The sequence below is a fragment of the Garra rufa genome, chromosome 9 (assembly GCF_049309525.1).
Source record: "Garra rufa chromosome 9, GarRuf1.0, whole genome shotgun sequence".
In the NCBI taxonomy this organism is placed as follows: Eukaryota; Metazoa; Chordata; class Actinopteri; order Cypriniformes; family Cyprinidae; genus Garra; species Garra rufa.
In genome coordinates, this window is record NC_133369.1 from 23,575,676 (window position 1) to 23,647,764 (window position 72,089).

Genomic DNA, 72,089 nt, shown 5'->3' on the forward strand with positions numbered 1-72,089 from the left:
CTTAGGCGTGGTGTGGGATTCGACCACGATGCAGGCACGTATGTCTCCTGCTCGGATCGAGTCGATCCTTACTGCAGCAAATGCGGTCAAGCTAGGCCAGTCACTCACTGTCAAACAGTTCCAAGTACTGTTAGGTCTTATGGCAGCCGCATCCAACGTGATACCTTTTGGACTGCTGCACATGAGGCCACTACAGTGGTGGCTCAAAACCAGGGGGTTCTCCCCGAGGGGAAATCCATTCCGCAAGATCAAGGTCACGCGGCGCTGCCTACGTGCCTTGGCTATGTGGAAGAAACCCTGGTTCCTCTCTCAGGGTCCAGTTCTGGGAACTCCGTGTCGCCGTGTTACACTAGCGACGGACGCATCCCTCACTGGATGGGGAGCGGTCATGAGTGGCCACTCAGCCCAAGGCCTGTGGAGCCCTCATCTTCTCTCATGGCACATAAATCGCCTAGAGATGTTAGCTGTGTTCCAGGCCCTGAAGTGTTTCCTTCCAGACCTAAGAAACCGCCACGTGTTGGTCCGTACAGACAGCACTGCGGTAGTGTACTATATAAACCATCAAGGAGGGACCCGCTCACGCCCCTTGTTCAAGCTGGCGTACCGGATCCTCCTGTGGTCTCAAGGAAAGCTTCTCTCCCTGAGAGCAGTCCACATTCCTGGACATCTGAATGTGGGAGCAGACGTCCTGTCGAGGCAGGGGCCGAGGCCCGGGGAATGGATGCTTCACCCAGCAGTGGTGAAGCAGATCTGGAGAAAATTTGGCCAGGCTCAGGTGGACCTCTTCGCGACTCGAGAGACATCGCAATGTCCCCTCTGGTACTCTCTAGTTCCTCCAGCTCCTCTCGGACTGGACGCTATGGTACAGACGTGGCCGAGGCTTCGTCTGTACGCCTTTCCCCCGATCGCTCTGCTCCCAGGAGTTCTGGAAAGAGTGCGCCGGTTCCAAGTACGGCTGCTGCTAATAGCCCCGTATTGGCCGGCCCAAGTATGGTTTCCGAACCTAGTCTCCCTCCTCGACGGCTCTCCATGGGAGATTCCCGTCAGGAAGGACCTCCTGTCTCAGGCTGGGGGCGCAATTTGCCACCCCCACCCAGAGAGGTGGAAGTTATGGGTGTGGCCCCTGAGGGGGCACAACTCATAGAAGCTGGTCTCTCAACCGAGGTTGTTGAGACCCTTCTCCAATCCAGAGCTCCCTCTACGAGGAAACTTTATGGCCTTAAGTGGAACCTGTTTGTTAAATGGTGTTACGAACACCGCTTCGACCCAGTCAACTGCCCAGTTGGTACAGTTCTGGAGTTCCTACAAACTCGCCTTTCCGCAGGGCTAGCTCACTCCACCCTGAAGGTATACGTGGCGGCTATATCGGCCTTCCACGCCCCTCTCGGTGGCCTCTCAGTGGGCAAAAACCCCCTGGTCATTCGTTTCCTCCGCGCTGCACTCAGGTTGAGGCCTCGAGTGCAGCCAAGGGTTCCCACGTGGGACCTGGCTGTCGTGCTAGAAGCTCTATGCAAGCCTCCTTTCGAGCCCATAGAGGAGATATCAGACCGCGTGCTTACCATTAAGACAGCGCTCCTGATAGCCCTTACCTCTCTGAAGAGAGTAGGGGACCTTCAGGCCCTCTCAGTGGCCCCTTCTCACTTAGACTTTGCCCCTGGTATGGCCAAAGCCTTTCTTTACCCAAGAGTTGGGTACGTACCGAAGGTCCCGTCCCTAGCACCTCAGCCTATAACGCTGCAAGCGTTCTATCCTCCTCCGTTCCTGGAGCCAGATCACAGGAAGTTTAATTGCATGTGCCCAGTCAGAGCATTAGATGCTTACGTCCACAGAGCTGCCCTGTGGCGTAAAACAGAACAGCTGTTTGTCTGTTATGGCCCTCCAAAGAAGGGCCACCCAGCTGCTAAAACCACTATCAGTAGATGGATCATTGATGCCATATCTACTGCCTACGAGTCTTCTGGTCTCCCATCACCGATCGGAGTCAAGGCTCACTCTACTCGAGGCCTCTCTGCCTCGAAAGCTCTGACGGCAGGTGTCCCCATCCAGGACATCTGCAATGCTGCGGGTTGGTCTTCGCCCCTGACATTTGTCAGGTTTTATCAAATCGACCTCAGAGCCACTCCAGGCTCCTCCGTACTGGACTCTAGCCAGTAAGCCATTAATATCAGCCATCTCCCTAGCCAGGAGGAGACTTCTCAAGGCGCATTCTTTTAGTTAAAAGAAGAGAAGTCGTTACTCGCCACACCCTCCTCGTGTGCCTGAGGGCCGAGGAGTGGTTTCAGGATCCTTAGTCCCCCCTGTGCTGGTCATTTCCAGACAAGGGACTACTATTCCCCGAGAGCCTGAGGGCCGGGGACCATGTCACCTTCTGTCAGTAGAATCTAGACAAAGGTTCTTTCTCTCAAGCCCTGGTAGTTCCACCAGGCAGAACTTACTCAGTCCCGCTTGCTCTGGCATATCCCCAGACAAAGGACTAAGACTCCTCGAGTGCCCGAGGGCCGAGGAGTATCTCTCTAGCGCTTACGGTCTTTCAAATTAGGATGTAAGCCGAGTAGAAGGTCTGCTCATATCCTCGTGTGCTCGAGAGCCGAGGATCATACAACCCTCTTGTCCGCGGAATGCTAGACAATGGTCCATTTCCCTCGCGTACTGGCAAATTTCCCAGACCGGGTGTAATTCGGTCCCTCTGGTTTCTGGCTTTCTCCAGACCACGGACTAAGACTCCTCGTCTGCCTTCAAATAAGGCCGAGGAGTGCCTCCTGCACTGGTTGGCTACCAGGCAGAGGCCCATACTGTCCTCCCCGTGAGCCCGAGGGCCGGGGATTGCAGTGTCCTGTTGTCCGCATAAAGCTAGACAAAGGCTTATCTTCTCGCGTCCTGGCGGAGTACCAGGCCGAGCCTTGAGTCCCTCTTGCTCTGGCAGAACCCCAGACAAAGGACTACCCTCTCCTCGTGAGCCCGAGGGCCAAGGAGTACCTCTCGTTCTGGCTGGCGATCAGACAGAGGCGGACCACCTGGCTGAGGTCCACTTCTCCCTTTGCAAGCAAAGGTCGAGAACCCTATCCTCGTGAGCCTGAGGGCCGAGGATCCTTTCACCATCTTGTCCGTAGAATACTAGACAATGGTTTATCTTCCTCGCGTTCTGGCATCTACCAGACCGGGTGTAATTCGGTCCCTCTGGTTTCTGGCATTTTCCCAGACCAAGGACTAAGACTCCTCGTCTGCCTTCAAACAAGGCCGAGGAGTGCCTCCTGCACTGGCTGGCTACCAGGCAGAGGCCCATACTGTCCTCCCCGTGTGCCCGAGGGCCGGGGACTGCAGTGTCCTGTTGTCCGCATAAGGCTAGACAAAGGCTTATCTTCTCGCGTCCTGGCAGAGCACCAGGCCGAGCCTTGGGTCCCTCTTGTTCTGGCAGAACCCCAGACAAAGGACTACCCTTTCCTCGTGAGCCCGAGGGCCGAGGAATACTCCTGAGGTCGATCTTACTATCCTCGTGGGTCCGAGGACCGAGGATCTCTCCCACTTGTCCGTACAGACAGTGGTCATTTCAGTCCCTCTTGTGCTGGCTGTTCCCAGACAACGGACTAAGACTCTGCGTGTGCCTGAGGGCCGCCGAGTACCTCTCGCTCTGGCTGGCGACCAGACAGAGGAAGACTACCTTTCCTCGTGTGCCCGAGGGCCGAGGACTATAGGGCCTCTTTGTCCGCGGAAGGCTAGACAAGGGCTCTTTTTCTTCCATCCTGCTCAAAGACACAGCGCAGGCTTTGGAAATTATGGGGGCGTTGGTAGTCTCGTTCCCCATAGCGTTTCTAGACGCGGCTCGAGTTCCCGGAAGGGAACGTCTCGGGTTACGTATGTAACCTAGTTCCCTGAGGGAACGAGACGCCGCGTCTCGAACCATAATTCCCGCACCCTGCGGCGCTCGCTTCATTCCTAAAGAGCTGCCGCGGGCGTCAAACGCACGTGCTTTATACTTCCTGGTCGATGACGTCATCGCGCCGGTGACGTCACTCCCGTCATTTCATTGGTTGTAAGACATGATTCAGAGTGCGGCCCGCCAATGGCGTTCCCCATAGCGTTTCTAGACGCGGCGTCTCGTTCCCTCAGGGAACTAGGTTACATACGTAACCCGAGACGATTTTCATGATATGTCACCTGACCAGCAATCAGTTTAATGTAAACTCATACCTTGTTTTAGGGGGTGAAAGTTTAAGCTGGATTCAATAGTACAGGTCAATGTTAAGATTAGATTTAGGGGTCAGAGCTTTTGTCAAGTGTTTGATTATCTTGTTCAATTAATGTATAATGTATAAATGTATAAAAAATAAAAGTTTATTAAATACAAGATTTGTCATGTTGTATTTAATATGCTTTTCATTATTCTATTTTATTTAGTTTTTGGAATAGCTCTAGATCATAGCTAATGCAAATGTGCACTTTGGCATTAGGCCTGATTTGCATGTGTGTGTGAGAGCAGCAGTCTCGCTCTTCCGCTAAAGCTTTGTTTCCAGTCCACACAGTGTGAGTCCAGCCCTGCTGATCCCCTCAACACACTCGCTAACAGCCAATCAATATATCATGAGCCACACAAACACACCACACCATACTTACAGGGAAATGAGGTGTGTGTTGTGTGTGTGAGAGAGAGAGAGTGTGTGTGTGCGTGTGTGTGCCCCTCCCCTGCAGCTCTAATACAGGGTTTTAATGAAGACTCCAGGGGGGTTGGCTACCTGTCACTCTGAATCGATCTGCCCTCCCCCAGACTGACAGCTTCACCAACCTACCATCCACCTGTCTAAGTGTGTGTGCCACCGTGAGTGTGTTTATAACATCCTCTGAAAGCTTAATATAATAAAAAGACACACAAAAAGATATAAAATGAATGGAACTGAACTGTAATTATTTACAAAATTATTATGATTATGTATAAATGAATCTACAACATATATACAGTTGAGGTCAAAAGTTTACATACACCTTGCAGAATCTGCAAAATGTTAATTATTTTAACAAAATAAAAGAGATCGTACAAAAAGCATGTTATTTTTTATTTAGTACCAACCTCAATAAGATATTTCACATTAAAGATGTTTACATATAGTCCACAAGAGAAAATAATAGTTGAATTTATGAAAATGACCCCGTTCAAAAGTTTACATACGCTTGATTCTTAATACTGTGTTGTTACCTGAATGATCCACAGCTGTGTTTTTTTTTTTGGTTGTTGTTTAGTGATAGTTGTTCATGAGTTCCTTGTTTGTCCTGAACAGTTTAACTGCCTGCTTTTCTTCAGAAAAATCCTTCAGGTCTCACAAATGATTTGGTTTTTCAGCATTTTTGTGTATTTGAACCCTTTCCAACAATGACTGTATGATTTTGAGATCCATTTTTTCACACTGAGGACAACTGAGGGACTCATATGCAACTATAGCATAAGGTTCAAACACTCACCGATGCTTTAGAACAAAACACAATGCATTAAGAGCTGGGGAGTGAAAATTTTAAATTTTAAAATTTAAAGTTAGGGTAAATCAAACTTATTTTGTCTTCTGGGAAACATGTATTTTCTGCAGCTTCTGAAAGGCAGTACTGAATGAAAAAAAATATATATTTAGGCAAAATAAGAAAAATGTACACATCTTTATTCTGTTCAAAAATTTACACCCTTGGCTCTAAATGCATTGTTTTTCCTTCTGGAGCATCAGTGAGAGTTTGAACCTTCTGTAATAGCTGTATTTGAGTCTCTCAGTTGTCCTCAGTGCGAAAAGATGGATCTGAAAATCATACTGGAAAGGGTTCCAATACACAAAAATGCTGACTTTTTTTTTTGAAAGAGGTCATTTTTATAAATTCAACTAACATTTTCTCATGTGGACTATATAGGTGTCTTTTACGTGAACTATTTTATTCAGGTCAGTACTAAATAAAAAATAAAATGCATTTTGTATGATCCTTCTTATTTTGGCAAAATTTTGCAGATTCTGCAAGGTGTATGTAAACTTTTGACTTTAACTGTATGTATAACAGTTTTTGTATTGTTGTGAAACTATTATTGTTTTTATGTCTGTAATTTCCATTTTAATTTAGTTTTTGTCATTTTTAGTAGTTTTTTGTCTTTCAGTTTTAGTTTATTTTATTTTAGTATATGAAGTACAAAATTAAAAGATGAAATAAAAAGTTTTTATATAATTTATTTTATTTCAGTTAATGCAAATTTTTTAATTCAAGTTTTTTTTTTTGTTTCAGTTACCTAAAATAACCCTGCACACGCACACACACACACACACACACACACACACACACACACACACACACACACACACACACACACACACACACACACACACACACACACACACATATATATATATGCATAATCATTTTATGTATTTAAATTGTAATCAATAGCTACAGCAGTCTTTGAGTGTGTGGTTAAGCATTTTGTAACTATCTCTCTGAAAAATAAATGTTCATTGCATCATGCAGACCAGCTGTGTGTGTGTCTAGATACGTTCATATATGCCCCTGCATGGTGAGCTTTGCTCTCGACAATCCCAGACAAATTAGAAGAGTGATGGAGGAAGACAGAGAAAGAGCAGCCGTGTCAGTGTGCATGTGTGCGAGTGCGCGTCTGCACTGAAATGTCACAGCGTGGATCGATGGGGCTTAACGAGGACCGCAGGCCTGATCTGGTTAGAATCCCCCAAAATGCTCTGAATCTGTCCCCCAGCTCAATCCCATACCAAACCCCCTCTCATACACATACACATATTAGGGTACATGATGGTATTAAGCTGTAAAGACACCTGGCACGTTGATGCTTTTTGAACTCGACAAAGGGGGAGTCCCTCGGTCTCATCCTGAGTCGCGACAACAAACACAAGTTTCAAGAGAAAAACACTTCTGATGCTTTTACACAGAGGTGAACAGAAAAACGACACTTCCACTCAAATAATCAGAAGGGTTTTTTTATGATTTCAAAGTGCTGAACAGAGCCTCCAGTGAACCAAAGAGAAAAAAAACTAAACAAACCAAAAGAGACATTGAAAAACATGTTTTTTTTTTCTTTTTTTCATGTTTCTTCTCCAAAAAACAATGCACAACTTGTACCACAAGATTTGAAAAAGCTATCAGATAAAAACACTTCAAAATATTAGTCTTGTATTGTGTATATTTATATATATATATATATATTTATATATTTAGATAATTTGTACTTTCTCATCTGTTCAAACTGCTGCCGTATGATAAAGTAAGCGAGAACGCCCAGTCAGTAAGTGTGTTCAAGCCCTTGTGGAGCCGGCAGTCTTTGCAAAATAAATACAAGCAGAGGCGAGAAGGAGAAAACCATGCATATAATCCGTTTTTACTTTTTTGTACATATAAAAGACATTTTTGCAACAATGTCCTCCATATTAATAAATGGCGTAGACAGTATAAACATACAAAAATGAGCATGAACGCGGAATGTTTCATTCCTTCCATCCTCTCTCTGCACCTGCGTCTCCCCTGACTTCTCTTATCCTCCTCCTCTTCCTTTTTTGTAAGTGCTCAAAGCCCAATTCTACTCTTTTTAGTCTGTTACCCTACGGCTAAAATCCCCTGGTTTTTATTCATAATAGTAACAAAAACCAAAACTACAGTAATTTCAAGTCTGTGGAACTTCGTCGTTAAAAAGTTAGTGCGCAGACTGGGCTAAATCATCTCAATTGAAACCGTTACCTCACAAGGCGAGTCTTAGTATTAAAATAATTTAGAGTTTGAAATAGGACTGGAACAAACACACACACACTCTCTCTCGTTCTCTCCTTGCTCTCCTCGTTTACAATAGCACTTAGTAAATTGCACTTGTTTGCAGGTTTCTGGGGTGTGATCAACTGTGATTCTGGACATTAATGCACTCTGTCGTTCTGTCTGTGTGGCGAAAGCCTCCCTCAGAGACACTCCTACGTCTTTTCACACACACATCCACTTCTTTCTGCCAACGACAGTTGATATGTCATAATCTGGCATCTGAAGCTGGCGTTTTGGATCCGCGCGTATGTGCGAAAGGACAGTCCGCGTGCACTTGTGTGTTTGTGAGTGTATGTTTGTGATGAACACAACTGCTGTCATCGAGGTGGATTGTGGTGGAACTTTTGGACCGCCTGCAAAGGAGCCGTTAAGTGTGCGTACTCACACACGCGCACACACATACACACATTCTCGCACTATAATACTTCTCCTGACGTGGCGCGCCGAGGCGCTCGTTCCCAGCGCGCGTTTAACGTCAGATCCGCTTAAACCCCGCCTCGTATCTACACTATCAGGCGCAGAGCAGAGATTAAAAGCGCTTATATGATTGGTTTCTCCTCAGACACATTTGTTTCCTGTGAGGATTTGGGAAATCGAGTTCAGTGTCACTGTTAGCTACTGGCTCTGTTCCCTCCCAGGGTGAGTTTATAGCCGCTGTGGGCGTGTCTGAGTGAGCTTGTGGGCGTGTCAGTGGTGTGCAAAAGGGGGCGTGGTCATCAATAGGGCAAGGTGTCCAGAAACCTATCGATGAGCGGTGGGGGCGGGACCAGGTCCTCAAGCTTCAGGTAGAAGATCCTCTGTAGGCCTTGCGTACGCTGAGTTCGGAGCTCTGCCCTCAAGCCCAGCACGGCTCCCACTGGGGGCGGAGCCTTCCCGGTTGAAGCCACGCCTCCTGCGCTGACCGAGCTCAGGTGATCTCGCAGACAGCAGATCAGTTTGGATTGCAGTTCCTCCACTTTTTTAGGCTCCTTCAGACCGGGACATTGTTCTAAAATGAGAGGAAAGAGGCTGAGTGCTTTTGTTTAAGCAAAATAATGGTTAAAATGTCACTACAAATATTCACTCGCACCACTGAAACACACAAGACCGGTCTTACTGGCAACTGGTGTGCATACACCAGGCCCCACGGCAAACAGACAGAGGGGGGCCCACTTGCGACAGCCCTGAACACACACCCCGTACACACACCACTTACTCTAAAGGTCCTTAACACTGAGTCCAAACTTTTTACATTTTTTCATATGGATGCAAAAATGCAGTAAATTTAACCTGATCTGACTTTTCTTAAGAGGGATGAAAGTTTCGTAGGCAGTGTATAAACTAGATTGACACAGCATGAGGTTGTATTTTTTTTTTTTTTTTTTTTTACGTGTGAATATTTTGGACAAAAATTTTGGATTCAGTGTGCAATGACCTTAAAAGTAACCATATCTACAGTTGGTTTGGGAATCAAGAATCATTTTTTATTCATAAGCGGTCCCGTTTTTGAAAGAGTAATGAAACCAAATCATTTTTGTGACATTTGAATCACCGATGCTATAATAAATGTGACCCTGGACCACAAAACCAGTCTTGAGTAGCAGGGGAATAATTGTAGCAATAACCAAAAATACATTGTATGGGTCAAATGATACATTTTTCTTTTATGACAAAAATCATTAAGAGTAAAGATTATGTTCCATGAAAATGTTTTGTAAATTTCCTACTGTAAATAGATCGAAACTTAATTTTTGATTAGTAATATGCATTGCTAAGAACTTCATTTGGACAAACTTAAAGGTGGTTTTCACAATATTTAGATTTTTTTGCACCCTCACATTCTACATTTTTAAATAGTTGTATCTGGGCTAAATACTGTCCTATCCTAACAAAACATACAGTATGTGACCCTGGACCACAAAACCAGTCATAAGGTTAAATTTTACAAAACTGAGATATATATATATCATATGAAAGCTCAATAAATAAGCTTTCTATTGATGTATGGTTTGTTATGATAGGACAATATTTGGCCGAGATACATCTATTTGAAAATCTGGAATCTGAGGGTGCAAAAAAATCAAAATACTGAGAAAATCACCTTTAAAGTTGTCCAAATTAAGTTCTTAACAATGCATATTACTAATCAAAAATTACATTTTGATATATTTATAGTAGGAATTTTACAAAAAATCTTCATGGAACATGATCTTTTCTTAATTTCCTACTGATTTTTGGCATAAAAGAAAAATCAATAATTTTGACCCATACAATGTATTTTTGGCTATTGCTACAAATATACCCCAGCGACTTAAGACTGGTTTTGTGGTCCAGGGTCACATATATCAATGGAAAGCTTATTTATTTATGATGTTTCAATTTCAATTTCAATCTCAATCAATTGACCCTTATGACTGGTTTTGTGGTCCAGGGTCACAAATTAATAATAATAATAATATTACATATTATTCAATACTATTTGTTTCTAATGACTATCACCAATCAGCAATTCAGTGTGTCTTTCTATCACACTTTAAACAACTCCATGTGTGTGTAAGTGCCACAGTATGTTAGAACAGCCATGGAGTGGAAATGCAAAAGGATGCTTGCTTGCTTTGGATATATCTGTGTGTGTGTAAGTGTGTGCCAAATCTATGTGTCTAGAGCTGCTCCATTGTCACTGCATTCAGCCTACGTCCTCTTTCACTCTCACTGTTTTTTTTCCCTTGCTCTCTCTGTGTCTCTCCCTCTCTCCTGGGGGATGATCGATGGCGCTCTTTCACCGCAGACACTTTTAGAGGGTCGATAGACTGAGTGGAGGAGTGAAGAGAGGGAGAGAGAGAGAGAGAGAGAGAGAGAGAGAGAGATAGAAAGAGAAGAGAGGTAGGGACGCGAGCTCTGCTGAGTAGCGCTCAATTCCTCTACAGAGTTAAGTGCTGCTCAATGGGGGCTACCAAACACACATACACACATGCACACACACACATTTACACACAACATTGTAGATTGTGGCTGAAAAAAGGAAGGTGAAGTTGGGAGCTGGATGGGTGACTGAGTAAATTGATTGACAGATATATATCTCTCTCTGCTTCTTTTAATGGATTAGTTCATTCCAGAATTAAAATTTCCTGATAATTTACTCATCCCCATGTCATCTAAGATGTTCATGTCTTTCTTTCTTAAATTGAAAAAAAGTTTTTTTAGGAAAACATTCAGGGTTTTTCTCCATATAGTGGACTTCAATGGGCATCAATGGGTTGAAGGTCAAAAAGTTTCAATGCAGCTTCAAAGGACTCTATACAATCCCAGCCGAGGAATAAGGGTTTTATCCAGCAAAACTATCTGTCATTTTCTACAAAAATGTATATCTTGTGCTAGCTCTGCGTCCATGACTTCATGCATTACGTAGTGACGTTGGAAAGGTCACGTGTGACGTAGGTGGAAGTACCGACCCAGTGTTTACAAAGTGAACACGCAAAGAACGTCAAACGCCCTTTACTAAAAAGGTAAAACAATGATGTCGGACGATTTTGAGGTTGGAGGAGAACATGAGATGGAGTTTTTCCTACCCTACCTTTTTGAACCAGAGTACACAGACGAAGAACTAACCACGCGTGACCTTTCCGACGTGATTACATAATGCGTGAAGTCATCGCAGAGCTAGTGCAAGACAAGCATTCGTGGTTACAAAGTTTATTATTACATAATTTTCTTTTTTTTTTTGGAAATTGACCAATCATTTCACTAGATAAGACCCTTATTCTTTGGCTGGGATTGTGTATAGCCCTTTGAAGCTGCAATCAAACTGCAATTTGGACTTTCAACCCATTGATCCCCATTAAAGTCCACTATATGGAGAAAAATCTTGGAATGTTTTCCTCAAAAACCTTAATTTAGTTTCGACTAAAGAAAGAAAGACATGAACATCTTGGAAGACATGGGGGTGAGTAAATTTCCGGGAGTGAACTAATCCTTTAAGTTTTCTTGCTGTCTTATTGTTCCTATCTTGATCTCTATAAAAAGTTTTTACCAACATCACTCTAAAAAATAAAGGTTCTTTATTGGAATCGATGGTCCCATGAAGGACCTTGAACGTCCATGGAACCTTTCAAATGCGGAAAAGGTTCTTTATAGTCGAAAAAGGTTCAAAAATGTTTTTCTAAATGGTTCTTTTAGCAACTGTTCACTGAAAGGTTCTTTGGGGAACCAAAAATGGTTCTTCTATGGCATCACTGCAATAAATACTCCTTTGGAACCTTTATTTTTAAGAGCTGTAAAAATGTAAATATTTTTTTTTTTGCAAATAAAGCAGTGCAAACACAGTAGCATGTGTTTTTTTCTCTGATTAAACTATTCAGTCACATGAGAAAATATGAATATTGCAACATTTTTGTGAATAAAGCAGTGTTTTCATCCAATGTGTTTTTTTTTCTGTAAGAGTAAGTAACATGGCAGTTACGGGTAGGTTTTCGCGGGAAATTTAAGCATGCCACCGCGTCATTACATCACATGTGTAAACATAAAGAAGGCCTCACGGGTAGTAGCTATATCGCCTTTTTCACAGCGGCTGGAATAATTAAATTTATTTTGATTGTGGATTGTAATCCAAAAAGTTTTATGCGTTTATAAAGCACAAGTGACTGAAATTAGATTACTCCACTTTTAAATGTGCATCTGACTGCAGATAGCCTACGTGGGATTACACAAGTCTTGTATTTTAAAGAGAACTGGTCCTAAGGAAGAATGATTTGCTTTTTTGGGCTAAAAGAATTTCTTCATATGAAATTCGAATGTTATGACAATCAGAGATTAGACTGTACAGAAACAGAAACGCTAATACACACTACATACAGGTAGTTACGCAATGCTGATGTTCTCAACATGAACAATTTGAGAACAAAGTATAACAGTAATAATAATTTGCTGGTTTGATGTGATATGAGCTAACCATTGCAGCATTTTTTCTCAGTTGGTCAGTAAGTTTTAGACTTGTTACTTACTCTTTTAGATGACAATATAAGGTAAAAATTCAAATTTTTTTAAGACGTAGGCTAGAATCTGTGATTCCTAAGTACAGTGAATATCATATATCACATATATCTAAAAACATTAGATTCATCCGTGCTGGAGCACAACCCACGCATGGAAGATAATTCCGCAATTAACTGCAATTGCAGGTTTTCAAACAGAGATGCCGACAAAGAGGCAAAACCTACAGACTGCAGCTTTAATTTACTCAAAATATCTAAATATCGTGAAATTTTTTTCGCAAATAAAGCAGTGTGTTCATCCATGTGATATTTTCTTCTACATGCAACTTATTCATGTCACATGACATTGAATTATTTAAAAAAAATTAAAAGCATCTATAAGTTTATTTAATAGGTTTGTTTCCGTTATAATTAATGTGCATGCTTTTTTATCATTATTTTAGTCAATATTCCAAAATATGTAGATAGAAACCCAGCTGTCTTTATTCTCTTAATGCTTGCCAGAATGTGCCCGTGTTTCTGTGTGTGTGTGGCGGAAAGTGTGTTTGTCTGTATATAGGTCGACCTGCTGTTTAGCCTCTGTGTTAATAATGCATGGTAAGACTCGAGCACCTGCTGACCCAAACACACACACACACACACACACACACACACACACACACACACTGTCCTACTTTGTCAACCAATAATCAACTATCTCCACCTGCACTCAAAAAGGAGATGCACACAAACCTCACACCATCTCTGTGTCTCTGCTGTGTGTGTGTGTGTGTGTGTGTGTGTGTGTGATTACTGGGGGATTATTTCTGCTGTCCAGGTAAACCTAATCTCTGTCAGCACCTGCCCCACACCTGTGATCACTGTGACGACCGCTAGCAGCGGGACAAAAGGGGTGTAAATACGCAAATACAAGAGCAACAACAGGAAAAAGGACCAGTGAGGAAGTGACAAGTGTGTGAAAGTGTATTTCAGAGGCTGTGTGTTACCTGTGAGCAGCACTAGGGCGCACAAGCAGGAGAACGCAGGCATGTCAAGGCTGAGGCTCTGCAGATGAGTGCTGAAGTCTCGGATGGAGTCCAGCCACTCGCCGAAGCCGCGCAGACACTGCAGCCGGTGCAGGACCAGGCCTGTGCAAAACACAAACTTCTCGTCTGCCAGCAAAGACCTGAGCAAATGAGAGGGAGAGAAGGGTTTAGATGAAGAACTGCTGTTATTTATACTGCTTCAAGGTGCCGTTTGAAGCCACGAGTTCAGTCGCAGCCTTTCATCTTTTAATTAATCGCCGTTCTTCTCGTTCCCTTCAGAACAGGTACCTGTTTCAATTTAGCGAGCCTCTAATTCTGTACGTCGCCACACACGCTATCAGAAAGCACACACAGTCGCTGCTGTGACACATACACACACACACGCTGATTATCACCTCTCTGTGATTCATGTGATGACGATCTGCCCTTCGATTGGCCGCCGAATCTGTGTTTAAGGCATGCTGCACGGAAACAATTACCATAGCGACAAATGAAAGCCAGTACAGGGAAGAGCACATCAAAGATAGGAATGGACCTAATTACGCCCAGCTTTCCCAATTAAAGCTTTTAAAACATTCCTGAGATTATACTCTTTATTTCTCTCCTTCTTTCTCTCTCTCTCTCTCTCTTGACTCTGTCCTTCAGGGTTGGAGGGTTTTGGGTCAAAGCAGTTTTACGTTTTATCTTCACAGTCTCACTGTATTCTCACGAAAACCGCTTGTGTGTAATTGCAGTGAAACACCCAAACACTCGCTCTCCACTCGTCCGTCTTCTTCTCCATCCACTCATCCTCTATCTCTCTCTCTTTTGGTCTGTCTACAGCCCTTCGCTCTTAACCCTGCAATTTAGGAAGAAAAAACTTCCTCTCATTTTTCCCGTAGAGTGCTGGCTTCTGCTGCATGAACTGTTCTTCATTAGTCTGCACGAAAACACACACTCGTATAGACGAGGAGACAAGAGGAGGGGAAGAGTAATGGAAAGGGGATGAAGGGAAAACGGCGAGGAGGAATATTCAAGAGTCATCTTTCGAGCTGTTTTTGAAGCCCAGAGGGGTAAATAATCAAAATGTGTGCTTCATTAATGCAGTCTAATGGTTTTACGCCACTACATATGAATGCATATATACAGAACTCACAGACGCTGGTGATGTTATATTGGAAAGTGAGCATCATTTTGCCCTATTCACTCTAGGAGAGCACTTGAAGTGAGTACTATGAAGGGCGCACGGCTCTTGTATGTGGGCGTCTGGAACACCCAACAGAAACGTACATCACTGTTTCTTTATTTTTGAAGCGGAAAGTTACCTTGATAATATCAGCGATATGTACAGTTGAGGTCAAAAGTTTACACACACCTTGCAGAATCTACAAAATGTTAATTATTTTACCAAAATAAGAAGGATTATACAAAACGCACATTGTTTTTATATAGTACTGACCTGAATAAGACATTTCACATAAAAGATGTTTACATATAGCCCACGAGAGAAAATAATAGTTACATTTATAAAAAATTACCCTGTTCAAAAGTATCCATACACTTGATTCTTAATACTGTGCTGTTACCTGAATGATCCACAGCTGCTTTTTCTGTTTAGTGATAGTTGTTCATGAGTCCCTTGTTTGTCCTGAACAGTTAAACTGCCTGCTGTTCCTCACAAAAAACCTTTAGGTTCCACAAATTCTTTGGTTTTTCAGCATTTCTGTGACTTTGAACCCTTTCCACCAATGACTGTATGCCACTATTACAGAAGGTTCAAACGCTCACTGATGCTTCAGAAGGAAACACGATCCATTAAGAGCCAGGGGTGTAAACTTTTGAACAGAATAAAAACTGTGTAAATTTTGCCTAAATATATATATATTTTTTTCATTTAAAAATGTACTTCAGAAGCTACAGAAGAAACTTTTTGTTTCTCAGAAGACAAAATAAGTTAAATTTATCCTGATCTTTAAATTTCAATTTTTGATAAAATAATTAACATGTTGCAGATTCTGCAAGGTGTATGTAAACTTTTGACTTTATTAATAACTAATAAAGGAAGAGTTCACCTAGAAATTATTTTTTAATTAATTAATTAATTAATTAATTAATTTGTTTGCTTTTACATATTTATTGATATGAATATTAGTTTTTGACAATATGAGGGTGAACTGAACCCTTTAAGATAGTTGGAGCAAATAAAAAATATTGCCTTTTTTGTCTTAAACAAAATGTATTTTAAGCTTTCTGTGTCATATTTGCTTTAAAATATATGCAAGGATTATTTTCAGTTAATATACACTACCGTTTATAGTTTGCAATTTTTAAAAGACAATAATTTTATTCAACAAGGACGCATTACAATGTTACAAAAGATTTCTATTTCAAATAAATGCTGTTCTTTTGAACCTTCTATTCATCAAATACTCCTGGAAAAATGCTTCACGGTTTCCACAAAGTATTAAGCAGCACAACTGCTTTCAACATTGATGATAATAATAAATATTAGCATTTTAGAGTTATTTCTGAAGGATCATGTGACACTAAAGACTGAAGTAACGGCTGCTGAAAATTCAGCTTTGCTGTACAGAAATGAATTATATTTTAAAATATATTAAAATAGAAAACGTATTTTCTATCAAATAAATGCAGACTTGGTGAGCATATGAGACTTCTTTGAAAACCTGAAATGTTTGAACGGTAATGTAGCACTAGGGAATATGAGAGAAGGTGAGAATTTGACTTTTAAAATTAATCATAAGGATGCACCACCCATGGTCACGTGATAATAAACAGCTAAAGGACTTCCTTGCATGTATCCTGCACTAACAGCTATGTGCACGAAGGCTTCAAAAAAGCCATTTGCAATCAGTCTATTGTCTACCAGTGCCATAGAGAAGGAAAAGTAAACAAAAAACGAGTGAAAGCTTTTCATTATTACAGAACAAAATTAACAACAGTACCCTTAAGGAGGGAAACGCACACATTCCTTTTAAATTTGCGTCAGAGTGAGTCGGTCTCTTTGCGTCCGTTCATTCATTAACCTCAGTGCGGCCTGGTGGCGTAAGAATATGTGCATGTGTGAGCCACATCAGATAGCATTCTCTGGTGTGTTTTGGTGGTGTACGGTCTATTTTCAAAGCATGTGAGAACTGTGAGCGGAAAATGTGCAAAGTTTGCCCTTATTGTGAAGTCTCCACACTTTCTGAGCGCGTATCTTATGAGTTTTCAAGTGTCCGTGACGTAAGCCCGGATGAATCCCCCCACTTAAATGAGTCAGAACCCAAGTCTGCAGCTCCCTACTGAGGCTGTGACGCCACCACCCACTGCCCTCCCTCCCCGCACCTGCTCCTACACCATCAGAGAGGGAGAGAGAAACACAGAAAGAGCACCAGAGCTAGTTAAACCGGGAGCAGCTGAACTGAGACAAAAATCCACTTCCTGTTAAAGCAACATCAGAATGTCACTGAGTCACTGAGACACATCCACACACGCATGCTTCTACTTAAAGTCAAGAAACAACAGGTTACTTCTAGTTTGGACGAAATCTGTTTCGGCCTTGCGAGTAAAACAGAAACGCGGCATAATGATATGGTGAATGGAATATAAGTGAGCTGTTTCTGCCACACATTTTGTCTTGGGAGGGGGAGGTGGTTAGGCCGGGCTGTTAACCAATAAACTTAAATAAGTGAATTCCACAGGATCTTCCACACAGTGTCCATAGTAACCTTACAGTGCTGAATAGAGAGCGAGAACACACACACTCATTGTTGTATAGGAAGTCACAATGTAACTAACAGCGACTGCGGCATATTACACAATATAAATCATGACTCTGCCTGTGAATGACTTCTTTCACAGTCATAATGATACTTTACACCTCATGCTAATTTTTCAACCAGAAAGAAAATCCTAAGAGACGTATGAGACATCACTAATAGCAAGTCATAGAAAAATCTGACAGTTGCGATGAGATATTATAAGTGTAAAGTCAGAGTGTAATTGCTATAACTACCGTTTCCTCCCACAGCTGTAGCCATTCTGATGAGAACTGAAAATGTCTAATTAGGATATTATTACAGCCTCTGTTCTCTGTATAGTATTACATCCAGAGTATTTGCTTGCAAATATTAATTATATATTACTGGGAATATTATAATAAGCAACATTGTGCATATTGTGATGATTTTGATGCACTAATTGGCATCTCTGATTAAACATTAATAGCAAAAAGTGAGAGTCCAGTTTGATTCATTCCTGTGAATCACTTCAAACTGTTCGTTTCAACAAATTGATTCATAACCATGATTCAATGATTCACTTGTGTCATCAGAAATGTTCAAGCATGTGGCAGTTTTATATATTAAAATGTTTAAATATTAAATGTTTAATAAAATTAGAATGACACTGAATATCATTCTTTCTTGTGTTCATTTAGCAAAAAATTGTGACATTTTTAACTAGATTTATAATCCATTTTTACATCTTACATTAAAGATTTTTAAATCCTGGCTCATGGCTACAATGATTGTTCTTCTGATTAAAAATTATGCATATATTTGAGGAAAATAAATGTTAAATCTTGCATTATACATTGTGAATCTACTTGGCTAAAGTGACTAGCTGGAAGAAAAATTGCCTACAGTAGGTAAATACATATATATTGAGATATATACAGCATATGTGACCTTGGACCTCAAAACCAGCCTTTGTAGCACAGGTATATTTGTAGCAATAGCCAAATATACATAAGATTTTTCTTTTATGCCATGAAGATATTTTGTAAATTTTCTACCATAAACCTTACCTTTTCTAACAAACCATACATCAGTGGAAAGCCTTTTTATTTAGCTTATTCAGGGTCTCATATAATCAAAAAGTTACGATTTTTTTTTTCTACTACATTGCCTTGCATTGTCATTATGGATGTTTTAATGTATGCTGAAGATTGCATACTTTTTCAGAACCCTAAAGTCTACATTGGAAAAACATGCTATTTCAGATCTGTGTCTGCATGTACCTGTTGGCGAGGCGAAGCACGAAGAGCTCGAGGAAGGCAGAGTCAATGAGCAGGTTCTGGTCATCGTGGTGAAGCTCAGAGAATCCAGGCAGCCGTTCGGCCCAGCAGCGTGTCACCTCCATGGAGCCGGTTAGCACTCTGTAGAACATCTGGATCTGCTGAGACTCAGATAGACCCACTGGCTCCACCGCACTGAACTACAGAGAAGAGAGAGAGAGAGAGAGAGAGAGAGAGAGAGAGAGAGAGAAATGAGTATAGCACAAATCACAATCACTCATTTTAACATGATACCAATGGATGGTGACCCCTCAGATGCATGACATCCACTACAGTTGACTAATCTTTACATTTTTTATCATTCAAAGAAAAGATGCTGGGTCTATAAGATCATGAGTGATCACATTTGACACTTATAATGTCTGATAATTCTAAATGACTGTTCTCTATGGAAAATAATACCTGAGCTGGGTAAAATAAAATGAAATAAATGTGAATGTTTTTGTTTTGTAATTTAATAATTCATGCAAAAACGGTTATATAATGATTTCTGCAAATTAGCCAAGATTCATGCAAGGATCTCCACACTCATATACCTGACTGTAGTCTAGTTCTCGTGGGGTAGACTGGGAATATGCCCGCACTAGTGCGTTCAGCAGGCTGAGGGGAGGTGATGGGGGTGAGGGCTCTGGCTGCAGAGGACTCTTTGGTTTAGACGGCAAGCGACCTCTCCTCCCCTTCAGGTTGTCGGTGCGCACCACTGTGTCAAACACAAAAAAATACATATTTTAGACAAAGCACAGGTTCTCCACAAACAGTTAAAACATTTAAATATTATTTCAGATGTATATTATTTAACCATACAATTCAATTCCGCACATGCAAAACAATTATACTTCATATTTATTATAGCCCTGAGAAATCAAATGTATATCGCATGTTTGTGTAGTAGTTTTAAAGAAAAGTTCTTTCCATCTAATTCCATGCCACTCAACAATGCCAGACTGACCAGTAGGGGGCAGCTGAAATCTGCACAATTGCAGGTCTCTGAGGAAACGGGTGAGCGGAGGTGAGATATAATAAGAACAATGTATGTCTGTCTCAATCTCCGGCCGAGATGGATGAGATGATCAAAGGTGTGATCTTTTTAAATCACATGGTATTCATGCTTAAATTCACAAGGATTACAAGAATTAAATATCCCTGTGAACACATGTGCCTGTGACCGTCCTGTGTGTCGTGTTATTACCGGTTTTGAAGCTGCTGATAGGCTGTGATTACAGAGGCGAAGTGCAGCCGGTAAACACCTCCATTATTGTTTAATTCATGCATTCATACTAACCAACCAAACCAGCTAGGCGCCAAATCTGTATTAAACCATGTCGCTTCTTGAGTGTAGTGTGTGCATCTGCGGGTTTTAAGTCATTAAGATAAAGTGTGTCTATCTCCTATGCATCAGTGTGTCTAACCAGAGGTCCAGCTGAGGTCATATGCATCATGGCCTATTGTGTGATAATTGGTTTGAGTGGCTTGGCCAGACATGTTATAGGTGTGTGTGTGTGTGTGTGTGTGTGTGTGTGTTAGTGAGTGAGCGAGTGTGTGTGTGTTTGATACCTTCTTTCACCATGCCTACGCTGAGACACTTCTGGAAGCGGCAGTACTGGCAGCGATTTCTTCTTCTTTTGTCCACAGGGCAGTTTTTACTGGCCAAACACACGTACTTTGCATTCTTCTGCACCGTCCTCTGCAGCCACCGACAATAAAAATGAGAAAAAAGAGAGAGAGAGAGAGAGAGAGAGAGAGAGAGAGAGAGAGAGAGAGAGAGAGAGAGAGAGAGAGAGAGAGAGAGAGAGAGAGAAGAAAAACAATAAGCCAACAGGTCTAAACATTTTATTTATTTAATTTGATCCCGTTTTTGGCTAAGAATTAAAAAGGAAGCTCGCAGGTCAGATTTTAATTACAATGTGAAAAAGCTCCGGCTCCATCAGGATAATTAGATAAAATTAATTTCCCAACATGCCTTGCCTGCAGGAGGGACAATTTTATTAGCGCAAGCTACTGACAATGAAGATCAGTGCAAAGCGTGCTGAGGCCGCTCCCGCGAGACATCCCGCGCCGCGTGATAAAATTGTTTGTGAAACTCGCGGGTCAGCTCACGGCACCTCGGGGTTTTGGCGGATCGTGCCTCTGCAATAACCCCCCTGGAGTTGTTTTCTCCTCGGCTGGATATGCGCGATTATTGCTGAGTTGCTGACCTTATTAAAATGAAATAAAAACGATCTGCGAGTACTCACGGCGTTAAAAAACCTAGCAAAGAGGAAAAAGACTTGAACTGCGGAAGTTCAGACATCAAGTGCACGTGCTAATGGTAAGGCAAAAGTTTAAGCACTTGCGTGAGACCGGTGAGTTCTGTGGTGATTAAGGTACTATCCAAAACAAACAAAAACAATGCTTTAACAAGCTACAACTGCGGTCAATTTGACAGCACTAAAACGTACATCAACAATGTTGGTTTCATTGTGCAGTTATTCAATTAGCAAGGCTGCTAGTAGTTAAAATGTATTTAAAAAACAGAAGTGAGAAACATACAAGCATCTTTGTATGTCAAGTAGACACTTTAAATAAAAACTATAAAGAAAAAAATCATAAGACACACACAGCTGTTTCCAACAGGTGTAGGCCTACCTAAAAATCAATCAAACCACCTGTGTTTCCCAGGAAGTTGGAATTTTACCCATCAGGTGAAGTTAAAACATCAACCCACCCACACACGATATCCATGCGATTTGCGCGCTTTCTCGTATTTCACTTAAATTGAACATAAAACTACCACAGCGGCCGCGGTAGAGTGGACTAATCTCCCAGCGGGCACGCAAATGCACTTGTTAGCTAGAGGAGTCTACTCAGTTACAGCTAAATTCACACTGATTCAGTATGACTTGATTAAAATACAACCTGTGGAGCACATCATCTCGAAAACACCCTAGGCTTAGTGGGAAAAACAGTCACCTCGCCGTTTCCCCCTCTGCACCACGTGCACAAGTTATCTGAGTGCAACTCCTTTCTGTACTTTATAGCCGGTTCAGACTGTGACAGATTCTGTCTGTCGGCCACAGTGATTGTATAGTCCACAAAACAGAGGTTTTATTGCTGCAGGAGCTCGCTAGATGAATAGACATCTCATGATGTTCATAAAATAAGATAAACGGCTGTACATATGACGGCCATTAAGCGAGTGTGTGTGTTCGTGCATGTGTATTTGTGTTTGTTTATGCACTAAACAATGTCACGGTTGCGACTTTTTTTGAATGGGAAAGGACATCTTAGGTTATATTCTAACTTTTATGATTATACCTATTAATTTCTGCCCACAAACAAATAGCAAAAAGCCTTTAAAAATAAAGATTCCAAATGGTTTTTACAGCCATGGAAGAACCATTTTAGGCTAAATGTTCTTAAAACGATGTTAAAAGTTCTTTATGTATGACAAATAGACAACTAAAACCTACTATTATTTTCCAACCATTGTAATTCTCTCATGCAAGCACACAAATACACAAACGCACACACACAGAGTTGCGGTCCAGTGCACAGCAGGGTCCGCAGGGTCGGTAAAGACAAGCAGTTGTGGATTCATGACATGTAACATGTGCTAATGGCCCTGTCGCACATTAAAACCCCTTAGGGAACCTATATCCCCCTCTCCTCGTCCTCTCCTCCCCTAATCAGAGATGATCAGACTATCTTCTCTCGCCCTCTCCTCTGGGTGTGTAATTAGACGTGTGTGTATGGCTGTTCAATAGGAGAGGTGGAACTGGGTCACCATTAATTGGTTAAGTGTGTGTGTCTGCGTGCATTGCGCACTTAGACTGTATTATAAGGCGACTTTGGCTGCGAATGAAGCACATTCTAGTGTGTTTATTATTTAATACTGACAAAATGCACTTTATCTTTGCTGCAACTGATTTAATCAACATGAATTCAGTTGCGAGCTGTTAAACTTTTATTCCAGTGGAGTGGGTTGAATGTGGAGGTTTTGTGAATGAGCAAGCCTGTCTTGACCCTCCATTAGGTAAATATTAAGAATAAATATTCTCACTCAGAGTACGTTATGAGTCACAGAGCAAATTGCAAACCGAATAAATGGTGTGAAAATAGCGGAGATAGAGAGAAAAGATTTTGGGTGCTGAAATTGGCCAGTTGTTTACAATTTTTCATTGTGAAACACAACAGTTTGTATTCAGATGTAAAATAGAACCATAAGTGAAATGATTTAGTGGCTGTTAATGAACATAAAACTAAAGCCGGAGGGAATAATTTCGGTGGATAAATGCATGCACACTCCATTAAAAATGTATTTTGAAAACTAATGTACTAGGAATCAACGTGCATGAATATCACAATAAACCCTATTGTATAAAACACATTTATGAGAATTTTAAAAAGAGAGTTAGCGGGCTGACAAAGGATATACACTGCCACACAATACACCAGCTTGCATTAAAATTCACCTGCTAATATTTATATTGTGAGTTAATGAGTTGCCTGAGATAATTAAATGGCGAGTGTGTTTCGTGAGTTAGGGCTGAGTACGAGTGTGTGTCTGCATAAAAATAAGTATGCTGATCGTCTAAGACTTGCCAGTGTGCATATGTCATTGTTTGTGGATGTCATTTGTGTGTGTGTGCATGTGTGCCAGCGTTGCAGTAATGGCTACAAAGCCTCAGGCTTACCAACCCCTGCTTTTATTAATTACTAAATAAAAACTAATTGTGAAACTAATTGAAAAGAGGCATAATTTATTTCTGCACCAGACCACAGGCCATTTCCAATTATTTCAGCTCTGCCACTCTCGCTCCTTCACTCCTTCACTTTCATTCTTTCAGCATTCTTTCAGCACAGCCCTTGTATATTTTAAGTCTTCTTGCTGTATCTGTAATATTAACCGGAGCTAATTTAAAAAGACTTTAATTCCAAAATGAGATATATATGTTAACTTCATTGTAACTGTTAAATTAAATCTTTATACGCTACAGACTCTCCTCAGTCTGAATGTGTGTGTATGTGTGTGTGTGTGTGTGTGTGTGTGTGTGTGTTTCTGGCTACAGCTCCAAGCTGCTGTATTTTAAGTGCGCGCCGCTGTCACACCTCTCACTGGTCACCGAGGGAAACGACCCTCACAGACGCCGTGGCAACCGCCGCTCAGACGATTTGTGAGAGCACTCAAAGACGCACACACACACACACACACACACACACACACACACATTCACACTCAGTACACATAAGCCAATACTTTCATGAAAAGGCTGAGCAAACCTATGTCACAGTTGCACCTCTGAAACTGAAACTAAACATTCTTTCAGTTTTTGTGCACAAATTATTTTCTGTACAGCCTCAAAAGGTCCGTATCCCATCCTCCTCTTCAAACGAAACAACAAAAACACACACAGCTCGCTGAAGAATTGCTATTCACACGGTGGGCTTTAACCTTGGTTCAAACGCCCGCGGAGTGCGTTACAATGGTTGGTTAACCCTGAGCCTCACACTCAGAGAATGAGGTGCGATCGGTGTAGAGCAGCGTGAGGCTCTTCAGCCAAGAGCTTCTTTCAAACCAAGAACAAAACTAATGACCACTAATGAATACACAATTAACAAACACTACCCTGGCCACACTGCCACATAAGAGACGAGAGAGAAAAAACCCACTGACCGACACACACCGTACAATAAAGCGCAAGTACAATCCTCTTACACTCCATTTAATGACAGACACACTCAGATACACAATGAGACATGCTATTCAAATTAAACACACACTGAGGAACACGTATCAATCAAAATAAATTGCAAACTCCCACGACAGCTTCTACAATACTACAATCATATGCAACACTATGAAAACATCTAAAGCATTATGGGAAATCCAAATGAGAGATTACCTCTGGCAAGTACTTCCAGTCGGTTTTAGTTGACCTCAGCTTGTTTAGTTCTTTCAATAGTTCAGTGTATTGTGCTGTGTTTTAAAGAGATAGTTCAACCAAAAAATGTTCAACTTTTTGTTCATACAGTAAAAGTCTAAAACAGTGGTTTTCAACCAGGGGCAGAGGCCCAATAGGGACTTTAAGAAACATCCAAAGTGGTCACTTAAAAGTATTTAAATTGATAAAATATTACTGATATATTAAAATAATCTAACTCAAATTAAAATGTTAAAAATCAGATAAATAGGGATGCAAACTGAAAATATATCTTTGTTTACCCCTCAATAACTATTTTTATTAAAGAACGTGCAGTTCTTGAAACTTCTGGAATAAAAATTTTATTAAATTAAATTAATTTATCAACAATTTCAGATTCTGTTAATAAAACATGTTTTGTCAGAAAATAATACAGAAATACAAAAATATCTGGTCTAAAACTGTACTCATTTTAAACCACTTTGAGGAGTGGAAAGTAAAAATTATTTCTGTCACATTTTGGCTGGACTGTTCAAATTTGGGCTCTTGCACAACCCAAATAGTGCTTTAGCATTTAAAAACAAGTAGTTCTGTTATATTTACAGCAGAAATACAGAAAATATTTGGTTTGAAACTGTACTTAATTTAAACGACTTTGACAGGTGGAAAGTAAAAAGAATTTCTGTCGCATTTTGGCTGGACTGTTTAAATTTGGGCTCTCGCACAACCCAAATGTGACCCTGGACCACAAAACCAGTTATAAGGGTCAGTTTTTTTTTATTCAGATTTATACATCATCTGAAAGCTGAATTAGTACGCTTTCTATTTATGTATGGTTAGTTAGGATAGGACAACTATTTAAAAATCTGGAATCTGAGGGGGGGCAAAAAAATCTAAATATTGAGAAAATTGCCTTTAAAGTTGTCCAAATGAAGTTCTTAGCAACGCATATTACTGATCAAAAATTAAGTTTTGATATATTTATGGTGAGAAATTTACATGGGGCATGAACTTTACTTAATATCCTAATTATATTTGGCATTAAAGAAGAATTGGTCATTTTGACCCATACAATGTATTTTTGGCTATTGCTACAAATATACCAGTGCTACTTCAGATTGGTTTTGTGGTCCTGGGTCACAAATAGTGTTTTAGCATTTAAAAACAAGCAGTTTTGTCATAATTACATCAGAAATACCAAAAATATCTGGTCTGAAACAACATTGGACATCACTAAAATTTACTGTATGGACAAAAAACATTGAAAGATTTTTCAAAAAGTCTTCGTTTGTGTTCCACAGTAGAAAACCATACAGTTTTGCTACAACATGGCGGTAAGTGAATGATGACTGAACATTTATTTTTGGATGACCTAGCTCTTTAAAGGCCATGTACGTCAATTAGTGTGCGTTGGAATCTTTAATGTTTAAGAAAATCTCCTTGCGTATGATCCTCTTATTTACATCAAACAAAACTTCTTGTATGCTTCTCTCAGTGAACGTGTGTGTCAATAAGGATTATTATGCATTTGCAATGGCATACTGATGTAAATAGTAGTGACAGTGAAGGAACTTGGGTGTGTCTGTATTCAATCTGTTTTTACAAGAAAGTGAAAGTGCTGCTAGGATGTTGATCTCTTACCTTAAAGAAGCCTTTGCACCCCTCACAGGTGCGTACACCATAGTGCTGACAGGCCGCGTTGTCTCCACACACAGCACAGGTACCCTCTCCGGAGCTGCCACGGCTGGGTGGCGATGGCAAACTCTCTCCCAAAAGCGGCGGGCAAGGGCCCATGCCCAGAGAGCGGAAGGCCAGGCCTCCTGGCTTGCCCATGTTCAGGGGGTACATGTGTGAGTGCGTATGGGAGTGCACATGCGAGTGTGTGTGCGTGTCCAGGCTGGGTGGCACATGTGAAGACGAAGAGGATGAGGACGGAGAGCGTTCGGGGCGCAGCGGAAGGCCGATGGCAGTGTCGTAGCTGCTGGTGGAGGGTGGGCCGGTCTGCTCGTAGAAATGAGGGAAGCGAGGGCTCTTCATTGGGCCTTCAATCGGGCAGGGCTGGGTAATAGAGTGAACACTCACGTGTTCATCCCACAAGAAAGAGCTGCTATGTGGGCCCGAGTGAAGCGGCGTAGGGGGGGTCGAAGGGGGCGACTGCTTAAAGTACATGGAGCTCCCGGCTATTGCTTCGTCGGATGGTGCCATGGGTGGGTAAGAGTCATCCTCCTTCTTGATGATAGGGCGTTGAGGAGGGAGTTGATACAGGCAGGAGGGTTTCGGCTCAAAGCCGCCCTCCACAAACACATTAAAACTGGGGAGGGATGTGGTGGCAGCCGCCGCCGAGATCTCCCCCCCACCGAGCTCGCACTTCGTGTAGTCTGTCGCCATGAGGTCAGCACTGTAGTCACCATGGTAACCAAAGGACTGGGCGGAGTAGCTGGACCCATGAGGTGCAGGGCCGTACTGGGCCTGAACGCAGGGCATGTCTACAGAGACGGGGAGAGAGAACGAGAGAGAGTTATCAGATTGCCTTTTGGCAGGATTTTGTCTTCAGGTGTACAGAGGATGTGATGTCAATCATGGCATTTCAGTACTAGTTTGTTAGTACCAAGTTAGTAGATAAAACATTCACCTGGAAACATGAGTTAGGCCGTGAGCTGGTGGGCACACATGCAAAAATTAAATAAATAATGCACGCCTCATTCATAAATGGGATTCCTCGATAATAAAACATCTAAATTAAAGGAAATTCTGTCATAATTTACTCACACTCAAGTTGATTTTTTCTTTTTTCTTATAGTAAATTTTTTTGTTTACATAATACACATACATATATGTGTGCTGTGTATATTTATTATGTATAAATACACACACTTGCATGTATATATTTAAGTGAAATGGTATGTTTATTTATTACAAATATGTATATATAATATCAATTACATGAATATAAATATATACATGTAAATATATTTAGAATATAACCTGTACATGTGTGTATCTATATAATAAGTATACACACATATATTATTTAAACAAACACTTTTATTTTGTACGCGATTAATCGCGATTTATTTAAACAAACCCTTTTATTTTGTATGCGATTAATCGCGTTAATCACGATTAATCGCGTACAAAATAAAAGTGTTTGTTTAAATAATATATGTGTGTATACTTATTAAATAATAAATTAATTATTAATTAATAATATATGTGTTTATACTTATTAATCGTTTGACAGCACCAATACAATAAAAGTGACTAAAAGTGAGTTTGACTGAAGAAATAAGTTCATATTGGTTTAGAATCAGTAAATGATGACAGAAAGATTTCTAGTGAGCCATCATGTTAATAATAATCTAAATTATTGAAATTTTCCGTAATGTCAGCAGTTTCAGTTTTCAATTTGAATTTCATGCCACTCAAGTGAGCAAACACCGTCCAACCAATCTAGCTTCACACATATACCTACACTTGACTCACAAATCATTCTTCAGTTATCCATTATCAATCCTTATATTCCTCTAAATATGCGCTGATGTAAACATGCACAAAACAGTGTTCACAACAGAGAAAGAATGGGTTTAGTCACTTATAATACATAACGCCTAAGCAAAACGCTTTTAGATAAATATTCATGATGGTTTTAACTCTATTAACTTAATGTGCACCAAGCACCTGTTGAAATAAAACGCTCTTATTAAAAACCGCGAGGAACTCCCTTGTTGTTCGTAGTAGTCTGTATCTTGAGCCAGCTCTGTGCTCCAGGAAAACCATATTGCCAGAGCTCTCTCTCTCTCTCTCTCTCTCTCTCTCTCTCTTAGAGTTATATAACCTACAACTGTGCGCCTTGACACAGCTGTTTAAGTGCATCTGTGCAGAGCTACCTGAGAGTCCGTGAGAAGATGTGTGTGCGTGTCCTTTGTTTGCTTATTTTCCCTAGGTGGGGAAGTGTACACAGACCCGACGTCTGATTGACGCTCTCGTGTAGTGACTTCGTAATCCTTGTGCCTCCAACACGTCATGTATGTTTAGTAAAATCAAGAGGCTTATCAATTATGAACGCCTCTTTACCTGTGATGACTCGGGCCGGTGCGCGCACGTTCTGTTTCCTACGCACATCGCTGGCTGTGCATACAAACGCATATTGTGCCATATAGCATCATGGATAACAGTAAGTTTAATGTCAGGAGACATTTCTGTCACACCAGTGCATTCATAGGATAATGCACATGAGCAGATAGGGCTTACCTTAAGTAAACCTTTTCCCCAATTCAATTTTACTACCAGTTGATTTAAGTTGTGTTTACTTTTATTTAAATAACTTCACATTTTGGTTGGACCGTTCAAATCTGTGTTCTTGCGCGTCCCTTGGCGCCCCTAGCGCATAAGGTAGCCATCAAATACATTAAATATGCTTTCAACAAAAACAGTTTTTGTGATATATTTGAGATGTGCAAATGTATAAATCTAAAATAAACCTAAATATTACCAGTAGTTACTTATGTTTATCCATGTAGCCTACCGTCCGCTACAGCCATTAATCGAGCAGTTGCTATGGTTACCTCCTCACGCACAAGCGATATTGTAATCATCTAATTTGTAGATACTGTTTGAAAGCCTATTTGGTGAAACCTATGCTATACAAAAGATAACCTTCTATAAAGAGAAAATAACCTTTAGGCATGTTTTAACTTTATTTGTGAGGTAACTTTATTTGGATAAATATAATATTCCCATATTTCGCACCTTGACATATATAGCTATTGGAGGAGAGTTTTACGTCAAAATAAGTGGGTGGGTGGGTGGGATAAGGTGCGACCCCTCAATCGTAATGGCTACTGACGGAGGAATAAATGGTTTGAGGTAAATCTGGATGGAGCAAAAGTGAGTCAAACTTTCTTATACCACTGACATCTTACACCACTGTCACCACACAAACACTTGAGATAGAATACCATTTCTTTTTTTATTTTATTTGTGGTTTATAACCTGTTGTCATTCTTATTTTTAACTTTCAATATTTGTAAAATTTCTAAACGTTTTTTTTTTTTTTACTAAAACTACGCAGTAAAAATCTTTTAGCCAGCGATATAGGCTAAGCACAGATATGCAGATAAACTTGTTTTTGTATTGTTTTGGAATTTGAAGACTGCAAAAAAAAAAAAAGGCATTTATCCAGTCATGTTTTGGGTGCTTTTCTGACACACTTAAGGCCAGCTCAATTTATGTAAGACTAGACAGATTCTTATGCAAAAAAAGCAGGACTTGACTTTCTGTCTGACTCTGTATCTCTCGTGTGTATCCGTTTATGGTTTGTTTGTGCACGTGCAAACCCCAGAGCACGTCGATTTTCTTCGTCAGCTCTACATTTCACCATGACACGGATAATAAAAATGAAAACGCAGCCAACCTAACGTAAAAAGTCGAATTATTAAAAAAGGTCTAGACCACATAAAGTCATACTGAAACGATGCTTTACAGCTCTAGTGTGTGTGTGTGTGTGTGTGTGTGTGTGTGTGTGAGTGTGTGCTTGCGAGCGTGCACCAGACAGAGCCTCACACAAAATACACACGCAGGCTTATAGAAAGCGCTTTAGAGTGATGAAACAGTTGCTAACCTCGAGATGTGCATTTTAGATGGACAAAATGCAGCTGTTCCAATAACTGTGATCGCTTGTTCATTGTCAGAGTGCCATAGATCTACCAAACAAAACAATCAACAAAATAAAAAAATAATAAATAAATGCACATGACACGCTAACCAGTTTGAATTTGCTCTTGCAACTAACAAGCATCAGGCGGCACAAAAACATTTGCGCAAACTTTCACTTTCCATAAGACAACATGTATTCTAACAGCAGCACACGAGGTTGCTATGGCCATTAAGAAGAAAGTGTGTTATGATACTATTTGTAGGGTGCAAATATAAAATTAAAGAGCTATAATATAGTGCGGTCGTTTCATGAATTGGAACACAAATGCATACTTTTTGTCATATAAATGTCCAACCATCTGCGCGACTCATGTTTTAAACAGAATTAAATGCAATTTGCTGAGGAATGTTGTATAAAGAATGCCTTAAAAACAGTTATTAGTCCGGTTATTTGCATTTATTTCGGGGATAATTATAAACACAAACCTAACTCTCAAGAAAAAAAAATAGTTTAAACTACACCTATCAAAGATTTCTAGTCACATGAGTAAATTGTTGATTTCATTACACAGACATTTTAACAGATACAACATTTTTAACACATCACTGAGATTTCCTGAAGTTTCCAAAGTTAGACAAACCAAAATGATAACAGCAAACGTTCACCGGCTTGTAGGGTAATCAGAAAAGAAACAAAACTACTATCCTCCTATCAGTCGGTTTACATTGAGTAAATAAGGTCTACTTAAAACTGCAAAATTATTGTAGCTTAATATAAAATGTTTAAATCACATAAAGTAAGTTTGGAAAAGCTCTCCAGAGTCAAAGAGACATTTTTTTACAGAGACTTATGGTACCTGCTTGGCCTTTTGCTCGCTGAATCGTGGTCGGTTTCACGGGTGGAGGCTGCACGCGTCTGGGGTTCGGGGCTGCTTCAGCACACGCGGCGGGTGAGGTATCCGGTAGTCGGGACTCAGACCTGGGTTGCAGGCACTCTTCCGAACCGGTGTCTGGAATCGGGAGCACAGAATGATATAGACAAACACACACAATCAAACAAACAGTGAACTGGCAAAATAATAGAGTCATACTCAGGCCTTTCTGGTAGTGTAAAACTTTTATTTTATTTTATTTTATTTGTACTATATATCTACAAGTATGCAAACTAATAAACAAAGGTTAAAGGTTACAAGAGCGATCAGGCTCTAATAATAGGCTACATCCTAAATCTAAGCAACTACGTTTTTTTTAAAACACAAAAATATAACCCCTTAAAAATATGCATGCTACAAATAAAGGAAATGTATAAGGTCATACAAATTCGTTCACTTATATTTTGTATTTCTTAAGTCAGAAAACCACACTAAATATAAGGAAATGCTAAGGCTATGAAATACCAATTCACAAATGTTGAAATATTACTTAGATTTTAAAAGTTGTGGATTCTTTTTTCACAGAAATGATAAATATAAAACGTTGACAGCGATACAAATCGCAGCTTTTGGAAACAAACCAACGTTAATCAAAAAAGGAAACCACAAACAGCATAACATTTGACAACATTGTCTTAGCTATCTCACTCGGTGGAAAAGCAAATAACAAGCGAAAAAGTGCATAAAAAGTGCGTTGAGGTTAATAGGTAATATGCATACTTTAGACACACAAAAAAATAACTTAGAATCTCACACGTTTAAACATACAGTATATAACGGAATAAATAATTTCCTTCTGTTCCTGCATTCGAGCATTGTGTTAGAACAGTTTTTGGCGTCTAATAAAAGCTACTGCCTTGTAGTTTTTTGTTCAATTAGCTCAGAATAATGACAATCTCAGTGACTCTCGGACAATATTCACCTGGGCAATCACCGAAGTCCGACTATCCCCGTCTTCGGTCAAATAAACCCAAGCGCGCCACCGAGGAGTTTTTAAAAGCGACTAGCGCCCCCTCCCTGACAGAAGCGCGCTCACACAAAGCCAACCCTCGATGGTAGGTATTGAGCATTGAGTCTTTCTCGACCCTCAAATTACTAGAAACAAATCCCAAAACATTCATGGTCTGGGTATGTATCGACTGCATACACTAATGTGTGATTTAATTAACAGCTGTAATATGGACAAAGAAACAAAAGCCAGAAAGAAGAGAATTTTGAGTAGCCTCATAAGTATGCTTTTTTTTTACCTCACACACATGCCACTACGAAGCGGCCAGCATTCTATAGACTTTATTATGTTTATTTTTTACTTTAACCATCTGTCTTTCTGAGATTGTGTGTGATTTTGACAGAGCGTGTTTGAGTGTGTACGCATGGAGCCGCCGGTCCGCTTGTGCCCCGGTAACCTAGAGAACCGCGAGAGAGCTCTGAAGCACGCGCTTTTGTAGAGGCGCTCCGTTCTGCGTTCAATAAGCGCGCGAGATAGAAGCTTTCCAGCAAACACACAAAGAAAGGGAGAGAGTGGAGATAAAAGGATGGAAAAATACAAGTACAGTAAATTAGCTTGGAGAACGGGATTTGACACCCGACGGGGACAGAGACCTGAGGGGAAAGAGACAGGCTCTGTACTCACTGACCTGATCTCGAGTGCACCGCAATAAAACTTTAGTATAACAACTCACTTGGATGGTTACGCTGATCAATATATTGTCGTATCAAACACCTATTAGAGGCAGTTCTGTCACCACTGTCACAATTAAATAAATTGGCTGCTATATTGCAAATCTTTACTTTGTTATTGCTACTCATAAAGGTGTACACATCAGTAATAATCATTACAGAGTGTGTTTTGATTCTTGCTGACCTGAAATTCACACCACAAACCGTAGTGAAGGAAAATACTTTTCAAGCACAAACAGGAGCGCGTTGCTTATGGGTGTATCGGTGACACTTCATAACATTACCAAGAATGTAAACACCATACAGCTACTCCACGTACACACTCTCACATTGTACTGTATGAACTTAAGTATTTAAGTTTGTTCAGAAATTAAAGTCTTCTGAAAGCTTAGAAACACTTGCTTCCTTTACGGATTAAATTTTAATGATTTTAGTTCCTTATATGAACACTTGCGAGAGCAAGAGTGAGAAAGTGCTAAATATGAAAATAAAATGTAATTAGTTATTAATTTCGACGAAATCATAAGAGTTTGTGTACATTTATATGTGATTACTGTGTATTTCGAAGTATATGTTCGTCTACGCTCCTTCCGTGGCTTCGAGACAGAATGAATGAAGCTCGTGTTGTCATCTCACTAAAACGTGGCGAAAGCATTATTGATGTGACTATACACGAAGTAACTGAAAGTATTCTTAACGCAGATACTTCTACAAACGAATAAACAAACATTCGCACAATATTAAGTCACGCTTTTGAGAAACGCGGAGCGCGCAACACTTTCCCCGTCTGCTAGGCGCATCTCACTTGACTCTCTACCGGCCCCGCGCTCGCTCACAGCGGATTCACCGGGGTGAGGAAGAGGCATCCCATTTCCATGACAACCTGGGAGAATATTATACGTTTCGCAAATTAAATTCGGATTCGGTCCATTCATCTACAAAGACGTCGCGCACAGCACAGCTCGTTTGTTTTTACGCGGTGGGAAACGAACATTCAACAGGTCCAGAAGTTCTTAATAACATAATGCCATGCAGAAATATATGAACGGAGACCGCAGTAGAAATGACACAAATAAGCCAAAGCATGGTGTCGGTATTTTAAATTTCAATACGCACACTTGTGCGCTGTTTCTGTAAAGCGTGTTAAATTAAAATTTCCACTTACTTGATTTCTGTTGAGGTTCCGTCTTTACATATGTTTGTAAAGCCTTAATAATTCCTTGTGCATATCCAACAGAAATTGGCAAAAACTGAAAATAGTGGCTGAATGGTAGTTGGTTTCAAAGTCGCAAAAGTTGAAGGTTTGTCATTAAAAATATTATTTGACTTGTTTTCCTCTTAGCTAAGAAGAAAAAAGTACTCCGTGGTTCTGTCAGCTCCACTATAAGAGTGTCGGCGTTAGTAACGGAGAGGATGCGCTGAGCGTAAGTTGCAATGTGCCTTTGTTTATGTGGCGCGCTGAGCGAGAGAAAGTCTAATAGCACATTTATCTGCCCCTGCTTTCTACATAGCAAGCCTGGAATGCGTGACGTCAATGTGACGCCATGGGAGAGGTGACGTCGAGCACTGTAGCTCCCCGGCCTCGCTGGTACAGTATACACATAAGCCGTACAGTCCATGCCAGGAGAGAGAGAGAAAGAGGGAGGGTTGATCTTCTGACTCTTTGGCAGAAGATGCCTGAAATCGCGCGGTAGGGCATGTGTTAAATCGTCGACTGCTCGTTAGAAGAAAATTAGGCAATAAATGTAACTCGTGTTAGAATAATTCCACACTATTTTAAATATTTTATTATAAAACAATATAACTGATAAGTGCATAATACACACAAGTGTGATTTTCTCTATATGAAATACTCAAATTCAAATTCAAAATTGCTTTATTGGCATGACTGTAAAAAAACACAATATTGCCAAAGCTTTGTATATGTATATGTAGAGGAACATAATAATAACAATGAGAAAATATAAAGATATTAAACCTATTTTGTGGTTATAAACGTTTATTAAAATGTGTAGAAGGTGTGCTTGTGAATGTTTACCTAAAATAAAGACTGGTGTGCAAGCTTACATTGAACAGGAAGAGTAGCAAAAAGAAGGCAGAAAGTCATTATGAAAGAATGAAATAACATAAAATGATCAAATGTAAATTATAAAGATGGGGACTTGAATGGCTTTAAATCCGCACTTTGCTTCCGCCGTGCACACTAAACAAAGTATTACATTTAGCTCGCGTACCCCATAGTACAAAAAAATATCAACAACAGCCAATCACAAGACGCGTAATTTCTTGGCCACGTTCTAATTCTGGCCAATGATCAGCTCTCGGAGGCGGGGTGAGGGCTTGACGCACTGAGGCGCGTGATTGACGCAAGCGATGTTACTAAATTTAGCAGCGGGCGGCCCGGCGGTGTGAGATAGCAGATCCTTCATTCATTGCGCCGGGGCGGGTCCGTTTATTTTAGACATTTGATTGTGTTCCAGCCAATCCAAATATAGTCGTAGACAGGTATTTTTAGCGGAAGCGTGTCCCCGTTACCTCTTACCAGGGAACAACCTTATGATATCCCCATACTGTAATGGGAGAAAGTAGAGAACCGGTAGCCTCTGGTAATTTCGTCCGTTGGCTCAGAATGAAGCTTTTTTCGCAGGTTTCTCCATTTTAACCATGTTGTTTAACTCGCTCGACTCTCTCGACTCTCTGGAAAAGCAGGATAGTATTAAGGATAGTATGTGGACGTCCCGAGGACACTAAACAGGTTTCGGTTGTTGTGCAAAATGATGTCGTAGACCGAGTGTGGTTGAAAAACAACCAGTACTTAGCCGAGTCTCGCAACAAAATATCGCTACAGCATTAGGTAGCAATAATAGACGGTAGTTACGGGTCTTTGTTTCTTCCACAGCTCATGAAAAGCTGTTTCAAAGAAGTTGTAAATAAGGCACAGGCACCAGGGTCCATATCTGAAAGTAATGCCTGGATAAATATCCTTCCATTTTGGAGCGAGCTTGTGATATGTGTGCCAAAATACAAACGTACGTTCATATTTTGTTCATTTCTCCGCTTCAAGAAGTCCGGTAGTACATCAGGTGGTCTGTAGTTGTGGGGAACATGTTCCGCGGCGCAAGACCTCGGGGCTTAGGCATGGAAACGGTGCACGCGCGGAGGGAAAGTCGCTTTTAGTTCTGCTGCTTTGCCGTCACGGGGAATCCCCTCTCCGTGACCTTCCCCCGCCTCTTTAGACGCTTAAGGAGAGAGAGGGTAAACCGGGTCAAGTGATATTAGCCTCGTTTGTGACAAGACAGGTTCAACTTGGAGTGGTTAGAGACAACTAGTTAAATATCACTTGACACAGCTTGTAAAGAACCAAAAACCATTTATGGGTCTAGACTTTAGAGACATAAGAAGAAAACAAAACACAAGCCTTTGTAAGAGGCATAAAAGTATGTGATTTAGGAAAACACCTTTTTAAAATTTTTGAAATATCAGGATTTTTAGAATTAGGGTTTCCAGGCCCAGTAAAAAGTAATGGAAATGTATTAAAATGAAACAATACAATACAAAAAAATCCTATCCTTTAACTATGAATGACTGGAAAGGTTGTGGAAATGTCATGAAATTCATTGGTCCAAAAGGGTGGGGATGTTCTGTCTTCATGAATGCACACTTAACAGACATTTACTTTTTTCCCTGCATTGATCCCTAGAAAACAGAATAAGTCTCCCTAATGGAACTAGTAAGCACATCATGAAAACAAGATGACTTCATACTTATTTTGGAGTGCCTATACTAACCACAGTGTCTGTATTATGTTTATCACAATAGAAATTGTCATTCTAAATATCAAAGTGATCACACCTTTTCATGTCGCTCTTATCCATCTTATTTGTAAGGACACTCTCACTAGATACAGTCAAACCAAAAAAAAAATATATAGTGGATATATAGTATAACAACATGATACTAGTGGGTTCATGATACTAAAGTTCATTTATGTAAGTAAGGATGACAATATAAAGTAAACTGTGACATATTATACCCCAAAATTCTTCATGCAATGGACTACCGGCAATATTGATACAGATTTGGGACAAAAAATTCTTCAGACACTAATGTGACCTTTTTACACCACAGACTGAACAAAATTAGGCATTGCTTGGTAATTGGTCAACACAGTATAGATAGTTGTGTAAGTATTGTCATACTAACAGTTGTCAGTTGACACAGTTTAAGTTCTTGTTATAGTTTATTACCATTTTGTAAACTATAGCGAATAAACCGTGATAATGTGAGAAATGTTGAAGGTCTCTGAATAAATTTTGGTTTGATTGTACGTTTGAAAAAAAAAAAATCAGGAAATATTTAAAATTAGAATCTTTTATGAATAATATCTCTATTATTTCACAAAAAAACTGGAGAAATGTTTGGAGAATATTAATAAATGAGAGCATGTTTATGAAGGTCTTGAACTTTGCTCTTTACGTTGGAAAGACAGTGAATTTCTACTTAAACTCCCACGTTTTCCGGCAGTGACTGTATAATGGATACGTCTATGAGTGACAGATATCCAAATGGCTTTTGCAGCACTGACTCATCAAAAGGGATGAGAGAACTGTCTCCCTAGGCCGAGGTGAATGCAGTAATAGTCACATGATAACTACAATCATTCAAGATAATCTTACATTAGCACAGTTCAGTAGCGATGGCTCAATTATGTCTTACATTAAACCACACATTACTGAAAATGAGCAAGAATGTGATTGTAATTTCTATTCACATATTCACCTAAACAGGTAACTGCAGATCAACTGAGTGTTATTTTATTGTATAAGTGTTAAACCAAGCAAATCACAAGTTGACTAGCTCAAAGGTCATGTGTGGTAAAAACTATTTGTTAGTTTTTCTTGTGTTTGTGAGTGGGCGTTTGTACTTATGTGTGTTGATTACACACAAGCGATGATCTGGATGTGAGAGAAATTTTCAAAGATCATTCTTTTTTTCGTATTTTGTATATTCAGTTTTGTACATTTCTCTCTTTTCTTTTTGGGAAATGTGAGTCACTCTTCAAAATCAACTAAACTATAGTAGCAGAAAAGGGCAGTTTCAAGGAGTGGATATACAAGTGTCATTTTACTTTTTTTTTCTATGAACCCATGTACATTCAGAAGAAAAAATTAGAGGGGAAGAAAAAAATCAGATGGAAAAGAAGTAAGAACAAATGCATTTGCAGATTCTTTCCAAAACTGTTAGATGATACTCATGTGAATGAGTAGGGAGGAAAGAACTTCCATACCTGTTTCATGCACTTGATTTTAAAGGCCTGTTCACACCAAGGACCTCTAAAAAAATCATTCTCTATATTAAAGAATACCAAAGTCCACACCACAGCTATAACGACAAAAGCACAGAGGAATAATATTGTTGGAATCACTTTCAGAATTATTATTTTTTTTAAGCTGATGAATGATAAAAACATTGACAGCCAATCGGAATCAATCCTGCTGTCACAAACTCGAGAATTTAAAGCGGCATATGAGCATGTACTTAGAATAAACATCGTTTGCTGGTGTGGACGCTAATAAAGTTATCTTTATAGTTATCGTTCTTGGTATGAATGGGCCTTAAGAATATGTCTTAATCACTATGTCAACTAGAGTTTATAGCATTTATTAACCCGTATTGCTGATAATTATTGTTTTTACATATAGCTTATAGTTTTCCTTTTTCTTCAGACTTCTCAAAATGGTGTGAATGGTGCTTTTAATGAACTCGCCGACAGGAAATGTTGCTCTCAAGCAAGCAAGCACCATCTTGAAGCTGGTGACCATTCCTTGCCAATATATGGACAAGCGTGAGTACCACCGTTTTGTTTGTCAGCTGTCCCTTTAATAGTGTAAACTTATGACAGTGCAGTTGTATGTGTATGTGTAAGCCAAGCATGAGTGGAACATTTTAATGCTGGTTTAAGCTGTTTTTGGTCAGACGGGTTTGGTTTATATTAACATTAGTGTTCATTTTAAATTTTAGTCTTAGTCTGACAAAATTAACATTAATTAACATTATATACAGTGAAGGAAAATTATTTGACCCCTTGCTGATTTTGTATGTTTGCCCACTTACAAAGAAATGATGAGTCCAGAAAAATGCATTTCAAAAAAATTGATACATTTGCATTTTAATGAGTGAAATAAGTATTTGATCCCCTATCAATCAGCAAGATTTCTGGCTCCCCGGTGTCTTTTATACAGGTAAAGAGGTGTTTGTTATCTGTATAAAAGTTCAAAAAGTGTTACCTGTCCACAGAGGCAATCAGTCAATCAGGTTCCAATCTCTCCACCATGGCCAAGACCAAAGAGCTGTCCAAGGATGTCAGGGACAAGATTGTAGACCTACACAAGGCTGAAATGGGCTACAAGACCATCGCCAAGCAGCTTGGTGAGAAGGCGACAACAGTTGGTGCGATTATTCGCAAGTGGAAGAAACACAAAATAACTGTCAATCTCCCTCGGTCTGGGGCTCCATGCAAGATCTCACCTCGTGGAGTTTCAATGATCATGAAACGGTGAGGAATCAGCCCAAAACTACACGGGAGGATCTTGTCAATGATCTCAAGGCAGGTGGGACCATAATCACCAAGAAAACAATTGGTGACACACTACGCCGTGAAGGACTGAAATCCTACAGCGCCTGCTCAAGAAAGCACATGTACAGGCCCAATGAACATCTGAATGATTCAGAGGAGAACTGGGTAAAAGTGTTGTGGTCAGATGAGACCAAAATCAAGCTCTTTGGTATCAACTCAACTCGCCGTGTTTGGAGGAGTAGGAATGCTGCCTATGACCCCAAAAACACCATCCCCGCCATCAAACATGGAGGTGGAAACATTATAATTTGGGGGTGTTTTTTGCTAGGGGACAGGACAACTGCACCACATCAAAGGGACGATGGACAGGTCGAGAATCTTAGGTGAGAACCTCCTCAGGCCATAGAAAATGGGTCATGGATGGGTATTCCAGCATGACAATAACCCAAAACACACGGCCAAGGGAACAAAGGACTGGCTCAAGAAGAAGCACATTAAGGTCCAGGAGTGGCCTAGCCAGTCTCCAGACCTTAATCCCATAGAAAATCTGTGGAGAGAGCTGAAGGTTCGAGTTGCCAAACGTCAGTCGAAACCTTAATGACTTGGAGAGGATCTGCAAAGAGGAGTGGGACAAAATCCCTCCTGAGATGTGTGCAAACCTAGTGGCCAACTACAAGAAACGTCTGACCTCTGTAATTGCCACCAAGTACTAAGTCATGTTTTGCGAAGGGGTCAAATGCTAATTTCATTCATTAAAGTGCAAATCAATTTATAACTTTTTTGAAATGTGTTTTCTGTTGGTTTTTTTGTCGTTATTCTGTCTCTCACTGTTCAAATAAACCTACCATTAAAATTATAGACTGATCATTTCATTGTAAGATGTTTGTTGTAATTGCAACCATGAATTCTTTTATTTTGTTAGATCCCCGAATAAATTTTTAGAGTGATGGCAATAAACTACAAAATATAAACGCACCAAAAAGCTATATTGTAACGTCATCGAATTTGTTTTGTTTGCCGTGAATATCTAGCAACCACACCTGTCAGTTTTTAACCGTAAATTGAAGGATTTTCACAGTGCATGAAGCATGTGGGTGTATGCTTGCATCTCTTCCTCGTACCACTCCTCAGTCTCTGAATTGCCCCCACTGTGTGGGGTGTCAGAACAATTGGACAGGAATTCAGACTGAGAGTTTAGCAGGTGTTCAGAGGTGAAGAATGCAGACTGCTTTTGTTTTGAACGTGCCATTGTGACAGTAAGATGAATAAACGGAGAACTGAAACTCTTGATCAGTATTGATCAGAAGTATTTTGTAGTACAGTGTTACTGTGTTGAGATTCATCACAGTCTCAAATATTTGACAGAAAGCAAATATGATCTTCCAACTGTGCAGACATATTCATGTATCATTGAATATTATAAAAATGAGTCCTTTCATATTTTCTGTCCAACTTTAGCCATAATTGCAGTGCTCCAAACAAATTAAACAAATGCACTGCCAGACAAACTAAGCTTATGAATGAGGCTTTCCCAGTGGGTGTTTTGCAGCATATTGTATTTTGCATGTGAGCACATTAAGGGATACCTGTGCGCAAACCTCTTGGAATGCGTGCATAGTAGTTTTTTTGTGTGGGTGTTTCTATTGAACTTTTCAGAGGACTAGACCATGACTTACGTCTGTTGGTCAGGTAAATGAGTTCCTGAAAGACAAGGCAGGCAAGCCTTTGTTTAAGGAGCGAGAAAGAGTGTGCACAGAAAAAAGAGACATACTTTCTCTTAAGATAATAACTCTTTGCAGAATGTTATCATCACCTTGTGGGGCACCTCACACTGAGAAACAGATTACCTCTTGATGCATGTTGCAAGTGTTTAAAATGTCAGTGCGTTGGTGTTCTTCACCTTTTATTGGGGAATGACTTTCATTTAATCACTATGATTAATCACATGACATCTACTGTAGTTGATGAACTGTGGTTGGAATAAATGCTACATTGTTCTCACAGCTCAAAAGTTCAAATCAGTTGTTTGTTTATAATTGAGGGCCTCTTTACTCAGATATTAGATTTTTCAACAACAGTTGCTTATTACAATGATTTGGACATGTTTGAGTTTTTATTGTAAGTTTAGTGATTTTAGAGCGACAATTTCTTCAAATAATGACTTATTTTGAACTTTTTTGAAAATATTTTTGTAGTAATTCTTTTTATTTTTTTAAATATTTCTAATTATTCAGTAACTAAATTATATTTATGTGTTTGATCTGGAATAATCTGAGACAGAAAATGTTTTCATAAATGTTTTAAAATAAAAATACTTCAGTATTCCTCTTGTAGGAGGATTTTTCTTATTTTTTTGGCTTTTACATTAAAAAAAAAGTTTAATAAATGAATCTGTGTTTGCTTAGCATTGAAAGCAGATTTATAAAATTAATATTTTTACTTTAAATTCTAATTGAATTATTTAGACATGTTTGACTTTTTTATTGAAAGTTTTTGTTGTGATTTTAAAGCAACCATTTCTTCCAAAAATGATCCTTTGGCTTATTTTAAGACTTGATTTTTTTTTTCTTTCTAATTATTCAGTAGGTGACAAAAAATGTTTTATAAATGTTTTAAAATAAAAATACAGCAGTATTCCTCTTGTATGAGAATTTTTTATTTAGGTTTTTACATAAAAAAAGTTTAATCTATTAATTTGTGTTTGCTTGGTGTTGAAAGCAAATAATGATCTTTTGACTTATTTTTAACTTTTTTGATAAGACTCTGGACAAAATATTTTGTAGTAATTCTTTTTTTTTTATGTTGTCTTCAATATTTCTAAATTATTCATTAACTGAACTGTGTTTATGTGGTTAATTTGGAACAATGAAGTGAGGCAGATTTTTTTATATAAATGTTTTAAAATAGAAATACACCAGTATTTCTCTTTTTAAAATTAATAATTTTTACTTCAAATTCCGATTGAATTATTTACAAGACATGTTTGACTTCTTTATTTTTGTTGTGATTTTAGAGCAACCATTTCTTCAAATAGTGACTTATTTTAAACCTTTTTGATAAGACTTTTTGAAAAAACATTTAATTTATGTTTATGTATGTGATTTAGAATAATGAAGTGAGACAGAAAATGTTTTTATAAATGTATTAAAATAAAAATACACCAGTATTCCTCTTGTAGGAGAATTTTTTTTATTTAAGCTTTTACATAAAAAATGTTTAATAAATGAATCTGTGTTTGCTTGCCGTTGAAAGAAGATTTATAAAATGAATCATTTTTACTCTAAAATCTGATTCTTATTTAGATATGTTTTACTTTTTATTGAAAGTTTTGTTGTGATTTTAGAGCAACCAGTTCTTCAAATAATGACCCTTTGACTTATTTTAATCCTTTTTGATAAGACTGTTAAAATGTTTTATTTTATTTTCAATATTTTCAAATTATTCAGTAATTAACAGAAAATGTTTTATAAATGTTGTAAAATAAAAATACAGTAGTATTCCTCTTAAATTTAGGCTTTTACATAAAGTTCAATAAATGAATCTGTGTTTGCTTGGTGTTAAAAGCAAATTATGACCCTTGATTGTGGAAAAATATTTTGTGGTAATTCTTTTTTTTTTTTTTTTGTCTTCAATATTTTCAAAGGATTCAGTAACTGATTTTTTAATGAATGTTTTAAAATAGAAATACACCAGTATTTCTCTTGTAGGATTTTTTTTTTAAATTCTTTTAGGCTTTTACATAAAAAAATTTTTAATAAATGAATCTGTGTTTGCCTGGTGTTGAAGGCAGATTTCTAACATTAATAATTTTTGCTCTAAATACTGATTGAATTATTTAATTCGTAGTAATTCTTTTTTAAAAATTTATTTTTATTTAACTGAATTATGTTTATGTGTGTGATTTGGAAAAATTAGGTGAGACAGAAAATGTTTTTATAAATGTTTTAAAATAAAAATACTCCAGTGTTTCTCTTGTAGGACGATTTTTTTTAAATTAGACTTAAAAAAAATTCAGTAAATAAATCTGTGTTTGCTTGGCGTAGAAAGCAAATTTATAAAATTAATCTTTTCAACTCTAAATTCTGATTGAATTATTTAGTCATGGTTGACTTTTATTAGAAGTTTTTGTTGTGATTTTAGAGCAACCATTTCTTCAAATAATGACTTATTTAAAACCTTTTTTGATAAGACTGTGAAAAAAACATTTAATTTGTTATAATATATGTTTTTTAATTTTATCTTCAGTATTTTCAAATACTCCAGTGTTCCCCTTATAGGAGGATTTTTTTAAATTAGACTTTTACTTAAAAAAATGTTCAATAAATGAATCTGTGTTTGCTTGACATTTTTATTTTATTTAAATATTTATAAAATTAATAATTTTTACTCTAAATTCTGATTATTTAGACATGTTTGACTTTTTATTGAAAGTATTTGTTGTGATTTTAGAGCAACCATTTAGTCAAACAAAGACTTAAAAAATAAAAATAATAATTTGTACACATTCTTTTTTTTTCCATTTATCTTCAATAAAATTATTCAGAAACCGAATTATGTTTGTGTGTGATGTGGAATAATGAAGTGAGACAAAAATAAAAATACACCAGTATTCCTCTTTAATTATGTATTTACATTTTATTTAAAAAATGTTCAATAAATGGAAGTGTTTGCTTGCCATCGAAAGCAGATTTATAAAATGAATAAATGTAAAATATAGCAAAAAGACACCCATATGCCTGCTTTACCCTGTGGCTAAGGACACCTCTTCCTGTGGTAAAATCAGAATGACATTTGACCTTTTGTGGCTTTCATGACTAAAATTTGAATCATTTTAGGCCCTGAGAGTGTTTCATGTAGCTTGTGCTCCTCTTCTCAAGATGCTATCCATTTCTGTAATCAGGGATGCAAAACTGCACAGTTTATGTCAATGTTTGGAGTAGCGTACTTTCCGACACCCACATTTCCACCTTTGTGAATGTAAGGACACACGAGGTACTTGAAGTCCATGAAATCGAATGGAAAAGTTGTCTCATGTCTTCTGACCTTCCGTCATAGTCATGAATCAGCATATTGGCATCTTGACCTTTAAATCTGGGGTCACTCTCAATGATACATTTACACTTACGAAGGGCATATTACTCACCGTTTGGATATATTCGTAGAAAAACTTGTGAGAAGAGTTTCGGTGATGATAAAATACAATCTCACACAATTATACATTGCGTGTGGGTTTTGAAAATCTACCTGTCATTGCCACTGTGAATTTCCCAGCAACAGGTGTAGGAAAACTGCCCCCTGAATTTTTCTATTTCAAATCACCCAGTAAGGTCTGCCAGAGCTTGTCATATTCCGGAATCACTGTCTCTTTAGTTTCACACTAAACCTGTGACACACCCTATTTCTGACACACACGATGCTAAGCAATGTGTTTGTGTGGGACGCTGTCATTAACTAAGGCATTGCTTGCATAACAGTTGCCAGTTTTATGCAACTTCATTCAAAGGATTTCAGATGGGAAACTGTGAAATTACCTGCATTTGTTGTTCCCGTCACCTGCATTCTGAACAATCGTCTGTGCTTGCCTGAAGGCTTTAGAAAGTGTAGATGTCATTTATATACTGCGTCTGCCAGACAAACACACATTTTAAACCCACACACAAATAGAGGTCGTGATATACTAGTGCTTGAGTAAACAGCAAATACTTTTATCCTTTTAGTTTATCAAATGACTCAGAGGGTCAAGCTCATGTTCAGACAGGGATTCCCCAAACCCTTTAACACAGCCTCACTGAAAGTCATTGGATATACAGCGTGAGATGTAATAAACAGGCCTACAGTATAGGACGGGAAAGAAAATAAATTCAATGTAAACTAAAATTCTGAGAATTGTGAATGCAATTTGGTTGTTAAATTCTGTTGAATCAAAACTAGAAATTCTAACAATTGTATGCATATTCCATTGTTTCCTTTTTTTTTTTTTTTTGGGGTGTGCCCTGTTTTCCAGCATTTTGAGTTTAGAATCTGAATGACTCATATCAGTCTTCTCATATGAATGGAAATGTCAGTTAGATATCATTTGACATTAGTAGAAAGTGAGCGATTGACCTTTAAACTTTTGAAACAGTCTGACAGTATTTTTTTTCACTCAAGCTTTACGTTAAAGGGATAGGTGACCCAAAAATGAAAATTTGATGTTTATCTGCTTACCCCCAGGGCATCCAAGATGTAGGTGACTTTGTTTCTTCAGGAGAACACAAACGAAGATTTTTAATTCAAACCGGTGCAGTCTGTCAGCCAAATAATGGCAGTGGATGGGCACCAAACCTTTAAAAGTAAAAAAAAAAAACATGCACAGACAAATCCAAATTACACCCTGCGGCTCGTGACGTTTTTGTGAGAAACTGAACAGTATTTATATCATTTTTTACCTTTGATACACAGCAATCTGTCCTGAGCACGAGCTCATCATCCGGCTCGTAACACGTGTACGCGCTCTGGCGTAGTATACGCAAACACCAGAAGCGATCTGTCGCATGTAAACGACACTCATTGTTTACACAGAGCACAGAGATTGTGGGTATAGCGGCTATTCAAAATGCTAATTACTTGCGCGTATCCTGATTGTTCAAACCGATTTAATGCTAAAAGATTGCGTTTGCTTGCGCGAACTCATCCGGGACTTTTCCGGCGTTTGCGTATACTACGCCTGAGCGCGTACACATGTAACAAGCTGGATGAGGAGCTCGTGCTCGGCACAGTTGAACGTGGCTGTGTATCAAAGGTAAAACATGATATAAATACTGTACAGTTTCTCACAAAAAACGATCGTTTCGTGTCTTAGGAAATCAATGTATCGTCACGAGCTGCAGGGTGTAATTTGGATTTGTCTGTGCATGTTTTTTGTTAAACTTTTAAAGGTTTGGTGTCCATCCACTGCCATTATTTGACTGACAGACTGCAACGATTTGAGTTAAAAATCTTCGTTTGTCTTCTCCTGAAGATCAACATGAGGGTAATTAATGACAGATTTTTCATTTTTGGTTGAACTATCCCTTTAACTGTATAACTTACATGGCTACAATGCGAGGTCTGTTTTTGTGTAATATTTTATATGGTTGCATTTATAGGCCTGTTAAGTGAATGTATGGGGGTGTATGTGTGTTTGTATGCTTCTAAGAGGATATGATTCAGATGCTGGTTTGAGAGTAGAAAAGGGATGGTCTTATCTAAATGTTTGGACAGAGACGTTTTTGTATAATAAATAATCGCATTTAGCGTCACACCACCGTGTCGGTCCCACCATCCCTGCTTTCACCAATAAACCACATTACAGTATAACCTGCAACTCTGTCCTGATTTTACAGGGCCAATAAAAGTAAGCCAAAACAGGTCAATATACCTAGCGTACTGTTTTGCATGTTTAATGAACTTTCAACACCTTATGAACTTATGAACTGCAGTTTTATCAAGTAGTTAGTTGACATCACAATCTGGCTTTGATGTGACAGTCGGTAGATTGTGATTACATGCAAGACTGACAACTTAACGTCAGAGATGGGTTTTGTGGGAAGATGCATACACGCAAACACACTATACTTCTTCTGTCTTGTGATTGCTGGAGGTTTTGGGAACCAATAGGCTCTTTATTTAGTGTTTCTGTATAAAGAAGGAAGGTCATTAGCTTATCGCTCGCTTTATCTCTAATACACAGAGAATACTATGTATTAGCAAACACTTCTGAACATAAACCTCTTTCATATTTATGTAGAGTTCAGAGAGGACAAAAAATGTAATAGGCTGTCTGATGTTTCCCGTGTTTAGTGATACGATGGGTTCTTCAGTGCCGGATCAGCGGAGAGCTGGACGGCCGCCAAGTGTGCAATACAGTGGTTACAGTGTGAATCAAACTGATCTCTACTCTACAGAGAGAGGGACTTCCCCATTTGACTCCATTACAACAGTGAATACTCATTCAAAGCACTTAGATAAGTGATACATGTGAGATGAGGTCAAACTACAGGTTTTTTAATGAAAAATTGTTCCTAAAGTAGAACATGGTGCTAATGACATCAAAGTCCTACATTAGATTTCCATGAAAGGCTAAAATGTACATGTTTAGTTTAAAGTTAGTCACTCTAGATAAAATCCTATAAGTGTTTATGACTTTTTTGACGAGTGAAATCAGAGTTATATTAAATTGTCAATGGCAGTGAATGGCTGTTGAGATTTTGAAGTCCAATTAAGCGCATCCATCCATCATAAAAAGTACTCCACACAGCTCCGGTGGGTTAATGAAGGCCTAAAGTTTATAAACCGTAATATCTAGCGTCTGCTAACTGTCGTATGGCGTTCCAGCGAATGACGTAGGACATTGGCGAATGCGTTAATGAATGTGGAAGCGCAGTGGAGAAAGCAAAACAAAACACCAGTCACAAATTAAAAGTACTAAACAAGGATTTATAAAGAAAAATGTTGGAGGATTTTGATATAAGCCAAATGGAGACTGGTTTTCCTTTACTGTAAACAAAGGAAACAGTCACCAGAACTTAAGCTACACCTGCATCTTACGTCATCTGTTTAAATGCCACTTTCTTGTGAACCTGTGTGCGACAGTTAGCAGAAGCTAGAGAATATGGTTTATAAAGTTTTAAATATGAATATTTTTCTTATACAAATTCATTGATTCACTTCGGAAATCTCAACAACCATTCACTGCCATTATTAAGCTTGGAAAAGCCAGGACATTTTTTATTAGAACTGAAGGATGGCTTAAGGGTAAGTAAATCATGGGGTAATTTTCATTTTTGGGCAAACTATGCCTTTAAGTCAAGTCTTCATCCCATTCTCCCTCTTTGGTTTTCTGTCAGATTTTAATTATTCTCTACAATAAGTAATAATAAAACTTGCAACTAAAATTAATTTGCCTAGAAGAGTAAGGACACATTGACAACCTGTGTTTTAACAAAAAAGTGCCTTTTTTCAGAACACCAAGAGATATGATGATAAAAAATTTCAGAGCTTTTCCATTTCATACCATTTGTTTTCCTCGCAAATACCGCGAAAGTTTTGTGAGTGAACGTAAAACCATTAAAATACAGGTTTTTCACATAACCATGCCCTTTAAGGGCTCTGTACCTTTTTTAAATATTTTTTGGATTTATTTATTTATTTAAATGAGGACAAATCAGAATTAGTTTGAGCTTATCGAGAATCACTCACCGTATTGACCCCAGAAAATTCATGACACTTTTAAGTTTCTTGGCTACTCATGCACAATAGACAAACGGATCATGTGCATGTGAATCATCTATTGTTGGCGTACTTCTAGTTACAGCCAGACTGACGTAGCTGTTTAGTCCTTGAAGGTGTTTGAGGCCAGACGTAGGGTCAAACTCATCACTTACTGCCTGAGATTCAGCAGCCTGCAGCCTGATTGGATCCTCTCCATGCAACCCTCAGGCCTGATTGGCTAAGAGGACAAATCATATCACCTGTCCTGTGGTCAGCCCATGCACACGTGCCTGTGGTGCTGTTTTATAGGCATTAAACTATAACTACAGCTGTAAAACCCAGCTTATCTCCTGTTTAGTCATCGCAGTTGGGTGAAATATATATTTACTTCACTTGTACTTAATATTTTTTTGAAGTCTTTAAGAGTAACTCTCAGATACATACAAACACAACCTGGGCGTTCTGACACACACACACACACACACACACACACACACACACACACACACACACACACACACACACGCACACACACACACACACACACACACACACACACACACACACACACAGATTTTCTATCGCCCTAACCCTACCCTATACCTAAACCTAGCCCTCACAGGAGATTGTGCACACTTTTACTTCCTCAAAAAAACTCATTGTGCATGATTTATAAACCTGTTTCCTCATGGGGACCTGAGAAATGTCCCCACAAGGTCAAAATTTACTGGTATTCCTATCCTTGTGGGGACATTTGGTCCCCACAACGTGATGAATACCAGGTACACACACACACACACACACACACACACACACACAGGAAGTTTGAAACAGTGGGGCTTTTGTGTGCGATTTGGCTCCAGTGGTTTAGAACACGGTATAAGAGAGCTAAGAGCTGCTCTATCTCGCATGAGCACCTTTATCAACACTCCTTCACTTTCACTTCATCCCTACTCCTTTTTTTCTTGTATTTGACTGTAGACTTTATCTGATTTACATTGACTGAAAACGTATGGTCTTCTATTGGACAGTCATTTTTCACTTTTAATTCATACACATTGTTTATTCTCTCTAATGCCTTTCATCTTTATCCATGCACAATAACTTAAAGTACTGATTTTCCAGAAAAAAGGGGATTTGTTAATTTAAGAATGATTAAAAATGTAGTGAACAAAGTAGAGAGAAGTACCTGCAGACTGTGTTGTTAATGTAGACGCTGTTGGCCAGCGGCTGAGGTCAGGGTCAGGCTTGATTGGCGGCTGATGAATGAATTCAACACAGTGGGCCAGTCGAGTGTGCAGCCCATGGGTGGTTTCAGTTACAGGTGTAGTAGTGTTGCATGCTGGGTTAAATGGTCACAGAAAATCTGTATCTTCATAGGGTGGTCGGATGCGTAGGTAATAGGTAGACGGTACAGAAGACAAAATCATACTCTGAGAGATTAAGACAAGTATTCACAAAACAGCATCTTAAGTGACATGGCTTTAAAATGTAACCACATATATGTCTATGTAAATGAAAAAGCAATGGTAGATTGTTCTCTTTTTTTCCCAAGTGGAGAACTTTGATTGTCATGGAAGTTCCTAAATGGAGTAGAGTCTAAAAGAAGCCAAAAATATCTAGTTACATGCTCTCTCTCTTTCTCACATATGCACTCTGTGCTTCTGAAAGGTTAAAAACGGGTGAAGAAACAAGACACATAACTGACTGTTGTCATTCTAGATCAATGCAGCACCACACGTAATGTTACCAGAGAAGGAAAAAAAAGAAGTGGAATAAATCAACCATTTTAATTCATTAGTCAGGAGCTGCTGAACAGGTGAATTCCACTAACCTGAATCTGTAACACGCTGGAAAATTCAAACGAGGTGTTGAGCGTGCAATGGTCCAACTGCCAAACTCCACGCAACCACTTATCTGTTCATCTGCTCAGAAGTCCTAGTTTTCTTCCATTATACAAAGCTGATAACTGTGGATGCATGCTTTCACCTCAAAGTCAAAAACTAAAAAGCTAATTGTGACTTTTATGACTTCATAGGTCAATGTGACTAACATTGTAATGAAATTGTGACTTTGTCATAACTGAGAGTTTAAATCTCACATGTGACTTTGTTATAATTACGGCTTTATTTTATTTAGTGAATTTTTGAAATTCGATTTTGATATTTCTCAAACTGCGACTTATCTAACAATTGTGACTTTATTTTTCATAAATGCAGCTTTCATGAAAATAATCTCACAATTGCCACCTTCTCAAAGTGTGTATGTCATAATTAAGACATTTATTTTTATGAAACAGTTATTGTGATTTTGTCAAAATTGCAATTATTTTTTTCAAAATGTGCTTCTCAGGCTAAGTTTATGTGACAACGATGTAGTCAAAAACTGAGAAGTTTATAATTTGCATTTTAAAAAAGTTCGTCGTATACATGACAATAGCCATCTTTCCATCCAAAGACGCGAATAAAATTTATGCGCAAAACTGGAATATCGCATAAAACATTTGCGAATAAAGCCCCGTTTCCATCCAACGAGTCCAAGAGAACAAAATCGTCACTTCCTGATAAACTGGCGCCAAATATCAAAAGCAAAATGGAAGTTGCTGCGTTAAGAGAAGCCAAGTCACATGACTTTTTTGATGCGCATGCTGGAATTTATTCGGTAAATGCTTTCCATCGTAGTTTATGTGCTTTTTTTCTTATCGGATAAAAAGTTTTTCCTACTCAGTTGTGCGCATATTTTTTTTATGCGCATTTTCAAAATTTATGCACATCTTAGCGTTTCCATCCAGGGTTTTTTTTATGCGATATTCCAAAATGCGCATAAAAATAGGTGGATGGAAACGCAGCTAATGTTTCGCATTTACACGTATCTGCAAAAACTGCCAAAAATGCTGTATTTCGTATGCCCGGCCAGTAGTTGGTACGCTGTTTGTTCATGTTCTTGTTCAAAACTGCCACTTTGAAAACAGTTTTCAAAATTATGCATTTTCAGTCCCCAAAATGACATTGTCGTGTAAACGAACAGGTAAAGCGCGTAAAAGTTTCCTGTTTTTGGCTGAAAATGTTGTTATGTAAACATATAATTGTGATTTATATTTGTATTTTAACACAAGGTGATACAAAGAGATGGAAACATGATTCCATAAATAACTACTGAGTATATATTTGTCAGTAGCTATATTTGTTTGCTTGTTTATATTCAGTATCCAGGTCAAATGGCCAGAGGCGTACTACGATTATTATACTTCCACCGCAACCTACGTAACAGAGCCCTATCTGCACTATTAACAGACACAGTATTCAAATCACCCAGGTAATACTATGAATGTCCATCAGCGCTTAGGTCATCGCAATCGTGCCATTGCTAATGAGTTCCTTTACCACTGGAATGGTATTTCATTCAAACTTCATATTCAAATGCGTTCTGCCTGGACTGTCACAGGGGGATGAGGTCATCTCTATCCAGTACACAGCATAACTAGCTATCACCAACTGTGATGGATCAGGCTCTCTCTAAATATTGGCTACTCACTGTTTATATTCTGACCAACATAGTCATGCTCTGTTCCTTCCCCAGCGGTTACATATTAGGGACTTTATGTTTGTTACAAGTTGAATAAATGGAGCTGGTCTGTTTATATTTGCTGGAGAGCGAAAGGTGGAGGGAGAGAGAGAGAGGTTTGGAGACACTGGAGAGCTCGGTATTTAGAAGCTGTTTCACCAATTAAAAATGTGAAGAATGTATTAAGGGTTCTTCCCTTTTAGAACTTACTATGCTGCTAGAAATAAACTATTACACACTCTCGTTGTCAGCTTTTAACCTCCCTTAGAAGTTCACAGAGGATGTTGTGTAGCTCTGGTTATGTTCAGAATGAAATACTAACTTACTTTTTGGTCTTTCCTCAACACTTTGGTGATGTAATGGCACACAGACTATTGGTTAAAAACTGCGGGTGTGATGGTGTGTTCCTTTCGAAACCTTAAATGACTAATGGGAAGGCTTTTTTTGTCCTTTTACCACAGTAACAACAACTAGACTAACTAATATAAGTTTCAGTATGAAAGCGATAGTTTACCCAAAAATTACAATTCTGTCATTACTTACTCACCCTAAGACCTTCATTCTTCTTCAGAACACAAATTAAGATATTTTTGATGAAATCCGAGAGCTTAAAATAAAGTTAAAATAATCCATGTGACATTAGTGGTTCAACCTTAATTTTATGGAGCAACAAGAATACGAGTTGTGTGCAAAGAAAACAAAAATAACACCTTTATTCAACAATTTCTTCTCTTCTGTGTCAGTCTTCGATGCACATTCACGAGACTACCATCTCGTAGCTTTATTAACTTAAGGTTGAACCACTGATGTCACATTGACTATTTTATCAATGTCCTTACTACCTTTCTAGGCCTTGAATGTGGTAGTTCCTTAGCTGTGTTATGAAGATGAACAAAGGTGTTACGGATTTGGAACAACATGAGAGTGAGTAATTAATGACAGAATTTTTATTTTTTGGGTGAACTGTCCCTTTAATGGTTAATGTTAAACAAACTTTGTTTGCTGTCCTCAACAAAGGCTCAAACCCCAGGCTCAACAACCCCAACCTCATCCCCCATTAAAATCACATAAAAATGTGTTCACAAAGAATCAATAAGTGTTATTGGAATGTGTGTGTCTTATCGACTCCATGATTTTTGGATTTAAAAAAAAATTCTAACCCCTTTTTCAAATCAAGCCATTCTTAGATACTTAGCTATGTGATGTCACACAGACCAAAGCCACTCCCACGATTGTTGATTGACACGGCCGTCTTACCTTAGACCCACCCTGAGTGAGAACGGCTCATCACCCCACGGAGGAGAGGGGCAGGGTGAGCAGAGCTCATTAGCATTTAAAATGCCATGCACTGAAACGGCTCGCTGTGGTACTACTACAAAGCAACAGTACTACTCAGAGCAGGTAAAAAGATCAAAATCATTAAATTGACTTCGTTGCAAGCAGAGAATCAGAACCAAATACTCATATGAGAATCAGAACCAAATACTCATATGTACTCATATGTACTCATATGTACTCATATGTATAAATCATGAACACATAGCTAGTCTAAGCAAACACATACACATGCAAATCACGCATACATGGTACATGGGAAGGGTAAGAGGATGGCTAGAACCAGACAGAAGGGAATGAGGCGGAGTTGACCATCTGAAATATGGTCGCTTACATCAAACCTTGTGAAAGAACTGATACTTGCATTTGACTTGGTAATAGGCTGAGAGTCTTGTGAAACCTCTGAAGAAGGTCTGGATGGTTCCATTTGATGGCCAAAGTTGCAATTTCTTGAAACTCTGAGGTTGTTCTTGACTCTTTTGTGATTAGGAGAGTCCTCTCTCCTGAGTAAGCAGTTCTGAGGAACTGCAGGCCGCAATTCAGAGATAAGGATCCAGAGATGGCCATGAGCGAAGAGAGAGAAATGCCTGATCAGGGACATTTCCATGATGATGAATTCCAGGGTTTAGTGAAACAAACTCCAGTAGTATTAGTCTGACTCTTTGTGGTCAAAAGCCATCCCAGGCTGGGGAGATCGCACACAGCTCTATATGTTGGACGGGCATTGGTAAAAGCATGCTGGCTCAGGCTTGTGAAGGCCCTTCACACATGCAGCAATCAGAATATTTTGCAGAAGAGAGAGGCGGAACTGTGTGTAAGCCCTTTAAAGTCTGGGAGGAGTCACGCCTCTCAGGAGGGGCTCGACCAATGAGAAAGGCTGACTTTCCAAGCGGGAGTTTGGAAGTATTGGGGTTTTTATGACCCTTTGTCTGAGAGGATGGTTTTAATGGCTCTGGCATTCTATATTCCGATTAAATTACAAAAACACATGGCATTCTAAGAGGAGGTGGTGTACACCAAAGTGTGCATCATTACATGAGCAAAATTTGATAGGAGACACGATATAGGTAGGGTTACATTAACTAGTACTCATAAAGCATGCATAAAACAATGTACAATCCAAAGATAACCTTCAAAAATATGCATGATATGAAGGTGAAGGGAAGGTTTGTAGATGAGTAGGAAAGAGTCCATTTCTATGGACATAATGCCTTTTCTATAGGAAAGGGGTAGTGAGTTTTCTCTGCCTGCATTCTTTTTGGGCCATAAAACTGGTGTTGTCAGATGGTTTCCCTACTAACTGTGCCTTTTTGGGATGTTAGTTGCTTTCGGTGGTTGTTTCCAGAACTCCAAAATATAGCTGGCTTGTTGGTTTTAAAGATTATTTGTTAAATGTAACAAATAACTGTGTCTGATTGGTCCAGACACTACACTACTATTGAGAAATTTTATAGGAACACTCCACTTTTTTTTTGGAAATGGGCTCCAACTCCCCCCGAGTTAATAAGTTGAGTTTTACCATTTCTAAATCCATTCAGCCATTCTCCTGTTCTGGCGATATCACTTTTAGCATAGCTTAGCATAGATCATTGAATCCTATTAGACCAATAGAATCACGTTCAAAAATGACCAACGACTTTCGATATTTGTTCTATTTAAAACTTGACTCTTCTGAAGTTATATCGTGTACTAAGACCGGCGGAAAATGTAAAGATGCGATTTTCTAGGCCGATAAGTTCAGGAACTACACTCCCATTCTGGTGTAATAGTCAAGGAAGTTTGCTGCCGTAATATGGACGCAGCAGGTGCAGTAATATCACGCAGCGCCTGAAATTAGTTCCCAGCTGGGTAACTTCCAACGAGGAATGCGTGATATTACTGCTCCTGCTTCGGCCATGTTACAGCAGCAAACTTCCTTGACTATTACGCCGGAATGAGAGTGTAGTTCCTAATCTTATCGGCCAAGAAAATCGCAGTTTTACATTTTCCGCCGATCTTAGTACACAATATAACTACTGAAGAGTCAAGTTTTAAATAGAACAAATATCGAAACTCGTTGGTCATTTTTGAATGCGATGCTATTGGTCTAAGCTATGCTAAAAGTGATATCGCCAGAACAGGAGAACGGCTGAATGGATTTCAAAACGGTAAAAATCAACTTATTAACTCGGGGGGAGTAGGTGAATGAGCCTATTTCCAAAAAAAGTGTAGTGTTCCTTTAACCAAAAGTATGTTCCAGACTTTATTAAGGCCCTTAAAGAATCATATCACGTTGTGGAAAATGGGCATCCGATGACCCCTTTAAGTTTTGGTCCACCTGAGACAGCTTATTTCAGTTTTGTTGACTGGTCAAATTTTTTTTTTTTTTTTATTATTATTATAGATTTAACTATTACTATTGCAGATCTGTGGATCTGGTAATGGTAGGTTGAAGTAACAGAATGCATTGTGGGATAATGATACTGTAAGCCTATGTATTTTGGCAAATGTGGTCATCTGAGTATTTTATTCATACGAAAAAACAAAACTGCATACTGTGTATAGTACACATATAATAAATACTACTGTCTCACTGGAGAGCACGGAAATAATTAATTTGCACTTCTGTGGATGGCTGAATTCAATTAGGTATAAAAGAATATGAGCAATCATGCACTTGCTTTTCTGTTTTGTTTCTCTCACTGTTTTCACACCATTTGAATCATCTTCATATTTACAGATTTTTTCAGCCGGCGTTGGCAGGTTTCATGTAACTGTTGGGTGGATGATGCTTAAGTTGGATCTCTCTCTCTCTCTCTTCCTATGATGCAATCTCTCTTGCTCATGTCTGTCTTTCCCTTTCTCTTTCACTCATTAGTCGCCATGGTGAATCAAACTATCATCGCCATGACAACTCAGGCCTTCAACAGCCTGGTTCCGTACCAAACACGCAATGGTCTCCTACGCACGGCTGCCCAAAACGCATCTTTGTGTGTTTGTGAGCACGGATGTTTGCGTGCATGCATATGTGTGTATGTTGGTAAAACACAAGGGCTGTTAGAGAAACAGTCTAATTACAGAACTGTGATTTATGCAATAGCATGGCCTTGTTTACAGAGTGCTACCCTGTTTAAATTTGTCTCAATACTAGGATGGCTATTTTTCAACCTCATTTACATAAGTGCATAATGACTTGCTTTCTAAATGTAGCCTGTTTCTGGACTTAAATTATTTTAAAGATGTCATCCAAGGATTATTTTTGACTGATAGACTGATGCTATGTCAGATTTTTTCCAGAATCAAGATATTGTGTGCATGCTTTCTAATGCCAGTTAGATGTCCTTTTATGGAAGTCACACGTAGCCTACCTCAGTCTGGCTGACCGCCTGATCGACCTCTTTCCAGCCTCCCATGTGACCAGAGTATACCTGTAGAAAGAGGAAGTGGCCGGTCATGAGTCTCTGGTGACACACCCACGCACCTGCAGGTTACCTACGCATTTTCACTCTCTGTCACAAGTTACAATGGAACTGAAATATCTCTGTTTCACTCAAACGCAGACACTGTCTGGAGAGTTGCATCACAAACAATGAAAAGCACATGTTATGTAGATATCATGTGTGTGTATGTGTATGTGTATAAATGTTTCTTTTATAAGAAAATATCCTTTCCGTCAAAACATTTAATTCAGTGTTTTACTTCCTGTGATGTGTCAAGCTATAGTCTCTCTAAAGCTATTTTAGACAGTTGCGTAGTTCAGGGGCTTTCAAAGTGGGGTCCGCAAAATAATATGCTGTACCTTATTTTCCGGACTGCAACTCGCGTTTTTTGTATTCTGAAACGTGCTATGATTTATATACCAACACGGCTTAATGCTTAATGTCAAATAAGCAAAACGTAAACAGTTTTTCTTCATTTCACGAACAGGATTCTCAGAGACCGAGATGGCAAGTGCATTTTGTTTGTGTTCTTTATTTTACAAAAGTACAACGTTTCACTGTTATTTTGAAGGTACACAAATAAAAAAAGACAGTTTTGACTAATGTCTTGTTCTTATTTGACGGATATCATATTTTTCCGCTGATATAAGGAATACAAGTGCGCACGCTACATATCAGTTCTAGCATTGTAAACTTGACATTACAGCCTCTTCATCATCAAACTAAATGAGACAGCTAAAATACAAAAGGAATTTGGTGACTCAATTTAACTTGTCTTTTGTACAATATGAAGGTTTGGCCGGTCAGCGTGAGCATCGCCATGCCATTGTGTTTATCCAAACACTTTTTTTTTTTTTTTGCGTATGTGAAGGATGCTGTTAGTAGATATTCAGACACAAGAGAAGCCTTCTTTACATACTAAATAATAGTTTAGCAACCAAACGCTACAACGCGTCTATGATTCAGTAATGAAAACGATTTATGCTGAATTGAGTTTCAGTTTCGTTTTAAATAGCCTAAGTTCGTTATAGCATTTAAAATAAATGTTGTTTGTAATGAATGCCAATATAATTTATTTTTATTTAATACATATATATTCATTATTGTTCTGTTTTGAATGCCACTAAACTGAAACTATTTGGAGTGAGGGGAAGTAAAATGCATGTTAATGTTTGTTAATGGGATAGTTCACCCAAAAATGAAAATATTATGTTTATCTGCTTACCCCCAGGGCATCCAAGATGTAGGTAACTTTGTTTCTTCAGTAGAACACAAACAAAGATTTTGAACTCAAACTGTTGCAGTCTGTCGGTCATATAATGTCAGTCAATGGGCTCTATGGCTTTGAGAGTCAAAAAAACATACACAGACAAAACCAAATTAAACCGTGCAGCTCGTGATGATACACTGAAGTCTTAACACACAAAACAATTTGTCTGTGGAAGAAATTGAGCAGTATTTATATCATTTTTTACCTCTGCTCTGATCCACCACAATGTCCAACTGTCCTGAGCATGTTCACAACAGCTGGCGTGTGATGAAGAGCAAGCAACCATAACTTGCGCAAGCAAATGTAATCTTTTAGTTTTTAATCGGTTGCAACAATCAGGATCAGCACAAGTAATTACCATTTTGAGTAACCATTGTACCCACAATCTCTCTGTGTAAATAATGAGTGACATATACGCGTGACAGATCACTTCGGCACATGTGTCTACTGTACCAGAGCATGTTGACGTGTCACGCGCTGGCTGTTGTGAACGCGCTCAGGACAGTTGGATATTGTGGTGGATCAGAGGTAAAAAAAATTATATAAATACTGTTCAGTTTCTTCCACAGACAAATTGTTTTGTGTGTTAAGACTTCAGTGAATCGTCACGAGCTGCACGGTTTAATTTGGTTTTGTCTGTGTATGTTTTTTTGACTCTCAAAGCCGTGGGTCCCATTGACTGCCATTATATGACCGACAGACTGCAACAGTTTGAGTTCAAAATCTTTGTTTGTGTTCTACTGAAGAAACAAAGTTACCTACATCTTGGATGCCCTGGGGGTAAGCAGATAAACATCAAATTTTCACGGCCTATCAGTATTTACATTATAGTAAAATGCGACTTACATGCGACTTGTGTTTTTTCCCCCCTGACCTAGTGCAACTTTCCGGAAAATATGGTGAATGTAATTATATTATGCTGTAGTATTAAAAAGTACACATACAGTGGGGACCATTTGCACCAATAAAACAAGCTTATGTTCATTACCTCCACCCACATTAAACTTTAGCCTTTAATACTGTTATAATTATGAAGGGGTCCTTGGGAAATCCTCTCCCCTATAAGGGGTCCCTGGATCCAAAAAGTTTGAAAACCTCTGGCATAGTTAATAATAAATGCATTTTTTTATGACATGATATTGATTGACAATAAGTACATTTGTACTTATTAAAATCAATTTTTCACACCATGTGACCATTAAACTGAACTTGTGAAAGCAGGAGTGAAATAAAAATGGGGACCAACTAATTTAATTGTTTCTGGATTTAAGATATACACTTCCCCTTGCATGTGACTCCTAAATCTTGATTTGAATATAGAAAAAAAAGTCGATGGACGCGTTATGCGTCAACTTGCCAGAAATAAATGCCTTTAGTTCCCCGTCACAAAAATAAACGTAGAACTGAATATAGACCAAAGAAACAATACACCATCTGACACGAATTGTGAATCTCTCTCTCACACACACTAACACACACACAAACGCTGTCTTTTGTGATGTGCGGCCCATCATGGATGCAGCTGTCATGCTGTAATTGTCTAAGTGTTTGTGCGAAATATGGAAAGTTGTTTGTTGCAATGGTGAAATTCGTGGGTGGAGAGAAAGGCAGCTGGTGACTAGTGTACAATTGCCAAATGTGTATGTGTGTATGAGCGTGTGTGAGGGGGTGGGTTGCGCACAATGGAAAGTGAACTCTGTCCACGTGACGTTTTTGTGGTATTTCCTACATTCACCAACCAAGGAACTGCAACCAGCGATGACGAGAGAACCGTTAACATCCTCATCTCTCTAGTTTTCTCTTTCTCTCTACTTTTCTATTCTCACTCCTTTCCCTTTCAGGGCAATTGTCGCTCTGTTTCTGCTCTGTGCGGTTTAAGGTCACATGACTCGGTGATGACAGACCATGTATGGGTGGAGACTGAGCAGCTTTTTATGAATGAAAAGTGTTGTTTATGCTGACTGAGCTATTTTTGTACACGAGTGTGTATGTGTACGCACATGTATGTATATATTCATGTATATATGTGTGAGAGAGTGCGCTAATGTGTACTTGCGCGCTCAACCACAACGTTTCCTTCTCCTTTTTCCTCTCTGCTGATTCATTTTGTGAATAACAGCTCTCTGTGTTAACTTTTAACACATTCGTTGACACACACATTCTCTCAAATGCGGTGACAGGGTTTAGATACAGACTTCTAAATTTGTTGGTGAGTGTATTTACTCATTGAGTCTATGTGTGTGATAAGGCAGCATCCTGTTTCCAATGGGGGCTTGTGTAACAAGGCACCGTGTTCCTAGTGACGTGCGCTTGTGTGTGGCAGTAAGAGGATATGTATCTGTCTTTGTAGCTCTGTGAGAAAACCACAGACAGATCTGCATCTACCCTGAAATATTTCACTTTCTCCCCTCACACACTTGACTGTGCAAATTCACAGGAAAGCTCACTGCAGGCCACGTAATTCAAAATCTGCTTGAAACAGCATAAACAACATTTTTGTCATACTTGTTTGCTCAATACAGATTTCAGTAATAGTCATATATGAGGCTGTACAGTGATCTACATGGTCTGTCCCACTATTTATGAGGGTCTTTTATGCAAGCCTCACACATTTTGTCCATCCAACTTTAGTTGCCAATAATTTGACACACACAAAAATAAGGCTGTCTGCAAAAATGGATGCAGTCTGTTCAGTATGCTGAATTTAGGTGACAAAAATGTCCTGTGTTTTCAGTGGCTTATCATTTGAGGCTGGCTATTGGGTCACTTGGATATATTTAAGTTATAATGTACATTTTATACGCTAACATTCAACATGAATCATTGAAAAGAATCATTTTTATTTAGCATAAAAGCATTAAATTGATTAAAAGTGACAGTAAAGATATATCTAGTATTACAGAAGATTTATATTTCAAACAGTTTCATATCAGGTTTCCAGAAAAACTTGTTTTCAACAGTGATAGTAATACAAAATGTTTTTTTTGTATAGACTACTAACAATATTTTTGAAATAAATATCTGGAATACACAATATATCTGTCACGATTCACTGTAGGAAGGACGATGGGGACAAGAGAATAACATAAACGGTTTTTAATCAGAGATTTACAGGAGTAAATAACAACAGGAACTGGGGTAGACACACTATATCCAACAAGTAGACCTAACAGGGGAAAAACACACAGACAGAAACTTAAAGGGGTTATCGCATGCAGAACTCACTTTTACATGTTGTTTGAACGTTAATTTGTGTTGGCAGTTTGTGTACACAACCACCCTACAATGATAAAAATCCACCCAGTGGTATTTTTTTCTAATCTTTAAAAGTAATATCCCCTTTTTAAAATCAGGTCATTCTCAGCTTCTTGTCGGTGTGATGACACACTGACAGAGGCTGCTCCCATAACAAGTTGATTGACATGAGCGCCTTACCTTAGACCCGCCCTCACCGAGCTGAAACAGTCTGACTCTGATCGCCATTGAGGCGACTTAGATGCAGAGGAAGACAAGAATGTCTCAGATTGAGCGATTGAGGTGTTGTGTTGTTGGATGTAATAATGAACATAGCAGTCATCATTTACTCCCGACATCTGAGCCGCTGAAGACACAGACACTTTCGTTTTTGAAAGGAAAGCGCCGATCCCGATCTACATATGCACCTATGTTCGTGAATGCAGGTGTACAGAATGATAATCAAACTAAACAAGGACAGGAACATGACCAAATAAGGAAAAACAGGAACAGAGACAGGGGCAAAACAAGACAAAACAGGTCCATGATCCTGACATAATATTTATTTGATAGAAATCAGCAAACATGCATTAGAAGTGTTACAGTAAATGCTTTGTTAATGAGATTAGGGGCCAGTTTTACTAACAGCGTGCACCAGTGCAAACCGTCTTTTGGTGCTAAAGAAAAGAATTGTACAGTTGTGAGGAAATTATGTTTTCGGGATTTCTCTCTATATAATGGATTTCTATGGTGCCCCCGAGTTTGAACTTCCAAGATGCATCTTCAAATGGCTCTAAAACGATCACAGCTGAGGAAAGAAGGGCCTTATCTAGCAAAATGATCGGTTATTTTTTAAAAACATTTACAGTTTATATACTTTTCAACCTCAAATGCTCGTCTTGTCTAGCTCTGTGTGTACTCTGTGTAGAGATTAAAAATTATATAAATTGTAAATGTTTTTAGAAAATAACCCATCATTTTGCTAGATAAGACCCTTGTTCCTCAGCTGGGTTCATTTAGAGCCCTTTGAAGCTGCATTCAAACTGCATTTTGGAAGTTCAAACTCAGGGGCACCATAGAAGTCCATTATATGGAGAGAAATCCTGAAATGTTTTCCTCAAAAAACATAATTTCTTTACGACTGAAGAAAAAAAGACATGAACATCTTGGATGACAAGGGAGTGAGTACATTATCTGCACATTTTTGTTCTGAAAGTGAACTACTCCTTTAACACCAAAAAAAGTATGTCTTAAAATAGGCAGTAATTTGCACTGCTCTTGGTAGATTGCGCTGGTCATTATGGAAATGATCAGGATGTGTCTGTGTTCTTTAATGTGTGCCTTGTCAGTAAATCACACACAGAATTTCACACACACCCCTTCCATCTGAGCTTTTATGGAATTGCATTCTCTAACACTAATTTGCCCTGTTTAGTAAAACAAGTTCTTCGCAGAGAGCTTGATTGACAGGTGATCTGACCAATCATAACGGCGAATCTGCCATTTAGCCTGACAAACAAATCAGACAGGAGAGTAGATTAACTTCTCTGGAATAAAACTTGATAGTGTGTATTGACGTCTTTTCACAGTTGAAATAAAATACCTTCTAATGCCATTCATGTAAAGAGGAAGAGATGATCAGTTCATGTGCCGCTTCTGCTGAGGTCTGAGATCTGTCTCAACACATTAAAGAGCCACAAAACAGTATTTATTGTTTGAATTTCTTAGAAAATGACAACATTTGAAAGCTGAGACTTTGTTTCAAACAAGAAGTAACTTGCTCTGTCTTGTCTGTCAGCGCATTGTAGAGTCCTCTTTGCGCTGTAATGTATTTTTCACTGCATGAGATTGATGTGTGGCGTGAAAGTGGATGGCTTTTCGGACATACCAACAGTAACGGGACATTGCAAAGGGTCAGTTCCACTTAGAGACTGATGATGATTATATATTAACACAAATGTTTTGCAGTAAATTGTAACAGAGCAGTGTTTTAAAGGGAAGCAAATCAGTAACTCGTCTTTTTAAACTAAGGATTTAAAGAGCTGACTCACTCGGGCTATACTCGTTGTGCTCTGTATGATTTTGATTCACTAAAAAGAGACGGCTGAAAAGAGTTATTCATTTTGAGACTCAGGTTACACCAATTCCAACATATGTTCTTGATGTTCTTGACTTTAAATTGGGGTTTAAAGATTTGTTTTACCCACTCTGATCAAATAAGACTCACAGACTCTGCTATGATTGTTAAAAGACTTGTCAGTGGAACATCTACCATTACTGTGTGTTATTTAGGACAGCCTCCAACAACATAGGTCAGTGGTTACAGTAAAAATAAATCTCTCATGTTTTTGCATTAACCTGACCTACATGTTCTGCTAGTATGTGTAAATGGCAAGTCCTAATATTTGGCCTGGCATATATGTCCATGGGCAATGAAAATGATAAAACTTTAATCTATTTGTCAAGAAGAATATTCCAGTACAGGACTATCAGTCTTTATGTACAAGCATGCTCACAGATATGCTCACAGTCTCAAAGAGATTCAGTATTATCCTTAAGGATTAGACCTCCAATTTATTTAACAACACATTTGAGCCCACAAAAATGATTTTACAGCTGAAGTGAAACCAAAAAAGCCAAAATGGTCTACAAACTGGTGTGTGATAGCTTGTGTAAGAACTAGCTATAGAAGAAAGGAGGACTGCTGTATTCTTTTTGTTCCTTGTGTCGTTTGTTCCGGTGGAAAGACACTCATCGTCAGAATTATGACTCACAAGTTCACAAAGCCCCACTGAATGAAGTCAACGAGACCCCATTGACAAACACGCGCACACACACACACACAAAACTACACGTTTGCGCTAATTAATAAAAGTGCAGCAGATGCTGTGGAAATTGTCCAGGTTGTTTATTTGTTGTCATGGAGGCCAGTTTATGTCTTTCATGTATACAGAACATGAAAACTAGTGGCACACACTCACATTCTCCACTCCTAAAACAGCCTTGTTCCATTGTGCATTGAAATGGTCCAATGTTAGTTAAATGTTTCAGGATGCGGCGACACAAAGCTGGGGAGTAAAGCTGCGATTTGGGCTTGTACAGAACAGTCTTGCCATCTACAGAGCACATTCTTTTCTGACCTTTTCTCAAATGCCAGACAGAACAGATAAGAAACACTCTGAGAATGTTATAGCGGAAGTGACGCAGGTGCAAATAAATTCATTTTTAGTCTGGGTATTATTTTATTAGGTCGTAGTGCATTTTGGAACTGAAAGAACAGATGGCTACACCTGTTCTCAGCAGCTTTTGAAAGGGGTTAAGTACAACTGGCACCTTAATTCTGACTGCTTAAAGTCGCAATGAAATGGAAGTAGAGAGTAGAGAGTCAAATGTATTGGAATATCAAAAGAGATGAAAAAATGTAGGGTGAAGACTTGGTTCTATATGTTGGTTGTTGGTTGTGAGATATGGACGATACACTCAAAAATGAATGTAAGCTTGTTATTGATTGTAGAAGGGTGAAAGAGAAAATAGAATGTTTGGATAACTTTCACAGAACGTTTAAATAATGTTTTCATAACTTATTTGGAATGTCAAGAAAACATTCTTAGAATAGAAAATTGTTAGCCGGGCAGTTTGACAATCACATTCATTCACATAATAGAAATTGCAGTGCATTTGCAGAGTTTATAATAATTTAATGATTAAAAATAGCTAAATAACCCCAAATGGGTTAAAAGTTGGACATTCACGAGGCTGATTTAATCTTCCAAAAAGTTGTTTCTTGAGAAGTCAGCGTGAAATGGAAATGATCTCTATTCTCTAAATGCATGTTTGTTGATCTTCTGAACTATTCATCCATGCGTTTGTTTCATTTATCGTTTTTGAGCTTGTAATTGTTAATTAACATCATAACTCGATCTTCCAGTGAAACGTCAGACTTCTCTCTGGTGGCGTATGCTAGATTTATTCAGTTTTCGACTGCAAGCTCGTAAAGTGAAGTATAGGAGAAAACTTTACTTCCTTCTAAGTGAACAAATACAGATATACAGTTGTTTAAAAGTAATTCGATTGAATTTTGACTATCAGATCAAAACTATAAAAGGGTTGTATAAAAGGATCCATAAATCGATTAGATTACTAAATCCAATCTTGGTTTTTATCTAGATCAAAAGACCAGTTGTTCAAAAAGTTTAATCTTGATTAGAATGATCTGGATTTGGAAATCCCATATTTTTACTTACTTTTAACTTTTGTAGCCATTTTTTCAAAGCACAATTGGATTGGATCACCCTGATCGAGATGATCAAATCTTTATTACCAGTGCTCTATGGAGCCCCTAAAGCGACATGGTGATGGAAAAAAAATATGAGAGGAAAATTGCTTTCGCATTCTCTTAAAAGTTCTGCATTGCTACTTCTGACTGGTTAATTTATGATGATTTTGCCAATGTAGTGTACAAACAGTGATTTAAAAAACACTTAAAATAAAATATACTATTTTTGTTTGATATTGGCGATTTGGGGATTTATTACATGTTAAAATGTTGATTTTTTTGGACCAGTTTTAAAGTTTTATAACATTTTTCGGTAACACTTTCTATGAAGCCACTGTTTATAATACATTATAAGGGTATTTCTAAGGCATTATAATGAATGCATAATGCATTATAAAACAGCTTATAATATGTTATATCTGTCACGAGTCTGGTCTGTGTGATCTCTGTCTGTGTTTGAGGACTTTTAGTTTGTAGTCTTTGTCTCTCATTGTTGTTTGCTTCCCTGCCACTCTGCTCCCTTGTTTGTCACCATGGACACTCATTTGACCACACCCACTCCTTGTTAGTTTCTATGGTATCCAATTAGTTCATTGCCCCTGCTCTGTGTATAAATAGTCCTTGTGTTTCCTCTGTAGTTTGTCGGTTGTTAAACGTGTAATGGTTGTCTCTTGCCCGTGTCTGAGTTCCTGATCCTGTTCCTCTGGATTTTATTGTTTCATCACGGACTTCTAATAAACTACTGCATCTAGATCCTCATTCTCCTTGTTTGATCCAGCAACGTTACAGAACAACCGACCACTATGGATCTAGCAGTAAGTTTGCTGTGCTCCATTTTCCAGAATGGCCGCTCCATTGAGCATTATGTGGATGAGTTCATCACATATAGCCACCTGGCATCGTGTGATGAGACCATGGTCAAGGAGTGCTTTTGGAGCGGACTCGACCCCGTAATCAGTTCCAACCTACCTGATGAAGACCCCAGCTGGACTCTCGCACAGTATATAGACTTTGTCATGTTTCACTGCAAATCTCCGTTTACTGTGGGTGAGGTCGAGCCGAAGATGGCCGCCATGCCCAAGTTTGTCGTTAACAGGATGGCTGCAGCATCTGACCCTCGTGTTTCCATGGCTTCTCAGAGACTAATATCCAGCTTGGAGGACCCACCACTGCTTTCAGCACGAACAATCTGTCTCTTTCTGTCTGTACCAGCCAAGCCAGTGACCGATAAAGGAAGGAAAGGAAGGAAGGAAAGGGGGTGAGTGAGGCCAAGTATGGTGACCCATACAAGGAATTTGTGCTCTGCATTTAACCCATCCAAGTGCACACACACAGTAGTGAACACACACACACCGTGAACACACACCCGGAGCAGTGGGCAGCCATTGCTGCGGCGCCCGGGGAGCAGTTGGGGGATCGGTGCCTTGCTCAAGGGACTCACCTCAGTCGTGGTATTGAGGGTGGAGAGAGTGCTGTACATTCACTCCCCCCACCTACAATCCCTGCCGGACCTGAGACTCGAACCTGCAACCTTTGGGTCACAAGTCCGAATCTCTAACCATTAGGCCACGGCTGCCCCCATCAGTCAGGCCAGCACCCGCTCATGTCATGTCAGCCAAACCCCCGCCTGTTCATGTCACAGCTGCTGTTCCCGTCAAGTCAGGTCAAGTTCCAGCTGCTGTTCCTGTCAAGTCAAGTCATGTCACAGCCGCCGTTCCTGTCAAGTTAAGTCATGTCACCGCTGCTGTTCCTGTCAAGTCGAGTCATGTCACAGCTGCTGTTCCTGTCAAGCCAAGCCATGTCACAAATGCTGTTCCTGTCAAGTCAGGTCATGTCACAGCTGCCGTTCCTGTCAAGTCAAGTTACTGCTGTTATTTCCGTCAAGTCACATCACAGCCGCGGTTCCTGTCAAATCAAGTTATATCACAGCCGGTGGTCCTGCTAAGTTAAGTCACGTTTCAGCTGAGGTTCCTGAGTCTAGTCAAACAGCACTTTCTGAGTCAAGTCAAACAGTTACTCCCTCAGAGCCGAGTCAAGTCATGACCGTTCCTTCAGAGTCACATCAAGACACTACAGTGCCTCCCGAGCCAAGTCAAGTCACAGCTGTTTCTGTCACTCCAAGCCAAGTCACAGCTGTTCCTGTCATTCCAAGCCAAGTCACAGTTGTTCCTGTCACGCCAAATCAAGTCACAGCAGTTCCTTCCAGGCCAAGTCACGTCTCACCCGAGCATCCAGAGCCAGGTCATGTCTCGTCTGGTCTGCCTGAACCAACGCTCCCAAGTCATGCAGAGCCAGCGCTCCCAAGCCTCACGCCCACTAACTCGATGGGCCTCCCACCTACCACAGCACTACCGGTGATAGCAATTGCCATTTTAAGTGTGTGGGCTGCACACTGTTCTCATGAAGCCTCACCAGCCAAACAACCCGCTGCGCCTATGCCTCTCTTCGAGGCGGCGTTCATGGCGGAATTCCCTGCTCTGCCTGCACCGCCGAGGCTCCCTGCTCTGCCGGCACCACCTAGACTCCTTGCTCTACCTGCTCCGCCAAGATTCCCTGCTCTGCCTGCACCGCCTAGGCCCCCTGTCGTCTCTGTCTCGGCTATTGAGGCCATTCCAGAAGTCCCTGTCTGTCCAGTAATGGCCCCGAAAGCTGTTCCTGAAGTTCCTGTCTGCCTAGTCACGGCTATGGAGGCCGCATTCTCCAATGAACTCTCTGCTTCTCTCCCTACTCTGTCTGCCTCCTCTGTCTCTGCTCTCACTAGGTCCCAGTCCATGACACGCCTGCCTGTGCCATCTGCTCCGCCCCGGTGGGCTGCTCCGCCTCCTGCTCCGCCCTGGAGAGCTGCTGAACCTCCTGCTCCGCCCCGGTGGGCTACTCCGCCTCCTGCTCCGCCCTGGAGAGCTGCTGAACCTCCTGCTCCGCCCCGGTGGGCTACTCCGCATCCTGCTCCGCCCTGGAGAGCTGCTGAACCTCCTGCTCCGCCCCGGTGGGCTACTCCGCCTCCTGCTCCGCCCTGGAGAGCTGCTGAACCTCCTGCTCCGCCCCGGTGGGCTGCTCCGCCTCCTGCTCCGCCCTGGAGAGCTGCTGAACCTCCTGCTCCGCCCCGGTGGGCTGCTCCGCCTCCTGCTCCGCCCTGGAGAGCTGCCGAACCTCCTGCTCCGCCCCGGAGGGCTACTCTGCCTCCTGCTCCGCCCCGGAGGGCTACTCTGCCTCCTGCTCCGCCCTGGAGGGTTCCTGAGCTTCCTGCGCTACCTTCGGCCCTGCTCTGGAGGGCTGTTGCCCAACCCGTTCTGCCTCAGTTTCCTGGCCCCCCCACCACTCCCCTGGGGCTTTTAGTTTGTAGTCTTTGTCTCTCATTGTTGTTTGCTTCCCTGCCACTCTGCTCCCTTGTTTGTCACCATGGACACTCATTTGACCACACCCACTCCTTGTTAGTTTCTATGGTATCCAATAAGTTCATTGCCCCTGCTCTGTGTATAAATAGTCCTTGTGTTTCCTCTGTAGTTTGTCGGTTGTTAAACATGTAATGGTTGTCTCTTGCCCGTGTCTGAGTTCCTGATCCTGTTCCTCTGGATTTTATTGTTTCATCACGGACTTCTAATAAACTACTGCATCTAGATCCTCATTCTCCTTGTTTGATCCAGCAACGTTACAATATCATCTCATGAATAATCATAACAATTATAATACTTGAGTATTTGAGGTTATAACTTTTAAGATTATGATTATTTATTACACACAATGGATGCCATATTAAATCTACTTAATTTCTAATGGACTATATCATTTTACATTTATTTTTTACATTATATTACGTTTTATTTTGATGGTCCACTTAGTCTTACTATAAGCTTAAACTTTCCAACTGCATGTCAACTAACACTCCTTAGAGTATTAGTAGACTTAGGTTAAGGTTAGGCTAGGTAGAAGGTTCATGTACTTGTAAAGTTGCTTATAATATAATAGTTTGTCTTTTGGGGAACCATCAAAATGTAGTGTTAGCATATATTTAGCATACTACTAATAATAATTACTGCTAGCTGACTTGTCAAAAGCTGTCTAAAGGGTACCATCAAAATAATCAAACTGATAATACAAATGTGTCATTACACATTCATCTGATCTGATGCCTGATCTTAGGGTTCTTTGGGAAATATTATTATATTTACTTATAAGTGGTCTTTGTATGCTTTAAGTAAAGTGACATGAGAAACATGGCAAGATATGGGACTTATATGTTATAACTATGAGCAGGTAATCATACTCTTAAAAGCTATAACCACAAATAAGTAAAAAATATAATACATTAAAACTGTTCTTATGAATACTCATGAGATGATATAACATATTATAAGGTTTTTTATAATGCATTATGCATTTGTTATAATGCCTTAAGAATACCTTTATAATGCATTATAAATATGGGCTTCATAGAAAGTGTTACCCATTTTTCTTCCTGAAATCCACCCTTCTGCTGGGATCAGAATACTTCAGTTTTTCTGGATCAAAAGTATCATAATGTTACTAAAACGTTTTGAACAACACAAATTGAGGATTTAATCCAGATCAAAACCAAGATTGGATTTTGTGATCTAATCCAAATTCAGAATCAGAATACTTCTTTCAGAATCAGAATCAGAATACAGAATACTGTTTCTTTTGAACAACCCGTTTTCAAGATTTGATCCAATCCGATGGCCAAAATCTAATGAGATTACTTTTGAGCAACTGGCCCCTGCTTTCATTCAGCCAACAAACAATGATGTAAAACATAATGCAGAATAAAATATATGTTGTTACTTACATTATATTGCAACTTTAAGTTAAGTATAGGAGTTAAAAAATTGCAATAATACAAAACAATAAATGCTTTGAAGACAGTTATTCAAAAGTAATTTGATCAGATTTCAACTGTCGGATTGGATAAAATCTTGAAAATGGGTTGTTCAAAAGAAAAAAAAAGATTTTGAAATCACAAAATCCAATCTTGGTTTTGTTCTGGATCAAATCGAAGGTTTGTGTTGTTCAAAACTTTTTAGAAAGATTGGGACACTTTTGATCCAAAAAAAAAAAAAACCTCTATTATTCTGATCCTAGCAAAACTTTAAAACTGGTCCCAAAAATAAACAAAAAAAACAACAAACATTTTAGCCTGATATATATTTCAAAATCCCCAAACAGCTGTCAATATCAAACAAAAATATTTTATTTAATTTTTATGTTGTTTTTTGTCACTGATTGTACACTACTACACAATTGGCACAATTATCAGAGACTGACCAGCCAGAAATAGTTATTTATGTAAATGCAAAGCAAAACTAGGAAGCAAAACATCTCCCATCTCCCATCTAATGTTTTTCCCCATCACCGTGTCCCTTTAGAGCAGGGCTGCTCAACCCTGCTCCTGGAGATCTACCTACCTGCAGATTTTTGTTCCAGCCCTGCTCCAATACAGCTGTCTGTAATTATCAAGTGCTGCTTAAGAGATTAGTTAGCTGGTTCAGGTGTGATTCTTCAGGGTTGTAGCTGAACTTTGTAGGATAGTAGATCTCCAGGAACAGGTTTGGGCACCCCTGCTTTAGAGGCTCCGTAGAACACTAGTAATCCAGATTTGGAAATCTGAAAAAAAGTGTGTATCTGGATCAGGGTGATCCAATCCAGTATTGCTTTTAAAAAAACAGCACAAAAGTAAGATGGGTCACTTGATCCTGGATAAGAAAACATGGGATTTCCAAATCCAGATCATTGGAGCAACGAAGAGGTAAAGTGCCTTTCATGAGCTCTTTGTCTGCTTACACCGTGTCTACACCGGACGCGTCGTGCCGCGACAAAATACAATAGAACCTATTATGCTGTCTACACTGGATGCTGCAAATCTCCGACAGTAATCTGCTGCCGCGTTCTATTAATGACGTGCTCACACAAAGTTTAAATGATTTGCAACGGTCGCTTTGTCGCGTCCAGTGTAGACAGACTTTAGCTGTTGCGGCGCGGCGCAACAACTGTCGCGTCCGGTGTAGACACGGTGTTAGTCCAGCAGACGGCATTAGGTGCTTTTGACTTAAAGCGGCGCTGAAGGTGTATGACATCAAAGTACCCATTCACTGATCAGTTGCTTTAAGTTGACCTTTTTCTTTTGTTTGGGGTGTTCTGTGATTTCCGTCACAT

General features: G+C 39.4%; 1 protein-coding gene across 2 annotated transcripts; it reads right to left on the reverse strand.

Annotated features, from left to right (window-relative positions):
* Positions 1-6,952: 6,952 nt before the first annotated feature.
* Positions 6,953-34,464, reverse strand: nr4a3 (nuclear receptor subfamily 4, group A, member 3). Of its 2 annotated transcripts, XM_073846829.1 has the most exons (9): positions 34,181-34,464; positions 31,261-31,413; positions 30,369-30,450; positions 26,390-27,234; positions 20,403-20,532; positions 19,385-19,548; positions 18,792-18,988; positions 13,751-13,929; positions 6,953-8,782 (listed from the first exon to the last, which is right to left on the reverse strand). In XM_073846829.1, exons 3-9 carry the CDS (start codon positions 30,430-30,432, stop codon positions 8,511-8,513), a joined length of 1,851 nt encoding a protein of 616 aa, XP_073702930.1. In that variant the 5' UTR covers positions 30,433-30,450; positions 31,261-31,413; positions 34,181-34,464; the 3' UTR covers positions 6,953-8,510. The 2 variants fall into 2 exon arrangements, with proteins under 2 accessions (XP_073702930.1, XP_073702931.1); XM_073846830.1 differs by lacking the exon at positions 30,369-30,450.
* Positions 34,465-72,089: the final 37,625 nt, after the last annotated feature.

Excerpts from the sequence above, each read along its gene's own strand:
- nr4a3 (XM_073846829.1), bottom strand. The coding sequence starts at position 30,432 with ATGAACAAGCGATCACAGTTATTGGAACAGCTGCATTTTGTCCATCTA. Across the intron at positions 18,989-19,384 it reads GAGAACTAGACTACAGTCAG|TTCAGTGCGGTGGAGCCAGT; the intron begins GTATATGAGTGT and ends TCTTCTCTGTAG. Across the intron at positions 8,783-13,750 it reads CGCCCTAGTGCTGCTCACAG|AACAATGTCCCGGTCTGAAG; the intron begins GTAACACACAGC and ends CTCTCATTTTAG.